We start from the raw sequence: 72,089 nt of genomic DNA on the forward strand, positions 1-72,089 counted from the left end.
TTTCAAAAGCCATTTGTGATAAATGGGTGCATAAGAGATGTAGAGGTATTAGAGGCAGACTGCATGATAGCGTTGATTTCATGTGTGCGGTGTGTCGGGGAGAGTATATGGAGATTGCCAGGTGTGAAAGGACTGAACCTGCTGCCGAGTCCCCTGAGTGTGTGAAAGAGTTTTGTTTTCTGGGAGACACATTATGTGCCGGAGGTGGGGCTGGAGCTAGCTCTGTTGCTTAAGTGAGGAGTGGTTAGCAGAAATTATGGGAGCCGTTGCCTCTCCTGACACTGAGAGGATTCTCCCTCCATGCTATGGGATCTTTGTATGTGACATGCGTTAGGTCTGCAATGCAGTATGGTAGTGTGACCTGAGCAGTAAAGGGAGTGGATATTCACAGGCTCAAATGTACAGAAATGGCAATGATTAGGTGGATGCCAGTGCGTCTCTGAGTGCGAGGCCTGGGGGGGCTAGGTTTACGATGGAAGAGTTAAGAGGTAGGATGGGACTGGAGTGTTTTGGTGTTGTGATGAGGAGGGGCAGATTGAGATATTCTGGGCATGTGGAGAGAATGGGGGAGGATAACTGGGTGCAGAAAGTGGGAAGTGTTAATGTTGGGGGTAGGGTAGAAAGAGGTAGACCGAAAAAGACCTGGGATGAGGTCACTGAGTTTGACCTCAGGGATATGGGACTAAATAGGAAGCTGCAAGAGATTGAGCAGCATGGAGAGCCACCATTAGGTGACCAAGGCCAATGCATGCAAGCATGTTGGAGCCTTCAAAACAAAACAAACAATGAAATGCTTTGCTCCTAATTCAACTCTTCCTCATCCACTACCTTTTATTATTATTTTTATTTTATTTCTTTCCCTTATGCAATATATCTGCTTGAGTGCTTCTCTCACCCCTTATCCTCCAAGCTCCTTTTCACCTGACCTTCGATACTTTTATTATAATTATGGTCAGACAAATCTCTGCACTGTCTTCTCATGTCATTTAGATTCCCAAACATCCTTCTCTCTACACACAATAATTAATCAGGCTCCTTTCACATTATTCTCTCCAGCTTCCATACCATTATAATTATGGACTTTTTGCTTGAAATATTAATAATTTATGCCCAACTCTTTCTGACACATATTTTCTAGTCACCATCCATCATGTTTCTCCCCCAGCACTCCAAAATGACCCAGTATATTATTCACTGAACCCAAGCCAATTCCTCCATTATGATACTGTTAATCCTTGCCAAGTGTTCTCATCCTCTATCAACTGTAGCTGGCCCCCAAACTTGTGTCTCTTGTATGCCTTGGTCATTACACGATACATATGCAATAATCAGGACCATTTTCATCATCTCAACTTATACCTGACATACTGTACATCCATCTTAAGCTGATAAGTTTACAATTCTTCATTCCTCTCTGGATCTCTTTCTTATTAAAAAAGAAAAGAAAAAAATTACAACTTATTCCACCGGTGTGTCTTAATACTCTTGGATACTTTTTGTAACAAGCTGGCAGCTTCACATATGAAACTGCTGAATGACACCAATACATTGCACCTTCTACCTTATTACAACTCAGATACCTGAAAGTTTTCTTAGGCAATGGTTAATCTTTGGAAATATGGCACAGTGTGCCACTGTAGTCAGTGACTCTCTTGACAAGTACATAATTTGGCATACTGACCAAAGATACAACTATACTACACCTAACACCATAATAGCATGAACCATTTTAATAGAGTAATATTTCTTCTAAAACCTGACTTTCTTCAGAGATGGTCCTTGTCTTTGAAGCTTGGAGTGTTTTTTGTGTTTCCTGTAGCCAAATATCAAGTGCTGTCTGAGTCTGTTTACATTCTTCAGGAGGCGGTAGATCTTGGGGCAGTTATTCTGGGCCACTTGATCTGCCACCGAGCCATCCCCTGGCCTGAGTGGGGTCATGGCACTGAAGCGGTTCCACAGATGCAGTGCCACAGTACCTGGTGGATGCTGCCACTCCTCACCACTGGGCCGAGGGGCAAAAATGCTCTCCCATGCTTTGTAATGAATTGGGTACAGTGCTTCTGGGGCTGCAGTGGGAAGGATGGCAGCACAGGAAGTTCTCATTACATATCTTATTGTTTTTATGTTTATGTCACCTATAAAGTACATATATGATGCATTACAGAAAAATTACTTATCCAAGTTTTAGTGCTAACTATTACACTTATTACCCATTTTCTGCTAATTCATGTTACACACCCTATGAAAAAAGAAATCTATAATATCTGGTAACATGTCCCTTGCTAATAATGAGGAATGCCTATAGAGACTGCGATTAGGGGAAAGATGAAGAAGAGGAAGAAGGCTTAAGATAAATGCATACTGACTGCATGAGGATTAATAAAAGGACAATAAATTTTTGCTAAGCTCCTAGCACTCCATACAGTGCCATCCACAACAGCTAACATCCAGGTCACCATTTGTATTACTAAATGAACATGGACAAGGGAGAAACAAACTTGGTCCAAGAGAAGAGAACTTCAATAAGCAGGTAGTCTTTATACTTACTGTAAATTACTAGCAAAATTGAATGGAAAAAAAAAAAAAAAATCAAAATACACTGTATACTGTAACAAGAATCTGCTGTACTTATTTTTTTCATTTCTCCTCTAAATGATTTTCTTCAAAATTCTCTCTCTCTCTCTCTCTCTCTCTCTCTCTCTCTCTCTCTCTCAATGATTACACTAATTACCCATTTTATTAATTTATACTGTAGTTTTAGCTGGGCACTTGTTTTGTTTGTGTCAGTCTCTCTTTCGGTGCAAAGTTAATGTGTGATGTATAGTATTAAATTATTCTACATCAGCCATTCAAGCTCAGAGCCAGTCCCCATTCCAAGATTTGAAAGTGGTGGTAGCGCATTTTCCTAGGGGGGATAAGTCATGATCAAATCCTGGAACGGAGACTGTCTCTGAGCTCAGATGGCTGATGTAGAATAATTTAATACATCATCATAAAATTCACACCAAAAGAAAGACTGACACAAACAAAACAGGTGCTTGGCTAAAACTTCAGTATATATCAAACATTTCAGAAGGCAAGAATTAACTTAGCTTTGGAGCAACTTCTTTGAAAATGACGAAAAGAAATATACAACTGCCAGGTTTTCAAAATTCCAGCTTCATATTCAGGGAAATAAAACGATGACAGCAATGTATTCTCCTCTGTTATATTTTTGTTACGAAGCACTTTCAATACTTCAATAGTGTATGATGGTTTTTTGACACATAGGTTCGCACATTAACTGAGAAAAATCACAGTAATTTAACACATACTTGCAGCAGACAAGCTGTTAACAGTGGTGGCCTCTAGCAGTAGGCAGGTTCACAAGTCCCCCATTGCTAGGCTATATTAGGTGGCATATTTATCATAAGAATAAAGTGATTGTTCTTACACTCCATAACCCTTTAATATGGCCACTTCTGGAGTACCCTGTGCTGTTTTGGTCACCAACACTTTAGAAAAACAGGTCGACATGAAGGAGCTCAAGCTTGAATTGTAAAACTCATTCCATCCATCAAGAGACTGAGTTATCAACACTACCTGAGGAATATGGAACTGTCTTCATTAGAAATTTGTAGACTACAAGGTTAGCTCATTAAAGTGCTTTGAATACTGAAAGGGTTTGAAAATCCTGGCCATAAAAAGTTGTTTAGTCTCAAAACAAACTCAACAAACAACCACAGTTGGTAGCTGGAACTGAAAAGATTTAACACCAGCATATGTGAAAAATTTTTCACAAACAAGATTTGCTCCACCTGGAACACTTTCCCCAAGGATGTTGTTAATAGCACTAAAGTAAAGCAGTCTAAAAGAATCCTTGTTAGGATCATACTCACACAAGAATGAATGCGTATTGGATATGCATTCTCAAGGAAATACAAAGTACAATATCTCCTCGGTATGGAAAGCAAGATCTCTGGAACACTAAATTTCTCTCTCTTACTCTGTTGTGGTCAGTTTTCCTAAATCATCAGCATGAATTCCTCACCCACTACAATGGACATACAGTACAGCATCTGTCTTGCTTCATGCTCTTATCTCTTTACTGTTCAAATTTCTGATGCAAGAATTATTGTTACTCCCAGTTGTTCATGCATGAATGTCCTTTACAGTCCTCCATTACAAAGGATACCATACATGAGATAGGCAGGATAGGATTAGTCTTACTGGAGAGTCTCCTGAGTGTGTTGAGGAGTACTGTTACATGTATCTGAAGGACATTATATGTGCTAGAGGTGAGCTGGAGCTAGCTTGTAGCAAGGGTAAGAAGTTATTGAAAAAAAAAGTTCAGGGAATTGCTACTTCTTGTGACATACAGCGGACTCTCCCTCTGTGCTATGGGTCCTTATATGAAGCATTTGTTATGAATGTTATCTTGTACGGTAGTGAGACATGAGAAATAAAGGAGGAGGACTCAAATGTAGAGAGATGATAATGATCAGATGGACGTATAGTGACTCCTCGAACGACAGACCTCGGGTGGGGGGGGGGGGGAGGATGAATGCGAATGAGTTGATAGGAAATTAATGTATTAGTGATATGATGAGAAGGGATAGACTGTGATGGCATGGGCATGCAGAGAGGATGGAAAATGAAAGCTGAGAGCAGAGGGTGAAAAGTATGAACCTCGAAGGTCAAGTTGCTGGAGGCAGATCGACAAAGACTTGAGAGAGTTCATACAGTGTGACCTCAAGCAATAGAGAGGCTGCTAGGGATCAGACAATGTGGAAAGCCACCATGAAGTGACCAAACTAACACATGTAAGCATGTTGCAGCCTTTATAAAGGAAGTGATAGAGCCAGGAAAATGCACCTGGTCAACTCCACAAATGTCTTCCTTTGTATGTCTTTTCCACTTCCTCTGGTTTTTTAAACGATAAGTTAATGCATGTCAAAATGAACAGACTCTGAATTTTTAAATTAATTTTCTTTGGAGAGAACATGTTCTGCTGGCATTTAGCGTTGTGTTCCATACAAATAAAACACATTATGAAGGAGTCACAAGGCAATTAGAGACATGTAGTATCATCACTGCCATAACCATCATCATGATCTTCATTTTATTTCAATCTGAACACTATGGGTAATAAAACAACCTCTACTGAACCTTTAAAAAGGAGATTTCTCTCCCAAGCCGAATAAAACTCTCTGGCAGCAACATAAAATAAAATCATCATCATCATCATCATCATCATCATCAATATCATCCAGACCTCCTTTCCCACTCTAGGGCACGGTGAGGAGTAGCAACATCCAGACAGCCCAAGTCTGCCCAATTCAATAGGCAATGCTTCCATTCATTCATCATTCAAGCCCCTGGAATCCTGGTTCTATCTGATACACTAAATACATTCACCACTTTCTGCAGCTTCACATAAACGTATACGATAGACTTAATCCGGGTGCTGTCATGTTAAAAAGGGGTGCCAAATCCCTGATCATGCACTTCTTCTCACAACGTTCATCCAGCCAGCTTGATCTCTTGTCAGTCCCCTAGCTTCACCGATTTCCATACCTCTCTTCTTCACACACTCATCCACCATATCCCTCCACCTTCACCTTAGCCTACCTTGCCTTCTCCCTCCTTCAAATTCATTCAGATCTACTTTTTTCACCACTCTATTGTTATCCATTCTCACCACATGACCATACAATCTCAGTACATTCTCTTCTATTCTGGTGTCCAAAGAGTTCCTCATCCTGCATCTTTCACGAATAACATTATTTTGTATCCTATCCACTCTCTGTACTCCACATACATTCCTCAGCGGGCCCATCTCCGCTGCTCTCAATCCTGACTTTTCATTTTCATGCCGCACCATAGTCTCACATCCATATGTTAAAGCTGGCACTAACACTCCTTCGTGTAAGCTGCAACACTCAAGCCTCTGTTTCTTATCAAGGCCTTCATTGCACCAGGTACCTTCCTTCCTTCCTTGTGTCACTCGACTTTCCACATCTTTTCCACATATTCCTCTCTTTTCTATCACTGTACCCAGGTATCTGGACTCTCTCACCAATTCCAGTCTCTCTCTCCATTCATTGTAACATCACACTGGGAGTCACCTTCTCTCTCAATAACCATCACTTCACTCTTTTCTACATTTACTTTCAAGGCATGACGTTCATGGAAATCAGCAAAATTCTGCATTTGTCTACCAAGTTCTTGTCCAGTATTTGCAAGTAGTACAGTACTGAATCATCAACATACAACAAATTAGAGATATTCCATCCATCACCATTCACTGCCAACGCCATTCCTCTCTATTATTCATGTTTATACTTCTGTCATCGCCCCATCCATATATATATATATTGAACAACCATGGGGAGTGGGGACATCACACAACCTTGTCACATGCCCACACTGATAGTGAACCAATCACTTAGCTGCCCATTTTCCCTTACACATGCCTCACTACCATCATAAAAACTCTTGATGCCACCTAGCAGCTTACCATCTACACTGTAAATAAGCAAAACCTTCCACAGTCCTTCTCTGTCTACTTTGTCGTATGCTTTTTCCAGATCCATGAATGCCACAAACATCTTATATTCCTTCTCACAAGCCTTCTCCACTGTCTGTCTTACTGCAAATAACTGATCCACACATCATCTGCCACTCCTAAAGCCACTCAGTTCATCACCCACTAGGATTTCTGATATCTCTCTTACTTTCTCTATAATAACTCTTCCATGTACCTTCCCTACCACACTCAGTAAACTTAAGCCACAATAATTCTTGCACTCACTTCGCTCACCTTTATTTCTGTACTGGGGTACAATTACAGCCTTTTTCCACTCTGCTGGCACAGTTTTACTCATCCATGCCTTCTTACATATTTCCAACAAGCACTTCATTCCACTCTCTCCACTACACTTCATCATTTCTGCATACACCTCATCAACCCCAGCTGCCTTCCCATTTTTCAGCCACTTCACAGAGTTCTTCACCTGTGCGAGTGTCACATTTCTTGGCACTGCATCCTTCTCTGCACACCCCCAAAACCAATCATGCTTACAGCAGCTCTGCTCTCTCTATTCCCATTCATCAGGTTTTCAAAATATTCTTTCCATCTGGTCCTTACTTCATCCCCATGGTTTAATAATCTACCACTTCCTTCACACCTTCACATTTCTTTCCGCTGTCACGTCTACATTTTCGCACATCTTTCCAGAATAACTTCCCATTTTCAGAGTAATTTACATTTTCGCAAATCTTTCCAGAATAACTTCCTATTTTCAGAGTAATTTGCATTCATTTTTCTTCCTAGATCATCATCTACCTTTTCCTTTTTCCTCTTCACTAGTCTCTTTACATGCTTCTTGCCCTTAGTATATTCAGTTCTTACTTCAACTGATCCCCTATCCTGTAACCACTCTAGCCATTTCTTCCTCTTTTCCTCCACTGCTCTCTTAACCTATTCATCCCACCATGCTGTACTTCTCCTTTGTTGTTACTCTTGCCACACCACACACCGTTTTCACATTCCTAACTACACAAGCCCTATATGAAGTCCACAGGCTCTCCAGATCCATTTCATTCCAATTCACTGTTTCCAACTCCTCTCCTACTTTGGTCCTGTATTCATCTGTCATTTCTTTGATCCTCAGCTTCTCGACTAGTCTTTCTCTCTCACTGCTCCTCTCTCACCTGGTCCATCTCACTCCTCTCAGCTTGATCTTGCATACCACAATCATATGATCTGACAGACCTCTACATCATCCTCTCACGGCCCTCGTATCAGCAACCATTCCCAGCATCGACCTCTCTAAAAGCACGTAATGAATGATGCTCCTTTCAACACGATCCCCATTCTCTCCATATCATGTATAATTATGTGCATCTTTGCATTTGAAACACAAGTTACAAATGCACAACCTCCTTTCCTGACACATATCCTTCAGTCTCTTCCCATTATCATTTTCTCCTGGTACTCCATTACAACCCATTATATCATCTTCACAACCAGTGCCTACACTTCCATTTATATCACCCATTACGATCACTTTATAGCTCCTGGGCATTTCTTCCACTGCTTCATCCAGCTAATCCCAAAACAGGTCTTTCACTCCTGTCATCACATGGTGCATAGCCTATGCCACAATCATGGTCACTTTCACCTTCTCAAACTTGAACCTGAATTACAGTACATATAACTCGAGCTGACACATTTGTAATATCTCATTCCACTCTGCCACACCTCATTCATCGACAAATCAACTCCTTCCCTGTGTCTTCCTTGCCCATTCATGCCCGACCTTACACACTTTACACCCTCCCACTCCTCCACTTTCATCTTTGTTTCACACGCCATCACAGCATATCTCGCACTCGCACTCTTGAACACATTCACCACTTCCATCCTCCTGCTCTCCTCATTCACACCTCACATTCCATGTGGTCATATGAATCTGCCCATTCGGTTGGGGCCCTGGGTTGGGTCCTCCGAGGCTCTCCGAAACATTTGCCATGATTAAGTAAGTTCGACGGGAATCTGAAGGACACTTAACCCGGCCAAAAACCCCGGTTATATGTTACAGGAAGGGTTTTTTAAATGGCGAACATAATCCACTCACCAGATATAGTGCTGCCCGCTTCTTACTTCATGTTTGTCATTCTTTTTCTGTGTCAGTCTTCCTCTCTTCCTTTTTCTCCCATATTTCCTGTCATTTTTTATTCTTCTTCTTTCCATTTCATTTGCCTTTACACTGTGTGACAAAGCTAATGGTTTCCTGTAAGCCAGGAAATCATTTACATACTGGGCGGTAACCATATAACCAACCCATTTGTGTTCCCTATGTGTCAAGAAGTGGGTTGGCGAAGAGGTAGTGCCCCTCCCTGTAAAACAACTCAATCAAAAGCAAATGGCCATCCCCTATGAGTTTATGGCATCAGGCTATAGACAGATAGACAGACAGATTTCTTAAAAATAAGGAATTAAGGGGCAATTACAGACAAGGCATTCGTTAACTCACCTAGCAGTGTGAGGTCGCCACACTGCCTGACCATCGTGAGGTTAGTGGTATGGCAGGCATGAGTGAGAGCCTTGTGGAGAGCCATAGGTCCACTGCTACCCCACAACTTCCCATCAAATCCGCCCATCAATTCTCGCCCAGCACTCCGACACAACCAGTGGTCACGAGGCAAGCTGGTGAGGGGCACATACTTTATACTCCAGTAACAAATGAGGCATCCCACCTGAAAGACCCAACACACCATCCTGACCCAAACCCAGGATTTGCTGGATAACACTACATGTAGCTTTTAGCATGTCTGGCCTTTTAAATGAGAGTTGCTTCAAATGATATACCAGATTACCTTTTGCCAGTCACTTAGGGCAGTATTCTCGTGGACACAGACAGCTTCCCGGCAAATCCACCAAACTTGTTTATTTCCACACATGGCTTGTGTCGAACACACCTTTTACACTCTGATATCTAATGATCTTTTATACAGCCCAGAAATCTTTAAATGAATGGATCTCGAATTTAGCTTTCTCTTCAATTTTCTCTGGAAGGGATAAGTGGTGAAGGCTTTTGGTCTTGAGTTCTTTATTTCAAAAAATATACGAAAAAGGTCCACTCCCAGACAACTAGGGATGTATTTATTTTACTCTAGCTGAAACAAGAAAAAAAATAATAATATCTTTCCAATGGAAAACCTATAGAGGCCAATGAGTTAATATACAGAAGCATCTTGGGAAATACTGAAATCAAACAAATTAGCCAACCTGCTGAGTACCATACTGTAGAGTGTAACATCAAGAGCCTGTGATACTCAGAAGCCAGATATTTCTGAATTCAAGATAAAATAAAATAACCAGTTGTTATATTTTTCATAAGCAATTATCATTTATAAAGAGTTTCTCTCTAACAACACTTTACAATAATCTGTGCTTTCTTAAATAATTTTAACCCTATTGCTGCTATGACCAGACATGATTATTTTTATTATTCTATGACCTGATAACTCTTCAACAGTACAAGCAGTTGCAAGGTTAATTAAAACTATGTTAATGTATTAGATGATAATAATGTTGGCATATCTTTCCAGTTAATGCCAGACAATCTTGCTTACAAAATGTCATCGGATTCAAGATGTCAAGTCCTCAATAAATTATAGAATAACTGCTTATGAAAGTTCCAGTGATATCTATATAACCACCTGGCCAGTTCCCCAGATATACAATAATATATATTATTATATGGAAAAAGTTGTGATATTTTTTACCACATCTGACATGTTAAGAGAAGTGCCTGTATTGCAAGTTATGGAGTTACAGCATGGCACTGACCTGAAGGCCCCATTGGAGACCTGGTTCCAGCGCTCACGACCCACCCATGCAGGGTCAGGGGGAAGGGGGGCCAGGGAGATCAGATCCAGGTCTAGGTATGTTCCCCCCGCCCAGCATACCACCACCAGCCGCACTACATCACTCAGAACCACAGATGCCCAATCTGACATGAAAAGGCAACACAAGACAGGTATAGTATGCTTACCTATTACACAACTAACTTGTTGACATTAGGAACAGTATTATGGACATCCATGTTATGGAAGACATAGGGCCTACAGGAAATGTAGTTAATGGTAAACACCCTCCCTAGTGTTGTCCCTAATGAACCCTAAGTCTGCTTTAACCACCTCAAACTGGCTGTAACTGTACCAAACAAAAATAAAAACAAATAAAAATACACTGTGCTGTATCACAGGGCATAGGCTATAGCACCAGTCGAGCAGGGCAGTACTCTCAAGGTGGATGGAAAAAATGGGAGAAATGGAATTCCCCCAAACTAGACCCTGTATTGGATCATATAGCCCCACTAGGTTACAGGAGTCTGCTACCACTCCCGGTACGGCAGTCCCGGGTGAGGCTCGAACTCACAATCCCCTGATTATGAGCTTGATGCTCTACCACTAAGACACCGTGCCCCCTAAGGTGGATAGAAAACTGACAACAGGGAGATCTGGAGATCCCGTTTCATCAGCCCTCAGGACTAGTTCCAGACCATCCCCATTTGCTGTACTTTTCAGTGTTTCAGTAACACAAAAAAGTAGGCTAGCTCACTCTTCAATACAAGTTTCTCTCTCTCTAACTGTCAATATCAAACTATATGCACATTACACACAACACTTCCTTTTCACAATTAAATAAGAAAATGGCATCATTGTATCAAGCGTTCAAGTCCTGGGGGGGGGAGGACCATAAATGCCCCCACCATACGCCCCTCTCCTGGTGACGACTCAATGAGTTGCCTGGAACCACTGTCTGACTCGCTTCTTCTTCATTTCTGCAACATTCGCGGCCATTCCTCTAACTTCCTCTCTGTTGAGCACCATCTTTCCTCCTCTAAACCTCACCTTCTCTTCTTAACTGAGACTCAGATGTCTGGGGCAACTAACAGCAAACCTTTCTCTGTATCCTCCTACTTTCTCTATACTGTACTCATTTCAAAGCCAAAGGTGGCTGTTGTGTATATGTACGCAACGACTTATCTTGCTCTCGTGTTCCTGAACTTGATTCTTCTGAATTCTCTACTCTCTGGCTTCAGCTTTTCTGTCATTCTCTAACTGTAACTGTGCTAATTACTTATCCCTTAATTCTACTGACCATGAAAAATTCTTTTACTATCTTATCTCTGCGATGGAACACATCCTATCCATTTCTCCTTTCTCTGAAATCTCCATTCTAAGAGAATCAATGTTCACCACCACCTTTGGCTCTCCTCTCCTTTCACTGATCCACCTGGTGAACAAGCCTACATCTTCTCTACCCTTAATGACCCAGTGCAGCTTGTACAGCACCCTACCTGTATCCATGACCATCTTGGAGAGAGTTCCAACATGACTGACCTCTTCCTTACAACTAATCCTTCTGCTTATGCTGTTAATCCTTCCTCTCCATTGGGCTCCTCCGATCACAACCTTATTACCTAAACCTGTCCTATCGTTCCAGTAAGGCCTGTGGACCCTCCAAAGAAAAGTCAGTTGTGGCATTTGGAGCTGCTGATTGGGAGGCTCTCAGGCCAGTAGTTCTTTGATTTTTCCTGGAATGATTACTGCTTCCACGGCTAGGAGCAGTCTGAGTGTGCCTTGCGCATTACGGAGGTTATTCTCTCGGGCATGGAAGCCTACATTCCTTTCTCATATCCTCTGACTGATGTAAAAAAGCTTTGTTTTAATCATGCTTGTTCTAATGCTGTCCACAACAAGGAGAGGGCCTATAAAAAGTACCACAGCCAACCCACCCCTGAATCACATCTTTTTTATGTTTCTGCCTGGAATCATGCTTAAGTCTGTTCTTTCCTCTGCTAAAAATAATTCCATCCACACTACTGTGGTAGGTGGGGCGCTCACCATCCACTCACTCGATGTAGTGCTGTTCTCGAGTGTCTGCCCTTTCCTCTCCTCCATCCTTCTTTCCTTCCATCCTCTTCTGTCTTTCTTTTCTTTGTTCTTTCCTCGTCTTTCTGCCTACGGGTGACTTTACACTCCCTCTTGTCTTTCTTTCTTTCCTTCATTCTTTCCTCTCCCTTCTGCCTGTGGTGACTCTACACTACGTGACAAGCCAAATGGTTTCCTGTTCACCAGGAAACCATTTACTATGCTGGGTGGTAACCATACGACCAAATTTTGGCGCCTGGTGGTTTAGTGGGTAATTACAGTGCTCCAATCAGATTGCGCCAGTGATGGTTTGTATCCAAGGGGTGGTTGGGGTTTATTGCTCATGTAATGCCACTCAGGGATGAGTGAGGCTGGTCACTCTCAGCTTAACCCGCTGTGTGCCAGTGCCTTTTTAAAACGGTGTGACGAAAATCTGCAGTCAGCGCCTGTGCCATTTTAAAATGGCTTAAAATTAAAATATTCACTGTGACCACATTTTTCAAGATTTGCGGGTAAAAATTGGCAAGCATGAATTGTAACCGTTCCTCTACCATTCCTCAGGTGGTCAAGGCCATACACCCACTCGCTCCCTCCCTCACGCTTGCTCTGCCTCACTCTGCCTGTGTGCCTCACCCAGTGCTGTACATAGTGAAGGCATGTTTTTTTGTAAATACTTTCACATAAGTGTAAGGACTATACATAATGAAATCAAGTTGTAAATATTTTCTTGTAAGTGTATGGACTGTACATAGTGACAAGGACTGTACATAGTGACGTTAAGTTGTAAATACCTTCTTGTAAGTGCCAGGATTGTACATAGTGAAGTCAGGTTGTACCTATCTTCAAGTAAGTACAGTATAAGGCAATGCTTTCACAATGAGTGAGACACACAAATTGTGACAGATGTTGAAGTAATAAGTAATCAGAAAAGTGTACTGAACATTGCTATACCTTCCCAGTATAAATACATAAGCCTACCTTACACAGAAAATGGCTTTCTCTCACCTATGCAGTGAGCATGAGAGAGTGGGAATACCGGTATACGAGTGTGCAGGACTTAATAAAATCCATTTCCGAGCTTCAGTGAGTATTTTAATGGTGAAATTTGTTGTTTTCACATCAAAATCTATCATCTTAGAACAAAAAATAAAGTTGAAAACTGGCCAGCACGGAGGTGACCCATACGGCTAAAAATAGCTGGCACGCGGCGGGTTAAATGTCAGAACCGACTTGCCTAGCCCCAGTAAAAGTCTACTTTTTCTGCCCATTTCTCCTAATATTCCATCCCCCACCCCCTCCTAAGTTTACCATCCGCATACATAACCACACATTCCAACACATTCCCAGGTACACCCGCGAACCAAAGTTTCGGTACCCCCCTCGATGGAAGGAAGTGGAAGTCAGGGTTAGAGAGAGGGCAGGTGAACGGACAACCGTGAGTGGTACTTTGGAACTGAGCTACGAGGCGAATAGTGAGAAACCTAATGACACTGGATTCGAAACATTTCCATGCTATTCACATGCAAAACATTATGCGTTCGTAACATACATATTGTAACATATAACATAGACTACTGTGTTATCATGGTGTCCTATGCTACTGACCCATCTGTTTCGGATCCTCATCACACAAATAAAGCACCGAGCCATTTGTATATAAGTTGCAACTTGTCATTATAACTGCAGTCATAATTTTTGTGAATGTTATCCCTGGATTGTCTATAGCTATAATAATGATTGTGAATTTAATGTTGATTTTCACAGAAGTTTTGCGGATGGTTATAACTGTGGCAATTATTTTATGTGGACGACTAAACCACATTGTGATGGACAGCGGAGAGCATTCGCCAATAATTTACTATAACCAGATGAAATTAGATGCAAACAACACAAAATATTATGAGACAACGAAGACACAGCTGTGGTATCTTGCTCCGCCTTGTTATTAAGGCCTTAACTGTGGCCTCACCTCATACGTGCATTATTTTCCTTCAGTTTCTGCCTCTTTTATTACTCTTACTTCCCGGTATCCTCTTACTGCGAGTCGTCATATTCCTTGGAGGGTTTCTTGTCGTCCGGTCCTATAACCCCTACTGTATTACATTATTCCTCGCATCATCACTCCCAAACAAACAACGTTAGCCCAAGACTGCTGAATCTGTTAATACCATTATTGCCACTGCCACTACTATTCCCCCCTTCCCCATTGTGTCTACTGCAATTCCCCTCATAGTACTACTACTGCTACTCCAATTACTACTCCACTATAAATCTGTATAATAATACATATGATTGTCCTTATGTCTGTGTATCTGTTAATCATATTGTCCCTGTCCCACCGTCGACAACTCGTCACTTACCCCGCACAGCTTCCCCAGTTGCACCCCACCCCCCTCTCTCCCACGCGCCATGAGCTCTATTCCTTCCCCACTCCGAACCATTTTACCCCTCACCTCCCTCTTGGGCCACCAGGCCTGTTGTTCACCTTTTACCGGTGAATATACGTGGCATGCATTAATAAGAATAATTATAAAATTGACAGCAACAACATACATCTGCCGTATTCCGAACATTACATAATTATAAAAGTAGCAGACCCAAACGTGCCTATATTATGGAGCTCTGATATATTAACCACAGAACTGACCACAGACCGTTCCTGTCATTGCCACTGGACCTTACCTGTAGCACTTCACCATAGTAATACAACCCACTGAAGTCCTTTGTGGGATCACTACACATGTTTGGGAAAAATAACAGCGCACAACATGCCCACAACCCATTAAAATACACCTGTGACGTTTCACTGACATCCATTAAATTGCCTAGAAGTTAGCGGACAAACAAACACACGGCTGGACATAGACTGAGGCCGAATGTCTTGCATCGGTATATGACAACCTGAAAAGACTATTACGATCCTGCTTTGTAGGTGTCATCATACTTATAATAATAATAATAATAATAATAATAATAATAATCGTAGTAGTAGTAGTAGTAGTAATCACATGTTAATATCCATGATACAGAGGAGGACAAACACCATAATCTCCCTGATAAAACAAGTGAAAACAGCTGTGACATATAAAACCAAACAGTGCCATAATATGCTGTAATGGTAGGGTTATAGTAATACTAAACTAATGTTTGACCGCAACCCAACCTTCTGTCATGGCAAACAGATTCTGCATTGCGTCGACACATGCTATTCCAGTGTGTGTCCTTCTCAGTATCGTGCCAAATAACATGTGATTAATTATTATTATTATTATTATTATTATTACTGTGATGACATCTGCAATGCAGGATCACAAGAGTTTTGTCAGGTCGTTACATACCGATGCGAGACATTCTGCTTCTGTCTGTCTGTGTCCAGTCGTTTGTTTGTTTGTCCACAAACTTCTCCTAGGCTATTTGATGGATGTCAGTGAAACATCATATGCTTATTTTAGTGGTTTGTTGGCATGTTGTGCACTGTTATTTTTCCCAAAGACGTGTAGCGATCTCACAGAGGAATACAGTGGGTTGTATTACCATGGTGAAGTGCTATAGGGAAGGTGCAGTGGTAATGATAAGAACGGTCTGTGGTATAGGCACGTTTGGGTCTGCAGTTATTAAGTGTAAAGTTAGGAACACTACAGTACACATCTACGATGTTGTTCTTATTAAATTATTATCGCCAACCTTTAGAAGGCGGAGCGATCATGTTTTTAAGTGCATCTGTGTGTGTGTGTGTGTGTGTGTGTGTGTGTGTGTTCCTATTATATCTCATGAACGGCTTGAGCTATCAACATGAAGCCTTCAGCGTATCAAGATATGGGCAAAATCTTGGAGGAGTTCGAAAATGGCAACTCGGGGTCAGAGTCAAGGTCACCAAACTAACTGCTAAAGGTCAACTAGTTTTTATTGCCTGCCTTTAGCACCATTAAATCTCATGAATGGCTTGAGCTATCAATATAAAATCTTCATGGTATCAAAATATGGCCTAAAGTTTGGACTTGGCAAACAGAATATTTTAGAGGGCGATTACCGTTTAGTTCTCAAATGCCTTCTTTTTTATTATTAATGCATGCCACGTATATTCATCGGTAAAGGGTGAACAACAGGCCTTCTCGCCCAAGGATGAGGTGAAGGGTAATGTGGTGTCGGAGTGGGGGAGGAGTAGAATCCATGGTGGTGGGAACTGGAGTAGCGGTGCCGGGTCAGTGACGAGTTGTCGACGGTGGGACAGGGACAATAATTATGATTAACAGATACACAGACATAAGGACAATCATATGTATTATTATACAGATTTATAGTGGAGTAGTAATAGGAGCAGCAGTAGTTTTACTGTGAGGTAAATTAGTCACAATAGGAAAAGGGGGATTACAGTAGCAGTGGCAGTGGCAATAATGGTATTAACAGATTCAGCAGTCTTGTGCTAACGTTGTTTGTCTGGGAGTGATGATGCGAGGAATAATGTAATACAGTAGGGGTTATAGGACCGGACGACAAGAAACCCTCCAAGGAATATGACGACTCGCAGTAAGAGGATACCGGGAAGTAAGAGTAATAAAAGAGGCAGAAACTGAAGGAAAATAATGCACGTATGAGGTGAGGCCACAGTTAAGGCCTTGATAACAAGGCGGAGCAAGATACCACAGCTGTGTCTTCGTTGTCTCATAATATTTTGTGTTGTTTGCATCTAATTTCATCTGGTTATAGTAAATTATTGGCGAATGCTCTCCGCTGTCCATCACAATGTGGTTTAGTCGTCCACATAAAATAATTGCCACAGTTATAACCATCCGCACAACTACTGTGAAAATCAACATTAAATTCACAATCATTCTTTATTATAGCTATAGACAATCCAGGGATAACATTCACAAAAATTATGACTGCAGTTATAATGACAAGTTGCAACTTATATACAACTGGCTCGGTGCTTTATTTGTGTGATGAGGATCCGAAACAGATGGGTCAGTAGCACAGGACACCATGATAACACAGCAGTCTATGTTATATGTTACAATATGTATGTTACGAACGCATAATGTTTTGCATGTGAATAGCATGGAAATGTTTCGAATCCAGTGTCATTAGGTTTCTCACTATTCGCCTCGTAGCTCAGTTCCAAAGTACCACTCACGGTTGTCTGTTCACCTGCCCTCTCTCTAACCCTGACTTCCACTTCCTTCCATCGAGGGGGGTACCGAAACTTTGGTTCGCGGGTGTACATCATCATCATCATCAACTCCATAATCATTACCATTTACCATTAATCACTAATTAGTGACCATCAATCACCAATGATCTGTAGTAGTAGTAGTAGTAGTTGTTCCCTAGGCAGTCTGGCTGAACAGCCCCGAGTCCCTTAGGAAGGCCATGGCTGAAACCGAGCTTTCCCACAGAGCTCTCAAAAAGTGTATGTTGTGTTGTTGGTGTAGGTGATTGTGTGCAATGCAGTCTTCCACAATGTGCTTAATAGTATGGGGTGCTGTGTTGCATCCTGGACAGGCATCAGCAACGGAGTCATCCAGCCTCTTCTGGTAGCTTAAGAGGGCTGGATGGTGCCTACATCTCAGCCTGGCCAAGTGGACTCTGTCCTCACGAGGAAGATAGGATTCAGAAGGGTGGATGTCAGGAGGCCGTGCATGCAGCTGTGTGTTGTCTTTAAGTGACTGAATGGAGCGGCGAGTGATCCGAGTGTGGATATGCTTCTGGAAGCTGGTCTGAGGAGGGCAGGGGGGGGAAAGATGACAGTATTTGTGTATGGTATCGTGAGCTGGGTGTTGTTTTGATGTTCCTTGGTGTGGGTGGATGTGCTGCCATGTACTGTAGTGGATGTTGTGATCTGTTATTTGGTATGGTCTCACCAGTCAGCAAGGCTGCCTTTAATAACACACAAACAGTACTTGTGTTCCACAGCACTGGCTGTAAAGATAAAGATTAATGTCTATGGGATTAAGATGACCACCTGTGTGTGAAAATGTGGATGTGCTTTCCCCCCCCCTCCCAAGCCAATGGTGTGGATCAACTGCAATCAGTGCAACTGATTTTTTCCCCATCATTTTCTGCTATTTCACCATATGCAACTTGTGCTTAGGTCAAGATCTGATTGCAAACGAAAAACTGGGGGCTGTCATTTACACCTGCTGAGCTGCAGACCTCACATGAGGCACAATGAAGGCCTGTGTGATTCAAGCTGCAAGCCTCATATGAGGTACAATTTACCATCCATCCATTCATCATCCAATTCTATGTTACCCCACAAGGAGCAGAGGAGACCGGGGTTAGGCAAGTTGGTCCTGACATTTAAGATGACAGTGACCAGCCTCAGTCACCCGGGTGGCATTACGTGAGCAATAAACCCCAACCATCTCTTGGATATAAATCTACACAGGCTCAATCTGACTGACGCACGTTTATTACACACTAAACCACACTGGCTATAGAACATCGACTCAGAGGAGGTAACCTATTTTTCAAATATCCAGTCTGGTAGGGATTAATGGTGTGAATGCATACTACACATATGAAAATGCAGATCCTACTGTATGTGGTATATTGGTAATACCATGCTCCAGGCACATTTTTCTTTTTCTTTTTTTAATAACAAATATCTTTGGGTACAACATGTAACACTTCAGTGGCATGGCAGAAAGAGGTCTACGGTTAGAGAAGGGCATCTTCTAGTCTTCTATGGTTTGATGTCTTGAAGTGGCCAGAAGCTTTTCTGTCATTCGAACACTGCCAAGAATGTTGGGTAGTTTCTTTTTCCTTACATAATCTGGACCATAGCAGCCTAGCCTCAGGCCATCCTATGCTCTGGGCCCTCTGGGGCTCTAAAATGAGGAATAATATTTGTTGTTTTTTTAACAGCAAATGATAATCCTGTTGAACTTCCTACCTATGTTCCTCGTCCATTGTCCACCTTTGAGCCAGATAACCAGAGGGTGTGTGGGGGGCAGGGAGGTGGCAGGGTTGAGGGCTGTTAGGCGGATGTTAGGGAGAGCCATAAGGGTGTCCAAGACCTGGTCGGTGCCGGAGATGTGTGTGGTAGTCAGTACCAGGTGGATGGTGTGGTCAGGGTGGTGTGTGGCTGCACTCTCAACTGCACAAGCCTGGGGAGGGGACAGTGATAGTTACAGGTACTATCAGGATCAAACGATTGCCAACACTTCCCTGCCAGCTGCAGTGATGGAAGATATTACGGTACATGTTGTTGCTGTGAATCTGAATTTATCCGAACAAGAACTTGGAGGACTGTGAGCTGAATATTACTCTTCTTCTGCAGTCCACCACCATCCTTCTGGAGAATAGGAAAAGACATTTGTGTAACCAAGGCAATTGGTGTCACTGTATGAACGCATCCCTTTCCGCTTTGAGGTGTTACATGAAATATTTTTATGTTATGGCAATAAAAAGCAGAGAACAAAATAGTATCAAAAGGAAGCAAATTCCCTGACCTTTGGGGCAGAATGAGAAAAATGGAAAGGACACAATGTTGACAGGCAATTGTCAGTGAATTTTAGCTTTTCTATCTATCTACCTATCTATCTATAGCCTGATGCCCTAATCCCGCAAAGGGTGGCCGCAGACAAAACGCCTCCAAGTCACTCTGTCACCCACCATTTGACTACCCTCCCTCCAACTCACCCCCCCCTCCCTCATATACCTCTCAACTCCATCCCTCCACCTCATCCTCGGTCTACCCCTCCCTCTCCCTCCCTCCACCTCACCTACATACACCCTCTTAGTCAGTCTTTCATTCTCCATTCTCTCCACATGTCCAAACCACCTCAGTGTATTTCTCCTAATCTTCTCAACCACATCCACATCTACCCCACAACGTTCCTTCACTTCTTCATTCGTCAACCTGTCCCTCCATGTCACTCCACGTGCTCCTCTCAAGTAACTCATTTCCACTGCTCTCACTCTTGACTTGTTCCCCTCTTGCAAGGTCCACGCCTCGCTTCCATATGTCAGGATAGGAATCACAATACCATCATGCAGTGACTTCTTAACTTCCATACTCACCTCCCTGTTTCTCATCACTGCTTTCAGTGTACCAACAACCTTCCTTCCCTGCTGTACCCTTTCACGTACTTTATCCCCCAAAGTTCCATCCTTACTCATCACACTACCCAAGTACTTGAATGCACTCACATTCTCCATATCCTCACCATCCAACCTCACTGCACACTCTGTGACTCCATTCCTCTCAAACACCATAACTTTACTTTTGTTTACATTAACTTTCAGCTTCCTCCTCCTACACACTGTCCCAAATTCATTCACCAAACCTTGCAACTCCCATTCATCTTCACTCAACAATACTGTATCATCAGCACAGCAACACCGGAAGCTTCCAAATCTCACCCTCATTCATTAGGGCCAGCCCCACATCCACTGCCCTACCCTGCACCTCCTTTACAACCCCATCCATATATATATTAAACAGCCATGGAGACATCACACACCCCTGTTTCAGTCCCACATTGAGATCAAAGAACTCACTCAGCTCACCATCCACTCGCACCGTAGCCCTAGCTCCCTCATACATACTCTTCACAGCACTCAACAATTTCCCCTCCACTCCATATATTCTTAATACCTTCCACATACCTTGCCTATCTATTCTGTCATAAGCTTTCTCCAAGTCCATGAAGGCAGCATACACTTTCCTTCCCTTCTCTAGATACTTCTCCACTAAACATCTTAGAACAAATATCTGATCTACACACCCTTTTCCCTTCCTAAATCCCCCTTGTTCTTCTCCAACTAGCTCCTCTGTCATATGCCTAACCCTATCAGTGAGTATTCTACCATATACTTTACCAGTCACACTAAGAAAGCAAATACCCCTACGGTTACAACATACTTCTCTCTCCCCTTTTCCTTTGTACAGTACAGAGGAACAATTATACCTGATTTCCAGTCCTCTGGAACCCTTCCCTCTTCCCAAGCCAATCTACACAACTTCCACATCCACTCCACAACAATCTCACCCCCATACCTAAGCATTTCACCACACACTCCATCAATTCCTGGGGCCTTTCCCAACTTAATCTTCTTCATCGCTTCCACTACTTCCGCCCTACTGATCTCTTCCTCCCTCCTCTCATCTCTTCTTCTCCCAGCCATTCCCCAACCACTTATACTCACACTGCTCTCACTCTCTACATTCAACAAATCCTCAAAGTGCTCCTTCCATCTCCTCAATTTCTCTCCCTTCTCCACCAACAATCTATTATTCCTATCTCACTCCCCTATTATTTCCCCTTTCACACTGCCTTACTTTCTTTACCTCCTTCCAAAACAATTTCTTGCTCTCTTTTAGCTTTTAACAGTACATTTTTTACAATAAGTGCTGTGTGTCTTAATTATAAGTTACCATTTGTGACACTAATTTTGCCACTAAGTCAACTGTGAATAACAGAAAATCTGACTAACAAAGTTCCATTGCTACCTATGAGCTGATTTGTCAGCCTCCCTCAACTTACAGAAATAGTCAAATGGAAAATGTTGTGCTATTTTCAAACACATTTGCACCTTAAAAGAAAACTGTCTGCACTACACCAGTACCTGGGAAGAACATAAGAAACACTAAATAAGATGCATATTTTAGCACTGCTATTGATGGGAAAAAAAAAAAAATGAATTCTTGGGGGGGGGGAAATCCATTTTCTCCTCTGCTTTGTATTTTTATAATCCTTCCTAGAACCTATTCTTGAACTATTTCTCATAAAAGATACTAATATGATTTTTATTTCCAAATACAGTAATTGAAATCAATACAGTACCTCTATTCCAATACAGTACAGTAGCATGACAAACACAGTATCGTCTTGTGCTGTGCAGAAATGTAATGAAAGATATTCCTACAAGTTCACATTTGGTTCAATACTGGTTTCATTACTGTATTAAGTACAGTATGTCACTGGTTTCATTAACAAGTACAATATGTCATCATCATTATCATATCATCATCAACCCAGCTGCTTTATTCTACCTATGGATGGGGTGAGGCAGGATCCACAATACAAGTAAACATGTGAAAAAACTAATCACCAGCATACCCAGGGAGATGGGCCATATTCACTCACAAATCAAGCCCCCAGAATCATGAGTCCACTTCACAGGCATGACCATCCAAATTCTTTTATTTTTTCTTGGGGGAGGGGGAGAGAGAGGGAGGACATTATTCTTTATACCTATGATTCACACTACCTATCAGACAGAATTAATCCACAGACTATCAAGGATAAAACAGGGGCAACAAATCTTTCATATTTTCTCATTACATAATTCATCCAACCAACTCAATCCCCAGTAACTTTCTTAGCTTTATCAACCTCTATACCTAATTCCTTACACAACTGTTACCACATCTATTTATCTTCTTTGCCTACCATGCCTCCTCCCATCTTCAAACTCTTTACTCACTCAATACTATCTCTACCCACCTTCTTCTTAGCCTACAATACCTCCTCCCACCTTCAGACTGAATCACATACCGTATAACTTTTTCACCACCCAATTTACATTCATCTAATCATATCATCTATGCACACTCTCTTTAAGGGCCAAATTTAAGCCTCAGTTTTTAATACAATCCTCAGTTCAAAACCTGGATTACAACATAAACCCTAGGTCACACACATTCAGAACGATGTTTTGAGCCAATGAGGCGCTTAATCCCAGGTTTAGTTCATCTGCACTTCAAACTGCCTTGAGGGAATAAAGTGATGGGATATCGAGGCTGACAAGTGTCAACACGGGTATGGGATTATTTTTGCCACAGACTTCTACACAATGCAGTAGAGAAAAATTCACTTAGTTCATCATCCACACGCACTGCAGCCTTAGCACCATCATACATACTCTTCACAGCATTCAACAACTTCCCATCTACTCCATATATTCTTAATACTTTCCACAATCCTTGTCTATCCACCCTGTCACATGCTTTCTCGTTCAAATTCACTGCAAAATTTGTAACTTAGCCCTCACAATGGTTCATGTGCTGGGATCTATAAATACAATGCAGTATGAGAAATCTTCCATAATTAGCTTATTCTTTCAACTTTGTGCGGGTGGTTGTATACAGACTGAAAGCTTGCTACGATATAAACAGGGGCTTTCACTTCATGGTTGTTTTCAGAAACATTCTTGAGCTTAATACCATATGTGTACAAGGCTGCTCATTTGAAATTTTACATTCCCTCATACAACTAACAGATATTTCATAATCAATCAGGAGTTAATAATATTGCAAAAACAGGAACAAGCAAAATCATTCATTCATTCATTGCCAGACGCCATGTATCCCACATGGGGTGGCCAAGGGCTTAGAGTTAATTGTTTTACAGGGAGGGGCACTAATCCTCCACCAACCCCACTTGACACGTAGGGATGCCAACAGCATCTGGGTGTTCCCAGGCGGTCACCCATCCAAGTACTAACCAGACCCAACGAAGCAAAATGATTCATATTATATGACTTCTACAGAGACATCATAAAGCTGGTAAAGATCGTTTATACTGTTGAAAAGCAGGAGTGCTCACAAGGTGGTAGTGGAAAATTCTAGATACTGTAGTTGGCGCATTTTCAGTTGCTTGTCACAGATGCCAGGTAGCCTGCTGTTGTGAGCAGAAGTATTTTGTAAAGTTATGCATTAATTTTTTTTCCCCACTGTATAATGTTTTAGTTGGATCATTGTTAAATGATGTAATATTCATATTTACTTTCAGTTTGTATGCTTAAGCGTTTAGAGTGCTATGTAATGTAAGAAAACTCTGGAATGTTTTGGATGTCTCCGACTTGGAACTGTTGCCACTAGGAGCACCCAGAACATCTACGGCTATAAAAGGATGGGGGAGAGAATAGAGGAGCCAGTTTACTGGTGGCCTTGCGTAGGTAGTGTAGCTCTGGCACTTGTGAAATTAGTTAAGCTGACTAATTACTTGGAAAATAAAGACTATGAACATGAGAAGCCAGTGGTATTATGAGACCTGAGTTGATCTTGTGTACACTGAAAGGCTGACGCTTTGAGGAACGATTCACTGAGTGACATCCTTCCTATACTGACCTGCTGCTGCTGGAACCTGTAGCAGTGTGCGATGAGAATGTACAGTAACACTATACATATAGCCATATGACCCCTGTGCCTTATGTCAACTGAGAGAGAGAGAGAGAGAGAGAGAGAGAGAGAGAGAGAGAGAGATAATGCAGGACCTACCAAAATTTACTGAAGAAAGAAGAGATTCAAACTTAATGTAGGTAGAGACTAAGCTATCTGTTCACTTTAATATGACAGAGATTTTCATCCTTTTGCAGCTACTCTCCATTTTTCAATGGCAGAGAAAGCCAATACTAAGGCTCTACATAATTAATGTGGCACTTCTGTGTGATTAGCATCATATTTTATTGTTCATCTCTTGCAAATGCTGAATATTCAAGACAGATGTGGAAATTTCAGACAAGTTAAAGTGAACACAGAATACTGCTCCTATTGATCTGACAAGTTTTGATAAACAATGAACAATTTTTTGGACTGAAAAAGTCAAACGAGAACTGCAACTTATGAAAATTATAATATTACTGTACTATGCAGACAGGCATCTCATTTCAGTTGAGTATTTTATTTTATTGTAATTTTATATAAGAAGCAAATTTAATAACCAGGTTCAAGGGCACACAAATTCCTTAAAAATAAATAAACAGACATGTACATCAGGTTATACACTCTCGTATGTACATAACATTCCATCTGCAGAGTATCTTACCATCTTAGCATTAAGGGAAATGGCACAAGAGGTCTCCAGGAAGAAGATGTTTTTTTGTGATTCATCTGGACTGAAGCGGGGTAAGAGCATGGGGAAGGGGGGCAGCTGGGATGGAATGGGACATGCAGCTTTCTTCCATCTCTTGTCCTCCTCCACCTCCACCTCATCCACACGTATCACAGAGAAGTGGTCTTCATAGTCTGCTACTATCCTACCTGACATCACTGGGTGTGCAGCCCATCCTGTGGGAAGACAAAGAGAGGGAGGTGGCAATCGAGCACTTTTGTTCATTCACTTTTCAGTTGCGAGATAAGCTCCCCCAGTTATATCCCATTAACTGATCAAAGACAATGCATCTCTATATATCTATCTAACTACTGCCAGACGCCTTAATCTCGCAAGAGGTGGCCTCAAACAAATCGTCTCCATGTCCCCCGCCACTTCACCACCCTGTTCCCAGCTCACACCCCCCTCTCTCCTATACCTCTCCACTCCATTCCTCCATCTCATCCTTGGCCTCCCCCTCCCTCTCCCCCCCACCACCTCACTCACATACACTCTCCTTGTCAGTATCTCACTCTCCATCCTCTTCATATGGCCAAACCATCTCAATGTGTTTCTCTTAATGCTTTCCATCACATCCACATCCACACTACAACACCCCTTCACTTCCTCATTTGTCAGTCTGTCTCTCCATGTGACCCCACATGCTCCTCTAAAATAACTCATTTCCACTTGTTTCACTCTTGACTTGTGTCCCTCCAACAAGGTCCAAGCTTCACTTCCATACGTTAGAGTTGGTACCACAATACTCTGTACTGTCATGCGGTGACTTTTTTTACTTCCATGCTCACTAACCAGTTTCTTATTACTGCTTTCAAAGAACCAGCAATCTTTCTTCCCTGTTGTACCCTTTCAAGCACTTCAACCTCTAAACTTCCATCCTCACTCATCACACTACCCAAGTAGCTACTCTACTAAAATGCACTAACATTTTCCATTTCCTCCTCATCCAACCTCACTGTATGGTACATCCAGTGATTTTCCTTTCTCTCGACGACCATAACTTTACTCTTCCTTACATTCACCTTTGGATTCTGTTTCTTACGCACTCTTCAAAACTCATTCACCAGTCCTTGCAGCTCCCCTTTGCCTTCATTTAATACAGTATCATCTGCAAACAACAGTACAGGGAGTTTCTAAATGCTGCCCTCTCTCATTAAGGCCACTCCAACAACCACTGCCCTACCTTGTATCTCTTTATAACCCCATTCATATACAGACTGAACAGCCATGGAGACATGTCACATCCCTGTTTCAATCCAACATTCAAACAGAAAAATTCACTCAGTTCACTGTCCACTCACACTGCAGCCTTAGCACCCTCATACATACTCTTCACAGCATTCACCAACTTCCCATTTACTCCACATATTCTTAATAATTTCCACAATCCTTGTCTATCCTCCCTGTCATATGCTTTCTCCAAATTCATGAAGGCTGCATACAACTTCTTTCCCTTCTCTAGAAACTTCCCCACTAAAGACCTAAGAATGAATATCTGATCTACACAACCTCTTCCCCTCCTAAAACCTCCCTATTCTTCTCCAACTAATTCCTCTGTTATTTCTCTAACTCTGTCAATAAGTATCCTAGCATATACTTTTCCTATTACACTAAGAAGACAAATGCCCATACGATTACCACACACCTCTTTTTCTCTTTTTCCTTTGTACAGGGGAATAATTATACCTGACTTCCATTCCTCAGGGACTCTATCTTCCTCCCAGGTCAATCTGCAAACCTTCCACAGCCATTTTACTACTATCTCTCCCCAATGTTTCAGCATTTCACCACACACACCATCAATTCCTCGGGCTTTCCCCATATTGACTTTCTTCATTGGTTCCACAACTTCCATCCTACTGATTTCTTCCTCTCTTCTCACATCCCTCCCTCTCCCAGCCATTCCCCAGCCACTTACAAGTATACTTGCATTACTTTCATTCTCTATGTTCAACAGTTCCTTAAAGTGTTCTCTCCATCTGCTCACTTTTTCTCCCATCTCCAGTAGCAATCTGCCATTCTATCTTTCACTCAATGACTAACTTCTTTATCACCCTGTCTAACTCTCTTTATCTCTTTCCAGAACATTTTGTACATTTCCTCCACTTTACACTCAAATTCCTTCCAAATTCCTCATCCACTCTCTTCTTACTCTCTCTAAATTCTCTTTCTCTCTCTAATTCTCTTTCGCTATACATATAACTCTCTCTTCCATCTATCAACTTCCTCCACACCCCTGTATCTCAACCACTCACTATGTGCTTTCTTCTTTTGTGCCACAGCCTGTGTCACCGCTTCATTCCACCATGATGTTCCCTGAACCTCTTTTCATCTTCTCTTCACCTCACACACCACCTCACATGCTGCACTGATTTCTTCTGTGAACATCTTGCACGCACCTTTCATGTACCCTATCTGCTCCCGATCATATTTGCTCAGTTGCTTCTCCACTTCTCTCTTACATTCTGCCTTTTTCCCATCCTCTTGCAACCTTTCTAACCTCCTTGTATGAACTAATTCCTCTTGCCCTTCCCTTCTTCTATTCCTCCATTTCATCTAAACCTTGACTTTCACACTAATCATTCTATCATCCACACACACACATAATCAATCACTGCCTTCCATTCAATCAGTTCACTATCCACCCTTCTCATAACTTGCCACGTATACCTGTGGATCATTTTGTGCCTAAAGAGGGTATTGCCTATCACAAACCCCCTCCCGGCACGAATGTTCACTAGAGCACTGTCATTCTCATCCACTTCTGCATGTGCACCCCACTCACCAACTACTCCATCCACCTTCACATTCCCTACTTTTCCATTCATGTCTCCACTCAAAAACACTCTCTCATTCCTTTCAAACTTTTCCATGTATGCTTCCATACTTGTCCAGAACTTTTCTTTCGCTCCACTTGCACGATATAGTGTTGGCACATACACACACACAGTTGTCCACAATCACAGTCCAACACCCACACAATCCTCGAGCCAATTAATCCATACTCTCTTATATTCTCCTTTCACCGCTTGCACACAACAACACACACTCTTTTGCCCTCTCATTCTGATTCCAAAAACTTCCCTCTTATCCATTGCTTTCATTAGGTACCATCATCAATTATGTTCATTTTCGTTTTTGAAGGCTCCAGCATGCTTGCATGCGACAACCTTGATCACCTAATGGTGGCCCTCCATGCTGCTCGATCTCTGGCAGCTTCCCTACTTAGTCCCTTAACCCTGATGTCACATACAATGACCTCGTCCCAGGTCATTTTCAGTCTACCTTTCACTACTCTACCTCCAACGTTAAACTTCTCACTTTCTGCACCCAATTATCATCCTCCATCCCCTCCACATGCTCAAGCCATCTCAATCTACCTCTCCTCATCACAACACCAATACACTCCAGTCCCATCCTACTTCTTTACTTTTCCATCGTAAAGCTAGCCCTGCCAGGCCTTGCACTCATGGACGCACTGCACATCCACCTAATCATTGCCATTTCTGTACGTTTGGGCATGTGAATATCTTCTTACATTACTACCCAGGTCTCACTACCACTGAGCATTACACTCCTAACACATACCGCATACAAAGATCCCTCAGCATAGAGGGAGAACCACTGTAATAATATATAAGCTGAAAATGGATAAGAAAATGCTTGTCCAGAGTCAGAGTGAAAAGTGTTATGCATGTTTTTATTTATGCCTCCTGTCACCACCCTGCTACCTGGCAACAGGAGGCCTAAGCAATATTAACGATAATAATGTACAGTGACTGTAGCGTACGCACAGTGTCATGACGGGAGTGAGACAGAGAAAAACAGGTTTTGGGATCAGCTGGCTGAAGCAGTGGAAGAAATGCCCAGGAGCTATAACATGATCGTAATGGGTGATACGAACGGAAGAGTGGGCACTGGTCCTGAGGATGATATAATGTGTTGTAATGGAGTATTAATGATAATAATGTACAGTGACTGTAGTGTATGCACCGTGTGATGACACGAGTGAGAAAGGGAATAACAGGTTTTGGGATGAGCCGACTGAAGCTGAGGGAGAAATGCCCAGGAGCTATAAAGTGATTGTAATGGGTGATATGAATGGAAGAGTAGGCACTGGTCCTGAGGATGATAAAATGTGTTGTAATGGAGTGCCAGGAAAAAATGATAATGGGAAGCAACTACAGGATATGTTTCAGGAAAGGAGGTTGTACATTTGTAACTCGTATTTCAAACACAAAGATGCACATAAATATACATCATACAGTATAGAGGGAATGGGGATCGTGTTGAATGGGGCCTGATTGATTACATGCTTGTAGAGAGGTCGATGCTGAGAATGGTTGCTGATATGAGGGCCATGAAAGGACAATGTGGAGGTCTATCAGATCATATGACTGTGGTATGCAAGATCATGGTGAGAGGAGTGAGGTAGACCAGGAGACAGAGGAGCAGTCAGGGAGACAGACTGAAAATCGAGAAGCTGAGGACCAAAGAAATGGCAGATGAATACAGGACCAAAGTAGGGGAGGAGCTGGAATCAGTAAATTGGAAAGAAATGGATCTGGACAGCCTGTGGAATGCATATAGGGATTGCTTAGTTAGAAATGCTAAAGTAGTGTGTGGTGTCGCAGGAGTAACAACAAAGAAGAAAGACACGGCATGGTGGGATGAAGAGGTTAAGGGAGCAGTGGAGGAAAAGAGAAAGAAGTGGTTAGAGTGGTTACTTAACAGGGGTTCAATTGAAATAGGAACTGAATATACTGACAGCAAGATGCACGTAACGAGACTAGTGAAGAGGAAAAAGGAGGTAAATGATGATCTAGGATGAGAAATGAATGCAAATTACTCTGAATATAGGAAGTTATTCTTGAGAGAAGTGTGGAAATGTCGAAGTGACAGCGGAAAGAAATGTGAAAGTGTGAAAGATGTAAGTGGTAGATTATTAAACCATGGGGATGAAGTAAGGATCAGATGGAAAGAATATTTTGAAAGCATGATGAATGGGAATAGAGACAGCAGAGCCACTGTAAATATGATTGGTTTTGGAGGGGTGCAGAGAAGAAATGCACTGCCAGGGAACATTACACTCACACAGATGAAGAACACTGTGAAGCAGCTGAAAGACAGGAAAGCACCTGGGGTTGATGAGGTGTATGTTGAGATCATTAAGTGTAGTGGAAAGAGCAGAATGATGTGCTTGTTGGAGATATGTAAGACGGCACGGATGAGTGAAACTGTGCCAGCTGAGTGGAAAAAGGCTGTGATTGTACCCCTGTACAAAAAGAAAGGTGACCGAAGTGCAAAAATTATTGTGGCACAATTTTACTGAGTGTTGTGGGGAAGGTATATGGAAGAATTTTTATAGAGAAAGAAAGATACCAGAAGCCCTAGTGAGTGATGAACACAGTGGTTTTAGGAGCGGCAAAGGACATGTGGATCAAATATTTGCGGTGAGACAGATAGTGGAGAAGGCTTGTGAGAAGGAATATAAGGTGTTTATGACATTCATGGATCTGGAAAAAGCATATGACAAAGTAGACTGAGAAGGACTGTGGAAGGTTTTGCACATGTACAGTGAAGATGGTAAGCTGTTAGGTGTCATTAAGAGTTTTTATGATGGTAGTGAAGCATGTGTAAGGGCAAATGGACATCTAAGTGAATGGTTCACAATGAATGTGGGCATGCGACAAGCTTGTGCGATGTCCTCACAGTTGTTCAATATACAGTATACTGCATATGGATGGGGTGACGACAGAAGTAAAAACACAAATAATGGAGAGAGGGATGGTGCTGGTAATGAATGGTGATGGATGGAATATCTCAAATTTGTTGCATGTTGATGATTCAGTACTACTTGCAAATACCGGAAAAGAACTTGGTAGTCTAGTGCAGAGTTTTGCTGACGTCTGTAAGTGTCATGCTTTGAGAGTAAATGTAGAAAAAAGTAAAGTGATGGCAATCGTGTGAGAAGGTGACTCCCCGTGTGATGTTACAGTGAATGGAGAGAGACTGGAATTGGTGAGAGAGATCAAATACCTGGGTACAGTGACAGAAAAGAGAGGAGCATGTGCAAAAGAAGTGGAATGTAGAGTGACCAAAGGAAGGAAAGTAGCTGGTGCTATGAAGGCCTTGATAAGAAACAGAGGCCTGAGTGTTGCAGCTGCATGAGGCTTACATGAAGGCGTGTTAGTGCCAATTTTAACATATAGATGTGAGACTATGGTGTGGCATGAAAATGAATAGTCAAGAATGAGAGCAGAAGAGATGGGACTGCAGAGGAATGTATGTGGAGTACGGAGAGTGGATAGGATACGAAATAATGTGATTCGTGAAAGAAGTGGAGTGAGGAAGTCTGTGGACACAGAATGAAAGAGAGAGTTCTGAGATGGTATGGTCATGTGGTGAGAATAGATAACGATACCATGGTGAAAAAGGTATATCTATGCAAATTTGAAGGAGGGAGGAGGCGAGGTAGGCCAAGGTGAAGGTGGAGGGATATGGTGGATGAGTGTATGAGGAAGAGAAGTATGGAAGTTGGTGAGGCTAAGGGACTGACAAGAGACTGAACTGGCTGGATGAACGTTGTGAGAAGAAGTGCATGATCAGGGATTTGGCACCCCTTTTTAATGTGACAGCATTCGGATTGACTCTACTGGATACGTTCATGTGAACCTACAAGAGGTGAAGAAAGTTTTGGGCGTATCAGATAGCACCAGGATTCTGGGGGCTTGAATGATGAGTGAATGGAAGTGTGGCCCATTGGACTGGGAAAACTTGGGCTGTCTGGATGCTGCTACTCCTCACCCTGCCCTTGGGTAAGGAGGTCCGGATGATGATGATGATGTACAGTATGTAATATTTTTCACTCTGACTCTAAACAGGTAGCTACTTCTAATTCTTTTTCAGCTTAAATATCATTACAGCAGACATAAATGATGATGGTACAAAAAAGAAAAAGGGGGAGGGGAAAGGAAGGGTTTCAGCATTTCCACCCAAAACTTGATGAAGAAAGGATAAAATATAAAACATACATCATTAGACTAAATATCCTTGCTAAGGTCTGACTACTTTTCTTCAGCTTATGAGACATTTCTCACAGTGAAGGGTAGAAGACTGACTTATCCCCTGATAAGAATATTTTTATTTATTTATCTATTAACTTATGTATGTACTCTATTTATTAAGGTATATTAATATTTCTGAGTGTCTAACTGTGGGTATAGGTTTGTCAACCCATTCCTTAGACCCAGCAGTTTTCCTACATGCAACAAACCATCACATGTACTGTAATCGGTTTCATACTAATACTCAATATTCATAATGACTGAACACATACTAGGGCTCTCAATCATGACTGGCGTGATGGTATGAGGGGGAGGGTTTTTATTACATGTTGGTGGGTTTTCTGAAAACTTGTAAGGCCTGAATTAATGAAATTCAAATAATCAATCTGTTCCCTGCTTCAGCCTGGGATTGAACTAACATCCTTTCAAATAGCAGGCTACTTCTCCAACAACCTGACCACTACCTTAACTTCTAGTCACTTTTGCAAATGGTTTTAGGCCTGCAGGGAGCCAGACAAGGTTCTCAAGTTAATCTTTCTGAGGCATGAGATTTTTCATGTAAAGGAACATGCAAATGCTGTATAGAATTATATATAGTACACCCACCACAAATTGACATAGGACCTACACACAGAATTGCTATGGGAGAGTTGTCTGTCTTTGCTTTGTGTTTCCACCTCTACCAAGTGTATTTTTTTGGGCAAGAAGTAACTGGCAACTCCTCTGGTGTTGGCAGGAGGTGGTGAAACACTCAGCACATCAGTGCCCAGAAGCGAGAGTAGAAGTATATGTTCCCATCACTCCGAGCTTGCACCTCCCTCCTTTTTCGTATGCATTGCTGTTTGCCCTGTTATTTTCCTAGAGTCGAGTTGTCATGCCTGGAAAATACTGCTCAAGGGATGTGAGGGTCTGTATCATTGCATGGAGGCAGGATAATGTCCCTATCAACACGATTTGTGAACATACTGGACGTGCAAAGTCGAGCATCATGAAGAATCTTGCTGCTGCACGTGGCCTGCCACCTGATGTCATACCAGAGCACAAGCATGGTATTGGAAAGAAGAGGACGATTTCCAGACGTACAGATACGCTTTTGAAGGGGGAAGTAATCAAGAATCCTCGACTGACAGCAGCAGAATTGAAAAGAATGCATCCCCAGCTGTTACAAGATGCCTCAATTCGAACTATCCAACACCTTTTGCAGAAGATGCCAGGTTTGCCAAGCCGCACCGCAGCCAAGAAACCGCTTCTCACTGACCGCATGAAGAAGCTACGCATTCAGTTTGCCAAGAAGTATGCACATTGGACATCGGATGAGTGGAGAAAAGTTATGTTTTCTGATGAAACCACATTTCAAGTGTTCCAGGTGCGTTCTACCAAGGTTTGCCTCCCATAGTCGATATGACCCTGCTTACACGGTGCCGACTGTTAAGCACCCACAATCAGTAATGGCATGGGGGTGTTTCTCAGGTGGAATGGGAAGGGGAGGCCTCTATTTTCTTCCTAAGAGCTTGATGAATGGTGGCCAGTACATTCAAGTTCTGAAAGATCATTTGTTAAACTTTTTTGCTACACCTGGGTGTGACTTTTTCATGCACGATTCAGCTCTATGTCACAAGTCAAGAAAGATGACAAAATGGCTTCAGGATCATCGGACTGAGGTCCTCGACTGGCCTGGCAACAGTCCAGATCTAAATCCGACAGAAAACTGCTGGGCAAAGATGAAGATAATCAGGCAGAGAAGAAGACACCCAATCTGAACAAAACTGACAAATGTTTGATACAAAGAAATGTTCTTAGATTACTTTATAGATCTAAGTGATTCCATGCCAAAACGCATCCAACTGGTCCTGAAAAACAATGGAAACATGATTTCATATTAATAAATTGCATTTCATGAACAAACATTGTGATATACTGTGATTTCTGTGTTTTTTAATACCACGTGAGGGGAGGTCCTAAGCCAATTTGCGGTAGCTGTACTTTAAATCAGGGGCAGAGGCCAATAACCTACTTTTAACCTCTTCAAGCTGATGATGTAGTTTCCTTTATTATTATTATTGCTGCTGTTTGACAGTTTTACTGGGTTTATACTGAAGAAGCTAATACAGACTTTATCAGTATCTGACCCCTCTTGTTTAAAAAGTCTATCATTACCTGAATAAAGTAATCTGTAAGTAGCAAGAATAGATGAAGAAAAGAAAAAAACTGTACAGTACATCATCATGTTCAAGGGGTTATATAGTTCTAAACCACGGTGGCTTCATCTGTGGTTTATGCACCTTGGATAGAATACTGATGCAATACCTCATTTGTTTTCACATGATGTAACTGAGCCACTCCCACAACCTGTATACTAAGTTGTGGCTGCATGAAATTCATTCGGCTTTAGTCATGAGGTAGGACTGAATTTTCTAAGTTGTGATATCATGAAATTTTTTGATACTTTGTTATGAGGTATGAATGAGCCTCCTTGCTTAGTTTTTGAATTGGCTTTCTACAGTGACCACACTTGGCCATCAAATGAGCCAAACTGGGTCTCTCTCAGATCACTGTCTGGTTAGAACAACATACAATACTGCAGGTGTGTCTACTTTTTACAACCCATGCATTCTGTGGCATTTACCTGTGAGGTAGTTGAGTGTGAAGAAAACAATGACTGCCACACACCCTGCCAAGCCCACCACGTACTGCATGGACATGTTTGGACGTGGCATCACCCACACCCCACCCACACCAGGCCACATCACACACCTGCAAGTACATCACTATCACAATCTGTATATGTTCAACTCAAATGAAATGAAGCCATACTTCCTTTTTAGAAGGAATCTTCACATTAGCACTGACCAAGGAACTGCTGATGTTTTCTATGGATTGGAAACTAAACCAACAATGCTGGAGCTGAACCACCAACTGGTGGAAATTGTTGGGATACATTAAATCTAAGATGTTTAACAATAAAAGAATCTCAGTTAGAACTTTGACTTTTACGACTGAAATCGTAACCTAAGAGTGATGCATGTGTGGCTATAACCAAGCTTGTAAGTACATTTCAATCATGATAGTACCTCCAAGGGTTGGTCTATAACCAAGCTCACAGCTACCTTTCACTCATGGTAGTACTTCCCAGGGTCAGTCTATACCCAAGTTTATAGCTACATTGTGATTCCACTCATGGTAGTACCTCCCATGGTCAATCTAAAACTAAGCTTGCATCTACATTTCACTCATGGTAATACCTCCCAAGGTTGATGGTAACAACCGTCTACTACCTAGTACATGTACCGTATTCCTTGTTATATGTATGGTAAATTAGCACTGATTCACAACTTTTATCAACCAAATTCTATCTACCTATCTATAGCCAAATGCCTTCAACCGTGAAAGGGTGACCACAAATAAATCACCACTCAGTTCTCTGCCATCAAGATAACTTTCTTCCATCTCACACACTCTTATACATACAGTGTACCTCCACACTCCATCCCTCTATCTCATTCTTGGCCTCTCTCTCCCACTCCACCTCATTTACAAACACTCTCCTGATCAATCTCTCACTTTACATTATCTCTACATGCCTAAACCAGCTCTGCTTACTTGATCAAACACTTTTCAGTACATCCATACGAACACCAAAACGCTCCCAAACTTCCCCATTCATCTGTCTGTCTCATCACACGCTTCCACTCTCCTCAGTCTTGACTTGTGTCCTGCCAGCAGAGTCCAAACTTCACTTCCATATGTTAGAGTGGGGATCACAACACAATTTGTCTGCTTCTATGCTCACCTCCCTGTTCCTTGTTACTGCCTGCAATATACTTGTAACCCTCTTTTCCTTCTGTACCCTTTCTTGCACTTTATCCTTTAACTTCCCATCCTTGCTTATCACACACCTACAAATATACAAAGATATTCATGACCTCCATTCCCTGACCAATCAGCCTCACAGAGCATTCATCGACTTATATCACTAAAAAAAACATTAGTTTGTGCTAGCTTATATTCACTTTCAAATATTATTTCATATGCACATTTCCAAAGTCATTCATACAGCTGGTATTGTAAGTTTGGGAAAACTGACAAATCAGCTCTACTGGCTGCAATGGTACTTAAAAGGCAATTTTTCTGTAAATTACTGTGGTAACATGTGTAACTTGGCAACTTATTACAAGAAATAACTATAATACCGGTGGCTCAACCAGTAGAGAGGTGGCATGCGGTCCTAACGGATCCAGGTTCAAATCCCAGCTGGGGCAGGGAACAGTTTAAGGATTTGAATTTCATTAAATCAGGCTTTATTGATCTACCAGAAGACCCGCCAACATGTCGTAAAAATACCCCCGCTAATACCAATACACCAGTCCTGTATGAGACAGCCCTAGCATGTATTCAATATGGACGGTGGGTGTTAGCGCCGAAGTGGTGACATGTAGAGGTGTATGGTATGTAGGAGGACTGCCGGGCCTTGATAGCAGGCTGTGAAGCCTATGCCCAGAGTCGGACAAAAAAAAAAAAAAAAAAAAAAAAAAAAAAAAAAAAAATTAGGAGCCCCCACAAACTGGGAAAAGACGCCACCTCTCGCCAGATTATTTAATGTCAAGTGCAAAAGTGGGGTCAACTTGAATTACCCTGTGTTATACAATTTTTGTGTTGCTCAGCTGAAAATAGGATATTTATTGATTTATCTGCATATAATACTGGAGAAAAAAATGGCTTCATTTTCAAAATATAACAGAAACTTAAGGTTGCGTCCATCTCAGTTTAGGGACAGCCTATTATGTTGCCTGAGTAATGAACACTGTCGTGTTTTTAGGTGGTGAATGTACATCTGTAAGGAAAAATGGTAAATGAATATAATGACATTGTATCTTACATAACAAATGAAGGAAATATGGTACTTAAACAATCGAAGATCGTATGAACTCACTGAGCTCAAATGAAGGCACGCAGTTTGTGTTCCCGCCGCCAGGGGCCCAGGGTGGCGATGATGATGAGTTTACACCACACCTGACGCCTGCGCCTTTTGAAATCAGTCGATAAATCCAGAAAATACTGTGCCATGGTCGACTGCGCAGCGAAAGTATATGTGGAAAAATAGACTGTAGCAGAACTAAGACATTTTCTCAATGCAAGAGGAATGCCGTGCCTTTTAAAACTCGGGTCGCTGATCTCGGGCACGTAAGATTTCGGCTGTACAATTTGTACTATTATTAAGTGTATAACTGATAGAATCATGTCAGGATTTGCCAAATGAAAGATTACGGTCTTTGGAAACTGTATAATAAATTTTTCGAACAACTGAGATTCACAAAACTTGGTAAAAATGTGCTGAATGCAAAAACACACAATAAGCTTGCATGGTTTCTAATAAATGCTGTGGAGAACTTTTCAGCATATATCCCATTTAGAGCATCAGTAAAATATCTAAGATGATTATAATACTGATATAATGCTTTATGCATGAGTAATAATCCCGACAGGAATTTTTTTTATGGAAGGTACGTCAGCTCTGAACGGGAAGTGACCCCCACACTATTTAGTGATCCGGCGAACACTGGCAACTTTCAGGAGTTTGTGGGGGCTCCTATTGGCTAGGCTCTCTAGGTGGGCAGAGCCTTTGGCCCAGACTTATTGTCGCTTAGTTAGCCATGTTGAGTTATTAGCAGTATTCTCAAAAATGTGGTTTTCACATACAAACAGGCACACAACACATATTACCATTGTATACTGAGTCAGAGGAGTAGAATGAAGCACCAGTCGAGCAGGGCAGTACTCCCAAGGTGGATGGAAAGCTGATGACAGGGAGAGCTGGAGCTCCCATTTCATCAGCCCTCAAGACTAGTTCCTGACCATCCCCCTTTGCTGAACTTTTTCAGTGTCTCAGTAACACAGAGAGTAGGCCAGCATGCTCTCCAATACAAGTTTCTCTAACTATCAACACCAAACTACATGCACAGTACACACTACACTTTCTTTTCAAAAAAAAAAAAAAAAAAAATCATGGCAGAGCAACATTTGGCCTCGGAGTCCCCAGGGAGGGGGACCATAAATGCCCCCACCGTCCGTCCCTCTCCTGGTGACGACTCGAGCTGCCTGGAACCACTGTCTGACTCTCTACTTCTTCATTTCTGCAACATTTGTGGTCTTTCCTCTAACTTTCGCTCTGTTGAGCACCACCTCTCTTTCTCTAAACCTCACCTTCGTTTTCAAACTGAGACTCAGGTGTCTGAGGCAACTGACAGCAGACCCTTTTCTGTATCCTCCTACTTTCTCTGTACTCATTTCAAAGCCAAAGGTGGCTGTTGTGTATATACTGTATACGCAACGACTTATCTTGCTCTTGTGTTCCTGAACTCGATTCTTCTGAATTCTCTACACCTTGCCTTCGGCTTTCCTGTCATTCTCTGACTAAATATATCTGCGCTGTTTACTTATCTCCTAACTCTACTGACAATCAAAAATTCTTTGACTACAGTATCTTACTTCTACGATGGAACACATTCTACCCATTTCTCCTTTCTCTGATATCTCCATTCTCGGAGATTTCAATGTTCACCACCACTTTTGGCTCTCCTCTCCTTTTACTAATCCACCTGGCGAACAAGCCTACACCTTTTCTATCTTTAATGACCTAGAGCAGCTTGTACAGCACCCTATCCGTATCCCTGACCACCTTAGAGGAAGCTCCAACATACATGACCTCTTCCTTACAACTATGGTAATCCTTCTGCTTACGCTGTTAATTTTTTCTCTTCATTGGGCTCCTCCGATCACAACCTTACAACCTTAACCTGTCCTATCGCTCTGGTACAGCCTGCGGACCCTCAAAAGAAACGACGTCTGTGGCACTTTGGAGCTGCAGACTAGGAGGCCCTCATGCAGTACTTCTTTGATTTTCCCTGGAATGATTATTGCTTGCATGGCTGGGTGTCATCTGAGTGTGCCTTGCACAATACAGAGGTTATTCTCTCGGGCATGGAAGCAAACATTCCTTTCTCATATCCTTTGACTAATGCAAGAAGGCCTTGGTTTAATCACGCTTGTTCTAATGCTGTCCACAACAAGGAGAGGGCCTATATAAGGTACCGGAGCCAACCCACCCCTGAATCACATCTTTTATACGTTCATGCCCAGAAACGTGCTAAGTCTGTTCTTAGATGCTGCTAAAAATAATTTCATCCATACTAAATGCTCTCAACTCTCCAACTTGAATTCTTCCCGCTCCTTCTGGCACCTTGCCAAAAACCTTTCTAACAACTTTACCTCATCATCCTTCCCTCCTCTTTTCTACTCTGATGGCTCTGTAGCTATTTCTTCTACTGATAAAGCAGATCTTTTCGCTCAGACTTTCTCCTCCAGTTCCACCTTAGACGATTCCGGTGCTGTTCCTCCATCACTTCCCCCCTCTGACTTCCTCATGGCTAACATTAAAATTTCTTCAGCTGATGTATTTTCTGCCATCACAGGCCTCAATACTAATAAGGTATATGTGCCTGATGGAGTCCCTCCTGCTGTTCTCAAGAACTGTGCTTCTGTGCTTACACCTTGCCTAGGCAAACTCTTTCGCCTTTGTCTATCAACTTGTACCTTTCCTTCTTGCTGGAAGTTTGCTCTCATTCAGCCAGTCCCAAAGAAGGGTGACCATTCCCAACCCTCTAACTATCGTCCAATTGCTTTAACATCCTGTATCTCAAAAGTTTTCGAGTCAATTCTTAACAGAAAAATTTTAAAGCATCTTTCCTATCACAACCTTCTTTCTGATCGTCAGTGTGGGTTCCGTCAGGGACGCTCCATTGGCAATCTTCTCACCTACCTTTCAGACTCCCTCATCATCCTTTTGGGACTTTGGCAAAAGCTTTGCCATTGCACTTGACATCTCAAAGGCTTTCGATCGAGTCTGGCATAAATCTTTAATTTCCAAACTGCCCTCTTACGGTTTCTATCCTTCTATCTGTGCCTTCATCTCTAGCTTCCTTTCTGGTCGCTCTATAGCCGCTGTTGTAGACGGCCATCGTTCTTCTCCTAGATCTACTAACAGTGGTGTTCCTCAGGGCTCTGTCCTATCACCAACTCTCATCCTTTTATTCATCAATGATCTTCTAAGCTGTACATCTAACCCTATCCACTCATACGCTGATGACTCCATCCTTCACCTTTCCATTTGGTTCCTGCAACGTCCATCTCAGCAGTTACTTCAGCAAACAAGGGATGAGGATATGGCACACCTAATGTCTGACATGGCTCGTATCTCTGACTGGGGTAAAAATAATCTGGTTGTTTTAATGCATCAAAGACTCAGTTTTTACACCTATCAACCCAACAAAATCTTCCACAGGTATACCCACTAATGTTTAATAATATTCAGCTTAATCCTGCATCATCCTTGAACTTGCTTGGGGTTTCATTTACTCGGGACTTATCTTGGAAAGATCATATTACATCTCTTTTAAAATCTGCTTCCAAGAGATTAGGTGAGCTAAGCCGACTCCATTCCTTCTTTACCCTTGCACAATCAGGGGTCTTGCTAACTGCCGATGGTTGCGAGCCATTTGGCTCCTAAGGTTTCAGATTAACGAACCAAATAAATTTTTAGTAGCCAAACTGACTACGAGGCAAAATATTTTACGAGCAATAAATATATTTATTTACACTGTGATAATTAGAATCATATAATGAGGTTTTAAACATTCACAATGGTGACAAGGAAAGACTTAATAATCGATCACAATGTGTTTTGTTCATTTAAGTGAGATTTATTTTGTAGTTTACTCCTCGCCAAAGTGGATGTATTTTCTCCTCGCCAAAAGGCGACTTGCATGTAAAATTCGTTCGCCGAAGGGAAAAAATACAGTACTCGCATTTGCAAGCTGTGGCTCACCAAACATGAACCCTGACAATTGTTGGCTCTTTACAGGGGTTTTATCCGTCCGTGTGGAGTACAACTCTCATGTGTGGGGAGGTTCCCAACATACAGCTCTTCTCAATAGGGTGGAAAGGCTTTTCATCTCATTAACGCTCCTCCTCTTACTGACTCCCTGCAACCTCTGTCTCTTCACCACGCTGCTGCATCTTTATCTCCTTTCTATCGCTACTTCAATGGTCACTGCTCCTCTGTACTGTCTGCATGCATTCCTCCACCTCTACGATGGGTGCATAGTACCTATCAGCAAATTCTCATCGCTTTTCTGTCTAACTTTCTAATGCAAGAGTTAACCGTTACTCCCAGTCCTTCATTTATGCAACAGGTCAGCTCTGGAACTGTCTCCCTCTGTCTGTATTTCCTGCTTCCTATGATCTCCAGTCTTTCAAATGCAGTGTGTCCAGGCATCTCGAAATGATCGGATCTTGAATTTGGCTCTCTCTTGTATTTTGTTTTTCTCTTGGAAGGAACAATAATTACGGGCTCGCGGCCTTTTGTTCCTTCTTCCTCGCATTAAAAAAAAAAATACATGTTTTTTTGGTGAATCTGGAGGCGTGTGCACTACTTAGTGGAAAACGACTGTGTGGGAGCAGCTGGAGGCTCCCCTCCCTCTCTCTCTCTCACGCGCGCTTTGATGCCACGACAATTCTCGAAACATCTAATGTGTTTTCGCTACGCATTCTCTTAGAATTTTGCTCACAGTGCTCGGCACTGATTCTTCATACACTCCATTATGTTCGCATTTATCCTTGAAAAACCTATCTATTGAGTTTACTTTATACTGGCAAAGTCAGACTTCCATCGTTTCAACCTTTAGTCAATAAATGAAAAAATAAATAAATAAATAAAAATAGCCATGAAGCCTGGAAGTTGGACGTGCTTAGCCAGCAGCTGGTTGGTAGTTTTATGGCGCAGCAGGCACCGTTAGCCGGTGAAATATCGACCTTACTGGTGTTGCTGTCAGCTGCCACAGTGACATCACATCTGTCAACACCAGGCGGTGGTCGTGTGTTGAAGGAGTGACAAACTTTAACCCACTAAAAAAAAGTCCTCAAAGTGAATGGTGTTTAACGAATTTTTGCATGCGATGTTTTTTGGTGCATCTGAAGACGCGTGCAAAATTTGGTGGAAAATGACTGTGTGGGAGCGGCTGGAGACCCACCCCCCTTTTCTCTTGCGAGCATGCTCTCTGATGCTATGACAAAAATATGTAACAGAATACTGTCCCTCTTGTAATGTACTGGTTTGTGATGATAAAAATATTTTAAACTCATTATAATATGGGTCAGTGGGATACTAATCTATCTACAGTATCTATGGTCTGATGCTTTAATCCTGTAAGGGGTGGACACAAACAAATTGCCTCCAGGTCGCTTTGTCCATTGCCATTTTGCTGCCTTCCCCTAGCTCACACCCCCCTCTCTCATATACCTCTCCACTCCATCCCTCTATCTCATCCTTGATCTCCCCCTCCCTCTCCCTCTCTCCACCTCACTCACATACACTCTCCTTGATAGTCTCTTGCTTTCCATCCTCTCCACATGGCCAAACCACCTCAATGTATTTCCCCTAATGCTTTCTATCACATCCACATTCACATCACAATGCTCCTTCACTTCTTCATTTGCCAGTCTGCCTCTCCATGTAACTCCAAATGGTCCTCTCAAATAACTCATTTCCATTGCTTTCACTTTGACATGTGTTCTCCTAACATGGTCCAAGCTTCACTTCCATACGTCAGAGTTGGTAGTACAATACTACAGTATTGTGCAGTGACTTTTATACTTCCATGCTCACTTCCCTATTTCTTATCATTGTTTTCAAAGAACCAGCAACCTTTCTTCCTTGTTGCTGCTGGCCCTCATTGGAGGCAACATGGAGGAAGAACAGGAGTTCCAGGAAGCAGCTGTGGCCTCATTGGCAGCTGACGAGGAAGTCCCAGAGGCCTGAGGCTGGGAGCCTGCCATGTGGGTGTGGCCCTGGCCAGAATGGAGAGGGGGCTGAGAACGAGAGGACTTCTTGCACATGGGTTTGGAGGAAGAGGTCGGGTGAAGGAGCACTTCTGCTGAAGAGGATGGGTGGATGGTTACATCAATCTCCTGAGAGAGTCAGCATCACATTTGTCCTCCAAACAACATTTCATGTAACATCTGAAAAATGGATGACCTCCAGCACACAATGGCTCAGGCTAGCAGGCCCTGAAGAATTAAGGCCAGAGGGGCGAGCAACGTGAGAGCCAGGGATCAGGGCCTGGAGCAGGATCCTGACATCCTGGTGGGAAGAGGCAGCACCCCTGGCAGCCACATGACTGGCCATGGCCTCCCAGTAGACAGAACAGGACCGAGAAGTAACCACGTGGTCCCTGCCGCAGTGGAAGCAGTAGGGGTCCTGCTCACAGTCAGCATCATTGGCATCACATCGGGAAATGTAAGTGGCTGCATCTCGAGCACCAGGCCTTGTTCCTACAGCAGATTACCCCATGGCTGTAGAGTTGGCAGTGATAACAATGAAGGAGTGGGAAAGTGTAGACATTGACCGGCGAACTGGAGTGGCCCAGGACGATCCTCTCTGGCAGAGCACCACGAAACTCCAGTCATCCTACCTGGGAAGGGACCTCCGGACTGCCATGGTGTCGGCGAGAGGAGAGGTAAGAGGCCTCTACAAGATCCCCTATTTCAAAACCCAGATAACGAGCTTCCAGCACAATATCATCCACCCCGTACTCTAGGGAGACAGGCCCTATCTTTCCATTAAAAAAAAAAAAAAAACATTTTTCAATGAGGAAACGCTCCAACATCGACTCTCAATACCAGCAATGGATAACATGGATTCAGGGGGAGGGTCAAGTTTGGACAAACTAGCCAGCCCTTGGCTCACAGAAATGGAGGGTAGCTCCACTTCCCAGGACCTTGACATGGTCCTCAACACTGTGCTTTGCTCAAGGGCTAGAGCTGATGGCAGAGTAGAGCACCCCAGGGTTGTTAAAGATAGGGCATCTGTCCTTGGTTTGTGCCAGGAAGGTTACTGGGCCAGCCAAAGAGGGGGGAAGAGAAGTCCAAGGGCACTTATCTAGGTGAATATCACCAAAGCGATCCATCTGTCCGCCAGATGGACTCCTGGACTTCTTGCTGGTGACGGGACAGGGGTTCGGTGGGTCTGCAAGGTCCATGGCTGTATCTCTGGCACCGGGGTCGACGACAATGACAGCCAGCTCCTCCATCCCCAAAAGGACGGAAAAACGGCTGCCGCATTCCAGCTGCTTTCCTCACAAAACCACCAGAAGAGCACAGTGCACACACAATTAGTAAAGGGACAGGGAAGGAAGGGAAAAGGATAGGAAGAGGCAAGGGATGGAATGTGGAGTAGTAAGGTCGTCCAACAAGTACATCTGACCAGTGCGGGCTCTTTACGAGGAGTCCTTTACCCCAATGGTCACTTTTGTGAACTTCATAAATCCATCGGAAAATTCTGAGTTCGATTTGTTTTGATTAGACCACTGCCTCTCTGCATTTATCTCAAAGCCCTTGTGCCTCATACCATCTCTCCACTTCTTATCATTCCTCCACTTCCCTTTCATTCTCTGAAATCAACACCAAATCATCAGCATACAACATCTCCCACTGAAGTCCATTTCTGAAGTCACATGAGAGGGCTTCAAGTGCCATGATAAACAAGAAGAAGATCAAGACTGACCCCTGATGCACACCGAAATTCATGGAAAATTCATCACTCAAATCTCAATTCACCCTTACCAGGGTGCCAGCACCAACATACGTTGCCATAAGGACCCTAACCAGCCACTCCCTGATCTCAAGCCTTCTCATTGCCCACTTCGCCACATCCCAAGGGACTGTCAAAGGCCTTCTCCAAATCAACAAAAACAAAGCACAGTTCCCCTTTCTTTCCTATATATTTTTCCTGAAGCTATCAAACAAGGAATATGGCACCGGTGGTCCCTCTGCCTGGCATAAACTCAAACTACATCTCATCAATATTTACTCTTTCTCTAATCATACCTTCTAGAACCCTCTCCATTATCTTCATTATCTGGTCCAAAAGATTTATGCCTCTATAATTTCCTCTTTTCAGGGCATCACTCTTCTCCTTGTACACATTTACAATTACACTCTTCAGCCAATCACCTAGGACAACACACACTCATATATTATCGTATTTATCAAGTCAGTGATTAACCCCATTCCTATATCCCCTGAGGCTTTCAACATTTCAGCAGTCAACCCTCACACATGTGCTGCCTTCCCCACCTGCTTCCTGCCTATTGCCCTGCTCACAGTAGCAGCATCAATTAATGGTCAAGGGTCAGACACTGGATCTGCTGGCTCCAAACCTTGCCTGTACCAGTCAAACTCCTCATTCAACAACCAGTTGTAATCCTTTCTCCAGGCATCTTTCATATCCCCACTGTTCACTACCCTCCCTTCATCATTCTTCACACACTGCTCACCTATGACATCCTGATTCTCCCTCTTCATCTGATTTGCCACCTTAAGTATCATGTAGTTCTTTTCCACACTATTTAGGTTATCAAGTAAAAGTCTCTGAGTCTCAGACTTTGCTCTGTAAACCTTTTCTAGCTTGGCAATCAAGTATTCCTTTTTGTTACCACCCTTTTTCCATTCCCAGAAAAGCTTTCTTTTCTCCTTAACTGCAGCTTCTACACCCTCATACCACCACCGAAGTTACTTTATGTCTTGGGGGGCCCCTTGTCCATCCACACACTGAATCAGTAACTCTCAAGAGGTTGTAGGATTTAGGATTAATCCCCGAGCTAGACCTCATCAGATCATATAGCCCTGCTAGGGTTACAGGAGAGCGCTACCCCTCCCAGCATGGCAGCCACCGGGCGGGGCGCGAACTCGCAACCTCACGATTACGAGCCCGACACCCTACCACCGAGTTACCGGCTCCCCTCAAGAGGTTGTTCTTGAGAGCTTTGTACTGTTCATTAACACTTCTGTCAATGTCTCTCTGTTCAGCCACTACTCTACTCATCTTGCTACAGAAGATATCCTTACTGCTTGGTTTTTCAACTTCCATATTTTCCTCCTAGGGCATAGGTTCTCTTTTTCATCACCAGCTCCTTAGGCACCATGTCACATATCAATAACTTGTATTGCTGCACATACTCCTTGCTCCCTAAAACTTTAACATACTTCAATAACTTACTATCAGCCCTACTGACCAGGAAATAGTACATCTGGTTGCTAATTTCCCCACACTCATATGTAGTCAACCTACTCTCTTGCTTTCCTAGAATGTGTTACACACAATCTTGTTTATTGCCTCCTCAAACTCAAGTACCTTTCCTCTTTTGTATTACTTTTACAATATGCACATCCCCCACGTACTCTTTCATACCCTTGAGGTGCTTCACCTACATGACCATTTAAGTCCCCTCCCAAAACTACACTCTCCTCATCCCCCATACTACTTACTATACATATTAAGTCATCCCAGAATCTACCTTTCTCTACCTCATCCAACCATGGAGACATGACACATCTCTGTTTCAATCCAACATTCAGACAGAAAAAGTCACTCATTTCAATGTCTGCATGCACTGCAGCCTTGGCACCCTCACAGATACCCTTCATGGCATTCAACAACTTCCCATTTACTCTATACAGGTATATTCTTAACATTTTCCACTTTCGTTGTCTATCTAGTCTGTCATATGCTTTCTCCAAATCCATGAAAGCTACATACTTCTTTCCCTTCTCTAGAGACTTTTTCCCTAAAGACCTGAGAATCAATATCTGATCTACACAACCTTTTCCCTTCCTAAAACCTCCTTGATCTTCTCCTACTAATTCCTCTCGTTTCCAAAACTCTGTCAATACTGATAAGTATCCTACCAAATACTTTTATTACTGTACACAAAGAAGACAAATGTCCCTATGATTACCACACACTTCTTTTTCCCTTTTTCCTTTGTACTGGGGAATAACTATAACTGACTTCCAATCCTTCGGGACTCTACCTTCCTCCTGCACATCTTCCTTATCCATTCTACATCTATCTCTCCCCCATGCTTCAGCATTTCACCACACACCCTGCCAATTCCTGAGGCTTTCCCCATTATGACTTTCTTCATTGCGTCCACGGTTTCGATCCTACCAATATCTTCCTCCCTTCTCACCTATCTCCTTCTCCCAACCATTCCCCAGCAACTTATACTCGCATTACTTTCATTCCCTATGATTAACAACTCCATAAAATGTTCCCTCCATCTGCTCACTTCTTCTCCCTTCTCCACTACTAATCTACAGTTTTTATCTTTCACTCCCCTACTAACTTACCACCCTGTCTAACTCTCTTTACGTCCTTCCAGAACATTTGCTTACATTTTCTCCAATTTACGCTCAAATAAACTAATGATAATTACAGTACTGCAAAAAGAAAAGTTCTTTGATGCTAGTGGTGGTTAGTTACAAAACTATTTTTGCTTCATTAGTCTGGCCACTTTCCCCAGTCCTATCCTTGATATTCTTTGGTACTAACCTTCTGGTACAGTGAACCCTTACTACTGTATATCAAAGTAATTGGGGAAGAGGCTGATAATACATTCAATAGTTCAAAATACAGTTGCCAACATTAAGTAGGATTGGCTATACTGAACCCTGGTTTGATATACAATACACTAAATCTTGTTCAGTGGATACGTAAGGAATGTGCATGTTGACAGTTTACTTCACTTTTGTGTGGGTTCATACTGCGTACCTTGATACTACGCAGGTAAAAATTAAATACATTCAATAAGTTATAAGCTACCGAAAAAACAACTTTACCTACCTTTCGTTCGATCTAGTGACCATGTCTGTCTATTTACAGTCATCCCTTAACATCCGCGGTTTTAACATACACGGTTTTGAATATCCGCGGATGGCTACAGAAAAAAAATATATATATATATACCTCGTTGAACTCTGCTGACACTATAACATTATCCCAGGCACAGTTCATGGCTGTTTTAGTACAGTAATGGCATGATCCAGTGAATGAAATATACTGTAACATTATTCCTTTTGGAGGGAGCTGGGATGAGCACAGTAGTCAGAAGAGGCCATGCAGGAGTGCACTATTCATTATTTTTAACTTTTAGTGTTCTTGTATTAAATAAAGTAGTTGTTTAGTGTTCTTGTATTAAATAAAGTGGTTCTAAACATGCACATAGGGTTTTCCTTTAGTTATATAAGGAAATGGGGGTCCAGAGGTGTTTTTAAAGGGGGAGCAGCAGATATCCACAGATTTTTAACATTCGCGGGTGTCTCTGTTACCTAACCCCCGCAGATGTTAAGGGATGACTGTATAGCCAGGTGCCTTAGTCTTGTAAGGGATTTAATCCCCGAGCTCGGCAACTATGGCCATATAGCCCCGCTAGGTTACAGGAGTGCGCTAACACTCCCGGCACGGCAGTTCCGGGCAAGGCTCGAACTCACAATCCCTGTAAGGGATGGCCACAAATACATCACCTCCATGTCAGCCTGTCCCCTGCCCTTTCACTCTCCTGCCCCCAACTTACACTCCCGTCTCTTATATACCTCTCCACTTCATCCCTCCATCTTGTCCTTGGTCTCCCTCTCCCCCCCACCTCACTCACATATACTCTCTTAGTCAGTCTCTCACTCTCCATCCTCTCCACATGGCCAAAACACCTCAATATAATTCTCCCAATGCTTTCAATCACATTCACATCCACACCACAATGCTCCTTCACTTCCTCATTTCTCTGTCTCCCCATGTAACTCCACATGCTCCCCTCCAATAACTTATTTCTACTGCTCTTATTCTGGACTTGTGTCCTTCCAACATGGCCATGTCTCCTCACTATATCAACCCTAGGTCTGATACATAATGAAGTTTGATAGGGTCAAGGTGGTCAATACAGCTGGCGTTTGGTTTAACAAGGATCCACTGTACATGCACAAACACAACCTAAACAATACTTGAGCATCTGCCCATTTGCACTTGCAAGAAGTGCTCCTTATAAAATGCTTTTCTGAGGATAGGAGGAGAGAAGACTGTGCAGATTTCATCCTGTGCCCTTGTCTTATCTATTCCACAGTCCTCACTGGCTGATGCATACAGAGGCACAGCACCTCATATTTTATAAACTCACTTCATAACTGCTCTGGCCAACTGCTGACCCCTAAGAACCACAATTTGGGAACTGAAATAATGCACACTGTACAAAATACGAGTGTGGCTCAAGGCAGGCTCTCACCGTAATCAACAGACATATCTGCTTCTAAAGTACCATAAAATGATGATGAAATACCAGTATGTACCCGAACATTAATATCCTAATTCTGAAAAGCAACCTATTTCTTGTTTTATTCAGGGGGTATTGGGATAATGTGATGAAATACCAGTATGTGCTGAGGATGTGAGGCAGGGTGCAGCAAACAAGCAAAGATATATCAAAAGAGAGGGACTTATATAGTAAACAACATGTTCAGTGAAATAAGCCAGAACCTCATTCACACACCAAGCAAATCAAAGGAATATGGTGCTAGCTCTATCTCACTGGCCTTACCATTACATATTTTTAAAAAATCATTGTTAATTGATGCACACTGCACAGCTAATCCGCAGACTGTATAAAAATTCTTAAAAAGTGCCAACCTTTGTACTGAGTTCCTCTCTGTGATTCCAAATCTCCTGTCAGCTCCATAGCCTCATGTACCTGGATACAGGTTCAATACTTTCTTGAAAAATATTCATTTCCATCTACTTCTTTTTGGCATATCACAACTCCTCCCACCTTCAAACTCATTTAAATACAGCCTGGTCTCATATGACAGTTCGCTATGTGATAAACTGCTAGAATTTTAACTGAAAAGTTACACCCATTTTTTCATAACGTTAAAAAATTGGCTGTAATTTTGTTAGAATGAAATTTTGACGGCTGCCTCTTTGAGTCTCACACCCATTAGCTCACGTCTCATACCAATGACTGTCTCTCTCACTTTCACCAAATTACCTAACCTTCTTGCCTGCATAAAAGCCTCTCAATGCTATGGCTAACACCAAGTGACAGAGAAAGCATGTTACAAATAGTGCTGCATGCAACAGTAAGTGGACAAATTTTTTTTGTGTGAAATAAGTGAAACTCTGAACTTGGAAATCACGTCTGATGCTACCCCCAGTGGAAAGCGTGATGATACTGATGCTGCTGAGGGCAAGGCGTAACCTTTCCCTTGACGTGAAATTAGACATTATTAGGTGCCATAAGGAGGGGTAGGGACCAAGTAAAATTGCTGATGCCCTAAAGCTGCCCCAGTCCATAGTCTTGATGTTCAAAAAGAAATCTGAGGCTATACAGTAATTGCAACGTTGCAGACAAGCATTCTCACGCTGTAAAATATGGAACTAGAGCAAGGGAACCTATCATGAAGGAAATGGAGCAGCTAATGACTGTGGGTTAAAGACCAGAACCGAGCAAAGCTGCCTCTTCACCACTCCTTCATTTGCACCAAGGCTCTCAATCTGTGAAAGGACCATATGGAAAAAAAAAAAGGCATGGATGCCAAGGACGAGTTCAAAGACGGCACAGGTTGGTTTGAGCATTTCAAGGCCTGTGCAGGCCTTAGACATGTGACCATGCATGGCAGGGCTGCAAGAGCAGATGACATGGTGACTGAGGCCTTCCCTGCACAGTTCAAGGCCATTACAGAGGGGGGGATACTTTACAAAGTAGGTGTTGAATTTTGAACTGGGCTGTTTTGGAGGTGGATCTCAAGGAAGACGTATACTAGGTGGGAAGAACAAGGACAATGTGTACCTGGGTTCAAGGCCACAGAGAACCATCTCACCCTCCTCCTTGGTGACAATGCTGAGGGAGACCTGAAGCTCAAGTCACTTCTTGTATAGGCTATTACTGGGAGAACCCCTGAGCACTGGCAGGGATTGAAAAGGAAAACCTTGGGATTAATGGAGAAGTAATCCCAGGGCCTGGCTAACCGTACTCTGCAGAGGTCGTACATGGCAGGATACCTGTCCCCCACCTGTGCAACTATGTCAAGAGAAATAACCTTGCTAATCGTTTCCAACTGTTAGTGGAGAACACCCTTAGCCACCATGAGTTCACGGAGGACTGGGTTGATAACATCAAAGTGGTGCCTCTACCCCCAAACGTGACATCACTGCTGAAACCTATGGACCTGGGCATCATCACGACCTTCAAGGTTTATTAGCTTCACCGCATCATGGAGGGCAGATAGTGAGAGGGGGCAAGTGACGTGGTGCAGTGCTTTTGGAAGATTTTTAACATCAACCATGCCATTGACAATACCGTACCATATCAAAGCAGCACAGATGGTGCAACTGGGCACACTGAATGACATGTGGCGCAAGGCGTGGTCGGAGTGTGTGTACTCCTTCAGGGGGTTCCTGATGGTTGAAAATATCTGCCAAGACATCATCGACCTCTCACACGAGGCTGGCTTTGAGGAATGGATGAGGAGGATGTGCAAGATGTCCTGGACAGCCACACCGAGCAGCTGTTCACTAAAGAACTTCCTGAGCTCAGGGAACGAGAGGTGGAAGCACAGGAATTTGATGAGGATGGGTACATTCGTGATCTGGACATAAACACTTTGAAGGAGTTCCCCACAGTAATGGAAAAGAGCATTGTATTCATCAATGACAAGGACCCGAACTGGCGTGGAGTGACACATCAGTGCATGGCACTAAACAACACTGAGGGTGTGCAGGGAGCTGCTGTCAGCTAAGAAACAGGCAGCACACCAGACCACCATCACCTCCTCCCCTGCGACGAGCACCGAGGAAGAACCAATGCCATCAACGAGTGGTGTGCAAATGCAATGACCTGCATCACTTGCCTGTCATGTCTGTCTTGTCTACATTGCTACCTGACACACCCATATGCCATGACACCACACCACCATGCTCTCCCTCATCCTCACCACGCCACTCTCTCTCAGCCTCACTGCATCACCCTCCCTTGGCATCACCACATCACTCTCCCCATCTCTCCTCACCTCCTCCTGAGGACCTGGTGTGATCATCCAGCCTTTCTAGCTATTCCCAAGCCTTGTTGGGGGAGGGGGGGAGGAGACCCTTGATAACAACTTGAACAGTCCTAGGACAAACTTCAGATGGCTGGCAGAGGCTTTTGGAGGTATCTTAGGTTTCGCTGTTGAGGTCACCCTCCCGAACCCATGTTATATTGACCTCACTATGTGATAAATCGTTAAGTAATAGGGCTTCACTTGATGCAACCCTATTGCATAATGAAACCAGATTGTACCGTACCAGTAATAGCATCTCTTGAAAAATGACCACCAACTTCATACCATATCTGTCATTACTGGCGAAACAGCAGGAGAGCTCCCATGGGGGAGGCTGTAGCTCAGTCGGTAGAAAGGTGGCCTGCAGTCCTACTGGACCCAGGCTCAAATCCCCACTGGGGGCAGGGAACAGTTCAAGGATTTGAATTTAATAAAAACAGACTTTACTGATGTATCAGTAGACCTATCAACATGTCATAAAAATTGCCCCACTAATACCAATACACCAGTCCTGTATGAGACAGCCCCTAGCATGTATTCAATATGGACGGTGAGTGTTAGTGCCAAAGTGGTGACATGTAGAGGTGTATGGTATAAAGAAGGACGGGCCTTGGGAGCAGGCTGTGAAGCCTATGCCCAGAGTTGGACACACACACACACACACACACACACACACACACACACACACACACACACACACACCGCTCGCTGGTGCAGTGGTAACGTTCTCGCTTGCCATCTGGTAGACGGGAGTTCGCGCCTCGCTCAGGTTGCGAAAAGTTTCACTGACGAAGTGGATGGTTACTGTCCTCCTGGAGCAAGGGGACGGGTGTGTGCAAGTGTGAAGGTCACAGCCTTGCCCTTAGATCGGACTATATGAGCTCTCAGCTCCCTTCCGGGAGGGTAAATGCTGACGATCACGACCATCAAGTGATCCTGACCCACCCAGTTACACACACACAAAATTCACTTAATTTACAACAGTAACCATTTTATTATCACTGATATTTAAAAAGTTGCAGATATTTACAGCTGCAGAAATGCATAACTCTGAAGATAACCATACATCAGTTTTACAAGTAAACAATGAGGCATTTGGCTGCCAGCCATGTTAGCCTGAGCTACAAGTTGATTTGGCTTGAAGGTCAATGTAACACCAAGCATTTCCTTCTCACTAACGTAACTTACTGTAACTTAACCTAATCTAACTAGAATGATGTGGAGGCGAACGAGTTTAGGTCCAAATTTACTTATTACACTCTATAAGACACCAGTGTCCTGGTCTTAGGCATTTTGTTTGTCTTTTTAGTCAGGCTAGTTGTTTTCTGGGGAGGGACACTAACCCTCCACCTACCCACCTGGTGACGTGTTGAGAACATAGGCTATATCGGTCGGTCATAAGGTTACCACCCAGCATACTAAATGGTTTCCTGGTTTACAGGAAATTATTTGGCTTGTCATTTAATGCTGCATTCCCCTGGAATAGAGTATTATTAAACTGATTAAGTGGATGGAGGACATCCCCATGTGGCCATGGACAGATAGCCTATATAGAGGACACCACTGTGGGTGTCAACAAACTTACTGCTCTTAGTAACATAAATGTTATTCCTGAAGAATCTGGGTGTCATAAATTAATAATACAATTATGAAACTATTTTGTGACAAAATTTTCATTTGTTAATGGGAGATCGCCTACAATGTCCCATTTTTTTTCTCTTTCTAACCTAGTGTTTCACAGGCAACTTAACTACTGTATTTATACAGAAACAGACATCATACGGTAAGCCACTTCTGAATTAAGCTCATCATTAAACTTACCTCATCATACGAGTGATTTTTTTTTTATTTTTTTCTGATTTACCATAGTCCTGTTATTTCCATATGATTTTACTGTATTCAGCTTTTAGGAGATCCCTTGCAGAAAAGGAGTAAATACTGTACCTACCTACTACAGACTGCAGTGTCTCCAAAACTAAATAAAATTGCCTAAAGATTGCAAACATTTTAAATTCAAATGACCAAGGAAGATGAAAACTACCGTACAGTATACTTATGCAATACACGAGACCAGTTCAGTACAAAAAAAAAAAAAAAAAAATGGAGGGTAAGTGCATTAATTTCATCAACGCACAAATTTATATCCTATAATCACTCACCTGCTTTGAACCATGAAGAGACAAACATTGGTGTGGGGATCATAGGACCTGGCCAGGGAATACACCAGCTATTCATGACGTAACTTCACTAAATGTTTCTGGTTGTGCAGTATAAATGACAATTATGGGCACTTGCGTCATCATTACAAAATATCTCAAAGCAAATATCAATAATCCTAACCACCTCTCCCAACTTCAACTCAGCCACCTTCTCAACAGCGTTGCCAATTTGCCAAAATTTGCTAACCAGAGAAGTAAATCATACTTTGGAAATTGGTTTAACTATCCGTTAATATAATAAAGAGGTTAAGAAACTTCAATTCTTTTTATTTATTTCAAGAAGAATTTTTATAAAATAAAATTCGGTGAACCCATTCTCCCGTCGCTCAGCGCGCCGCGCGGGAACAGGTGAGCGTCGTCTGCGTCGGAGTTGTCCATTGAAGGAATCGAACTTTAAAACGCGCTAAATTATAAATTTTTTCAAGTTTTAGAACTAATCTCGACTTTTAAAACAACAGATGTTGTGCAATATGTTGGATTGGTCCACACTATTTTTTTCTGAAAAGCACTAGATCTAGCGCTCTTCTTTGTCTAAACCTCAAAGCTAACTTACTGTTATGCTGGGTGTTTTTAGTCCGACCTCTCGTCCTAAAGACACCAGCGACTGAGCGGGCCCAGCGGGGTTCTCTTTCTAGACCGGAAGTACAACACTCGCAAAGGAACAGGACATAAAAACTCAGCAGTATACCTTAACACATCTATTGTCTTAATTCAAACTCCTTACAATACATACACAAAGATATACTGAATATGGAAGGGGTAATGTGTCCATAAGCAACGTATTGACGTTGAGGTCAGTGTGCAACTTACTTCAATATACATATATGTAACAGGTCACAAGGGCACACTATAGATGTTAGAGTTAATGCACAATTATTGCCATTTAATACACACGTCAGGACACTCTACATACGGATGGAGTGAAGCGCCAAGCTAATCAATATTAGCATACATATCACATAGGCGCGATGTCTGTACCTGAGTCACGGAGCGAGGGAATGGCCGCGGCGACACTGTTCACACGTTCTGTCTTTGTGGACTGTTCTTAGTAGGTCCCTGGTTTCGAAGGGCTTGGGTATGAACACAGAACCTTGGATAAGTTTGAGTAGGAACCTTGGTATATTACTTCTGTCTCACTATTCACGTTCACTGACCGTCACTTTCTGGTGTATTGTTTCTATCTTACTGTTCATATTCACCAACTGTCACTTTCTCTGAGTCTTTGACACGACGCTGGGCATGGAAGGTGTCGTCACTGGACTGCTGATGCCTGGGGTTAACAGAGGTGGCGCCCGGGAGTGGGAGGGGGCCCCTCGGGAGAGCTCTCCTGTAGGAGGCACGGCACAGCTTTCCGGGACGTCACCGCCAGGGCGCGTGTCCGGTCTGAGGTGCAGGGAGACCCTTCCGTCTGGGGACCTCGACTTGGTAAGTGGCTCTCGGGACTGGGGCCAAAAAGCATCAGGAGTCGGGCCTGCCGCTTCTTACTTCGGGCGGAGGGCCGACGGGGAGCGTGGTCTGAGCGGTCCCGCCTTGGGGTCCGCAGGCTGGCCCTGGGAGGCCTGGTGCTGCGGTCGCCTACAGGGTGGGGCGCCGTCAGGGGCTGGCTGCGGCACCTCTCCTGTGGGGCGTCCGTCAGGGGTCGGTGTCGTCCAGGGACAGGCCGTAGGGCAGGAACCTGGCCTTCGGGGACAGGACCTCACCACCACTCCTGGAACGGCAGCACCTCCAGAGAACCACACCTGGAGGGAGAGAGAGAAGGGCGTCCCATGCAGCCGAGAGGTAGTGAGCCGGCCGCGCAAAGGGCCTTCCCCTCCGGGAGAACCCTCAAGACTGTGGATGAAGGATGTACAGTGGCCGTCCCTTCCCCAACGTGTACAGTGGCTGTCATTGCAGTTCCACAGTCTCTAAGGGTAGCAGCAGAAGGATGTACAGTGGCCGTTCCTTCTCCGGTACGTACAGTGGCCGTTACTGCGGTGCTGCTCCCGAAGGAGGAAGAGGCAGATGAGAGACGTACAGTGGCCGTTCCCTCCCCAGCACATACAGTGGCCGTTGCTGCAGGTCTTCCTGCCCAACGAGAAGTAGCTGAGGGACGTACAGTGGCCGTTACTGCGGGGCTACTCCTGTAGGAGGAGGAGGAGGAGGAGGTGGATGAGGGACGTACAGTGGCCGTTCCCTCCCCGATGCGTACAGTGGCCGTCGTCACGGCTCCACTCCTCCCCGGCACATACAGTGGCCATTGCTGCGGGTTTGCCTGCCCAACGAGAAGTAGCTGAGGGACGTACAGTGGCCATTCCCTCCCCAGTACGTACAGTAGCCGTTACCGCGGGGCTACTCTCGTAGGAGGAGGAGGAGGTGGATGAGGGACATACAGTGGCCATTCCCTCCCCGACCCATATAGTGGCCGTCGTCGCGGCTCCACTCCTCCTGCCTTTGCCTGTCAGTGTATACTAATAGCTAGCACATCGAGGCGGTCTCCAGATGTGGCTGCAGCAGAAGGACGTACAGTGGCCATTCCTTCCCTGGCACGTACGGTGACCGTTACCGCGGGGCTGCAGGGGGAAGCAACTGAGGGACGTACAGTGGCCGTTCCCTCCCTGGTACGTACAGTGGCCCGTTACCGCGGCGTTGCCTGGGACTGTATCTAGAGAAGGCCCACCCGATCCTAGTGAGGGCTGCTCCAGCCGAGAAGTAGTGTCGCATTCCTGTGACGTCGCAGTTGGGTCGGTTGAGGAGAAGAGGGACACAAGGTAGGGGCGCCCCGGCACTCGTCTTGCTCTGGACCAGTCCCGCACTCACCTGGCCTGCCGTGGTGTCCTCCCGGGATTGGGGTGGGGCTGCGGCTCCATAGCGGGGTGGGGGGGTCCGGCGGCGCAGGCGCGCATATTACTTACAAAATATGACTGACTGAAATATTTGCAAAATACGATTTTGTTATGCTGGATGTTTTTGGGCCGACTTCTCGTCCTAAAGACACCAGCGACTGAGCGGGGTTCTCTTTCGAGACCGGTGTCATATGCACAGAGTGACTTATGCTGGAAGTTACAGTTTCGCTTAGTGCGCATGCGGCGAGTGCCCTTTTAGCTTCTATTTTGAAAGTATCCGAACGTTATCTCAAATTTTGTGCTATTTATCAACAACATTGTATGAAATACATGTGCCAGGAAGATAGTTGGATGTCTTATCGACCTGTAGGTAACTATATAGGTCGATATACTGTATAGATATATATAAATAAAGCTATATATGTGTTAAAGGCAGATTATAAAATTTGTCATTTCGTGAATTGAGGTTAAAGTTAGGTTTATTTAGGTTAGGTTGATCTAGGATAAGGTTAGGTTAAGGTTTGATGAGGTTTGATTGGGCTTAATAGAGAAGGGAACAGTAGCTTCCAGCATAAAGTCACTCCGTGCATATGACACCGGAACTAGAACATTTTAACAGAGGAACAAGGCATAAGAACTCAGCAGGCCACCTTAACACATATATTACCTTAATTCAAAATCCCTTACAATATACATACAATGGTATATACAAGATGTGGCACAGGTACAGTGACAGGCTAGTTAACAACAGTATATCACAATACACATACACTGTGATGACACTCAAGTCAGTATACATGGGAATAATACCAAGGGGTTGGTGACATAGTTCATAAAGTCCATTTCCCCTTAGTCCTTATATATTATTCTGGATCTCCGGACTTAGGTATCGACACAGTATGTTAGAGTAGTTAGTTCGTTGGTACTTTCACTGTTACTTTCACTGTGTCTCTGTCCTGAGAATACACGGGCACTGTCACTTTCAGGTCTTTGTCACAACACTGAGATTTCACTGTGTCGTCTCTTGGGCTGCCGATGTCTGGGCTTGGTCGAGGTGGCACCCGGGGGTCGGAGGGAGGCCTCCAGGTGTGTCCTTCCGTTGGAGAAGGCATGGGACTGCTATTGGGGGCGTCACGGCCTGTGCGTGTCTCTGGTCAGGGGTGCAGGGAGGCCCTTTCCTGTTGGGGCCTTGACCTGGTGAGTGGCCCTCGGGGCTGGGGCCAAACAGCATCAGGAGCCGGGCCTGCCACTTCTTACTCTGGGTGGAGGGCCGGCGGTTAGTGGGGCTAGGGCAGTCCCGCCCTGGGGCCCGGGGGCTGCGGTCGCCTCTGGGCTGGGGTGCCGTCAGGGGTTGGCTGCGGCATCTCATCCGTGGGGCGTCCATCAGGGCCGAGGATTGTCCAGGGGTGGGCTGCAGGGCGTGTATCTCGCCTTCAGAGACCGGGCTTTGCCACCACTCCTCAAACGGCAGCACCTCCAGGGAACCACGCTTGGAGGTAGAAACAGAAGGGCATGCAGCCTCCGAATGGAGAGTGGGCCGCGCCCGAGACCTTCTCCGACAGGAAAACCCTCGGGGCTGTGGACGAAGGGCGTACAGTGGCCGTCCTTTCCCTGGCACGTACAGTGGCTGTTGCCGCAGTTCCACAGGCCCTTGAGATAGCAGCAGAAGGATGTACAGTGGCCATTCCTTCCCTGGTACATACTGTGGCCATTCCCACGGTGCTGCTCCCAAAGGAGGAAGAGGCAGATGAGGGACATACAGTGGTCATTCCCTCCCCAGCACGTACAGTGGCTGTCGCCGCAGGTCTGCCTGCTCGAAGGGAAGTAGCTGAGGGACGTACAGTGGCCATTCCCTACCTGGTACGTACAGTGGCCATTACCATGGTGCTACTCCCGTAGGAGGAGGAGGTGAATGAGGGATGTACAGTGGCCGTTCCCTCCCTGGGACATACAGTGGCCATCGCCGTGGTTCCGCCTCTCCTACTCCTGCTTGTTGATATGCATACAGTGGCTGTTATGCCGAGGCAAACTCCAGATGTGGCTGCAGCAGAAGGGCATACAGTGGCCGTCCCTTCCCTGGTACGTACAGTGGCTGTTACCGCAGGACTGCAGGGGGAAACAGCAGAAGGGCATACAGTGGCCATCCCTTCCCTGGTACGTACAGTGGCCATTATCGCGGTGGTGCCTGGGACTGTATCTGGAGCAGTCCCCCCCCGATCCTGGTGAATGCCGGTCCAGCCGAGATGTAGGTAGCCGTCACTGCGATGTCGTGGTTGGGTGAGTTGAGGAGAAGTGGGACATAGGGCCGTGGCGTACCTGAGCTCATTTCACTCCGAGTCTGCACCCTGTTTACCTGGCCCACTGGTGTCTTCCTGGGGTGGGGGTGGGGATGCGACTCTGTAGTGGGGTGGGAGTGTAATGGGGTGTATAAAAACCCGTGTTGCCTAGAGGCAATAAGGGGATCCTCTCTGTGGCTCAGTGGTAACGTGCGCGCATATCAAGCGCGAGGGTCCGGGATAGAATCTCGGCTAGGACTGTGATTAATTTATTGTTTCATTTTGGTTGTTACATTGGTTGCAGCGGTGTGGGATGTGAGGCGGGGCTTGGTTGGCAATTTGATGTTGGTCCTTGGTTAGCTGACAGCGCCCCTGCCCTCATCCCGGGGATGGGCTGTTTTGGTGAGGTCCACAGCCTCCCCATGGTGGCCTCCGATGCTTACGCTATCTTGTGTGTTCGAAACTCACCAAATTAATCACCAAGGGGAGAAAAGAGGGGTGTAATGGGGTGTATAAAAGCCCGCGTTGCCTAGTGGCAATGGGGGGATCCTCTCTTTGGCTCAGTGGTAACGTGAGTGCATATCAAGCGCGAGGGCCTGGGATCGAATCTTGGCCAGGACAGTGTGATTAATTTGTTAAGTTTCATTTCGGTTATTACATTGGTTGGCAGCGGTGTGGGATGTGAGATGGGGCTTGGTTGGGAATATGATGTTGGTCCTTGGTTAGCTGACAGCGCCTCTGCCCTCATCCAGGGGATGGGCTGTTTAGGTGTGGTCCCCAGCCTCCCCATGGCGGCCTCCGATGCTTACTCTACCTTGTGTGTTCGAAACTCACCAAATTAATCACCAAGGGGAGAAAAGAGGTGTGTAATGGGGTGTATAAAAGCCTGCATTGCCTGGAGGCAATGGGGGAATCCTCTCTTTGGCTCAGTGGTAACGTGTGCACGTATCAAGCGCGAGGGCCCGAGATCAAATCTCGGCCAGGACTGTGATTAATTTGTTAAGTTTCATTTCAGTTGTTACAGGGGGTTTGATGGTGGGAGCGTGCATTTCAGATTTCTTTCAAGCTACAATAATCACCTACAGCAGTTGTTCTCAACTTGGAGGGCGCGGCTCTGGTGGGGGCGTGAGCAAATTTCAAAGGGGGGCGAGGAATAACATTTAAGAATGGTGAGTGGCTTGAACTACTATGTGTGCACTTACCTAATTGTATTTTTACAGGAATGAGTTAAGCTCGTACTGTCCCGTGTATTAGACCATTTTTATCATACGTGTCCTTAAATTTATGAATAGTTTTGGCACACACTATTTCATTATCGCCTCTGTTTTTATGTAGTTTTCTGCAGTCTCCTCTTGCTGATAATTCCCCATGGGTTATATATTCATTTATGTCTATTTTCTCTTTCCATGAGATGCATTTATATAGCATTGTTATGCTAGGTGTTTTTAGGTCGACTTCTCGTCCTCTTTCGAGACCGCACGGTAACTTCCAGCATAAAGTCACTCCGTGCATATGACACCGGCGGCTGTGGTCTCCCTCCCGTCGGGCCGACGTCAGGGGAAGTCTGCGGCGTCGCCTCTGGCGGGAGTCCATCAGCTGGTCGTCTTCCCCAGGTGTTGGCTGAAATGCACACACTCTCGGGGTTGCCACGGGGCTTCGCCGAAGCTCCTCCAGCCAGGGAAGTTCCTCTTGGGGGCTGCCTTTGTGGGGAGAAATGGAAGGGCGTGCCACTTGGCTATAGGAGGGTTGAGCCGAGCAAGGGTCGTCCTCCGCAGGGGAAGTCACAGGGGATGAGAGACGTTTGGTGGGGTGTCTCTCCCTGACATGGCTGATGGCCATGCCGAGGTCCCTTGGGCAACAGGAGGAGGGCAGCTGAGAGCCGTCCCTTTCCTGTCGGTGCAACCGATGGCCATCACTGGGGCCCGGCTTCCTGACAGGACCATAGGCGAGTTGCAGCTGATGGCTGTCACCTGTCCACAGTTGCAGCTGAAGGCCGTCATCGGTGTACTGTGAGGGGAGTGGATGGCAGTTGAGGTGCGGCTGATGGCCATCACCTGCCTGCTGGTGTGGCTGAAGGCCATCACTGGATTCCAGCGCTTGGAGGCAGCTGCAGAAGGAGAGAGGGTGGTACCGTCTCTCCCCGAGTGTGGTTGTAGGCCGTCACCGGTTTCTGCAGGGGAGGGGAGTTTTGGAGCAACTGAGCGGCTGATGGCCGTCTCTGGGTTTGTGCAGCTGAAGGCTGTCGCTAGTTTTGTGTGGCTGAAGGCTGTCACTGGTTTTGTGTGGCTGATGGCCATCACTTGGGTGCTGCTTGGGACTGAAGAATCAGCCCCACCTGGTGAGGTCTGGTCCAGCTGGAGGGTAATGCATCTGGACTGCAATGTCCTCATTGGGTCTGTTCCGGGTAATAAGGGCGCAAAGTAGTCAGGGACATAGCCCTGTACTGTCTGGGCAAAGCGCGTGCCCTCAGAGCCCCTTCATGGTCTTCTCCTGTGGGGAGCGTCATCATGCCTCAGCGGTGTTCTGCTGCTATTTCTGGTATTTCAAGCATAATCATGTCTCCTCCTTCCCCTCTCTCCTGTTGAAATACCCACCCAAGGAGGAGACCCCTGGGAAGGCGCGACACCCACCCCGGGAGGAGGCAATGGGGAGGCGCAAGGGCTCTGAGCCAAACAGGCCCACATCCCCTGCTGCCATGTGCCCCTCTTCCTCTCAGTGGAACCAGCAGGGAGTTCATCACCCTGTCACATTATACTCCAGCCAGAACGACACTTGCCAGCATTGGGGTGGGACTTGTGCTTGCACAGTCCCCAATAGGCCCTTGGTAGTGTCCACCGGACTTACCAGCGAAGGAACGTCCACCGCGCTTCCCGCACCTACAGACCCCACAGGAAGCAGTGCAGCAGCAATGTTCACTGGACTTAATGTAGAGGGAACATCCACCAGATTTAGCTCATCTGCCACCCACCATCAGGAGCAGGGATGCGGTAATGTCCACCGGACTTACCCCTGAAGGAACGTCCACCAGACTTCCCTCACCTGCCATCCCAGGGAAGGGAACAGAGCTGTGGCGGCATCCACTATACCTGCTATAGAGGGGACCTCCACCGGATTCCCCTCGACTGGATCCCTCCCCTGGCAACAGGGCCACAGTAATGTCTACAGGACTTGCCGCAGGTGGAATGGCCACCAGACTTCCCCTACCTGCTGCCCCCAGGATGAGTGGAGCCACGGTAACATCCACTGGACTTGCCAGGTAAAAGGGACATCCACCAGACTTCCTTCACCCGCTACTCCGGAGTGGTGTTACAGTAACATCCACCAGACTTGCCAGGCAGAAGGAATGTCCACCGGACTTCCTTCATCCACTACCCTGGAGGCTCCCACTGAGGACAGCGCCCCTGGCTTGGCCCACCCCTCCAGAGGCCCAGCAGGATGCCCCTCACACTCCCCCTGTACCCCTAGGGGCAAAGACTGCTCCCCAACATAGTCCCTGGTGGAAAACATCTGGAGCGATCCCATCATGAGCCTAGGAGTCCACTCCCTGCAGCCAGCCCCTCGATGTCACCAAGTTGCTGTCGGACTTCTCGAGTGAAAGCAGCCGCAGGCAGCCCCTGATGGCCTCTCCACACTGGCGAGACCGCAGGCCCCAGCCTTCGAGGAATGCCCCGAGTATCCCAGCCCAGGACCAGCCCGGACCCCCCAGCAAGACTCCTACTACCTCTAAGGGCAGGCACAGAGCTGCACGTCTGCTTGTCCTGCTCGGCTCCAGTCCCGAGAGCCATCACATGCCCCAGGGCCCCACCAGAAAGGGGCCACCCACGACATCACCCCGCAGGCCAAGCCAGACAATTCACCAAGCAGCCAGAGACTTGTGCCTCTCACGAGAGTGCACACCAGACGGCCCCCCTCCCACGCCTGGCCATCACCTACACCTGCCTGACCTCTCCTCGTCTGTTCACATCCTTATGTACCAATACTGATTTGTATTGTTTTACGTGTATGGTGTTAAGTGCTGTGTATCTTTTGTGTGGCAATATACGTGTAAGACTGGTTAGCCTGTGTTTGAGCCTGTTCCTTTCTTGCATGCTCTTGACCGGTCCTGAAAAAGAACCCAAGTCCATGCCCATGTTCTGAGGACAAGAAGTTGGACTCAGAACATGCTGCACAACACTGGTGGCTAGAGTTGGTTCTAGATCCGGTCAGAGAGCAACAAGGAGCAAAGGGAAAGTTAGCAAAAATGGCGATCAAACCGCACGTGCAGTTACCAAAATATGACCCCGAATAGTGCGACATAGACACATGTGCATGATCAAACCTTTATTAGACATAGGATTTGAACATGACAGGGAGAAGATCGCAGTGACCTTACCCCACCTGGGAAAAGCAGTCTTCAGCATCACTGCCAAGATCATCCCGGAGCTGACATGGGCACAGTTCAAACAAATCGTGACCCAAGAGGTCACGCCATCAGTAGGGAAAGTCGTTGCCTTTTTCCAGCTCGATACCCTCACCTACGACGGTAATTTGGATGACACCCTTATCCAGGCCAGGCGACTAGTCACCGCCGCTTACCTGGAGGCTGATGCAGCCACCCGGGATCAACTCGTCTTCAATACTCTACTGAGGATCCTTCCCAACGTCATCAGAGAACACTTCATGATCATTGACCCAACGGGAGACCTTGACAGGGATGTTCAAATTGTCAGGCACCTTCTCACCATTCGCACCACCCCACAATGCATTGGTGCAGTGAACAGAGTCCCGACAAATGGGGCACAACCCTCAAAACCACGGACTCTCCCCACTCACACAGTTTCACCAACACCACCAAGTATGCCTAGGGCATGACTCACCAAAAGGCGTCCCCCCTCCTAAAGAAAATGCCAGCCTGATCTCCATAGATTGATGGGAGTTTTCAACATGTAATTACTGGTGCCCCATTCATGACATGGGAACAACTTATAGTGGTCCGACAGAAAACAACTACCCAAGGCTGTCACACGGTCTCTTCCACTCAGTACCACAATGACCCAAGCACATACCACAATCACCACGTGTGTCCCCACCCACCACCTCTTAATCACGCCACACTCACTTCCCCACACAGCACGCCGCACCACCACCTGCCTCCACCGACCACACAACTGACCCATACACCTGCTATCCCATACCATCACACTCATCACCCTCACTCACTTCCCCCTCCACAACACGCCCCCCACCACACCCTTCATCAACTCCACACCCTCACCACAGACCCTCCACTCACTCCCTGCAACCTCACCTCCCACCCCAACACTCACCTCCGCACCGCCACCAATGGACACAAAGGTGCCACTGTCCAACCAGGAAACCCCCCACCCTACTCTGGCCACCTCACCCCAAGACCAGTGCTCCATGCCACCTACACCTGCCATCACCCCCGCCACCCGTAGGACAGGCCACCTTCCACCCACACACCCCTCACCTTCACCCACTCCTCATTCCACACCCACCTCCTACACCACACCCCACACCAGCTCCCCATCCTCGATCACCATCACATCACCACCACCTTGCACAATAACTTCACTGCCCAAACCAAGAACCCCCCACCTCCACCCAACCATCTCACTACATGGCCCAAGCTCCTCACCACCGGCACCCGCCCTCACCACCATCACAACCAGATCTGGATGTCTCCACGATCCACCAGCAAGATACCCCCCCGACACCCTCACCACCACCACCTCCAACACCAACCAGACAATCCACCTCCAGCTCCCCCACACCAAACACCTCCCTCCAAACCAACAAACTCCACTAGGCAGAATGGGATATTCCAGTCGCCAGGGTCACCAGGGCAATTAAAGAGTGTCCCCCACAACCTCATAAAACCCAGGTCACCTCACCCTCCTCCACCATTCAGCCCAGAGCCACTGGCCAGTCACCATGCTCTGTGCCACCAGAAATGAAAATAAGACATGCTGTGGACCCTGGCCCAGGGAAACAAACATCGCCTGAGGGGATCATCACAACTGCTGCACCTCCTACAGAAGACAGCCCATACCTCCACCCTGGAAATCGTCTACCACCCACACCAGGAGCCAAACCACCCCACACATTACTGGCTCAACCTACTTCACCATCTCACGCCCTATCACCAGACATCCATATCAGACACCTACCACCTCCAGTCACGGGGACGTGACTTTTTCACCTGCGATGGTGGTGAAATACCCACCCAAAGGGGAGGCCACAGAGAGGCAAGCAGATGGGATAATGAAACACTCCCCAGGGGAAGACCACGGGGAGGTGCGCAAAGCGCGTAGAGGGCCCGGGCCAGAAGGTCCTATATCCCTCATTACCATGCGCCCCTCTTCCTCTCAAGCAGACTCATCGAGAGGTATGCAGTGCTGATACACTAGTCTCCAGCCAGACCAGCCCTCGCCAGTATTGGAGTGGGACTTGTGCTTGCGCAGTCCCCAGTAGGCCCTCAGTAATGTCCACCGGACTTACCAGCAAAGGAACGTCCACTGGCCTGCCGCCCCTAGGATGAGTGGAGCCAAGGTAACGTCCACCGGACTTTCCAGGCAGAAGGAACATCCACCGGACTTCCCTCATTCACTATCCTGGATTGGAGCCACAGTAACGTCCACCGGACTTGCCAGGCAGAAGAAACGTCCACCGGACTTCCTTCGTCCACTACCCTAAAGGCTCCCACCGAGGACAGCGCCCCTGGCTCGGGCTGCCCCTCCGGAGGCCAAGCAGGACGCCCCTCATGCCCTCCCCCATACCCCTAGAGGTGGAGACTGCTCCCCAGCAGAGTCCCTGGTGGAGAACATTTGGAACGGCCCCATTGTGAGCCTGGGAGTCTGCTCACTACAGCTGGCTCCTCGACGTCAGCAGTCACTGTCAGACTCCTTGAGTGAGAGTGGCTCCAGGCACCCCCTGATGGCCTCCCCACACCAGCGAGATCACAGCCCCCAGCCATCGAAGGACGCCCCAAGGACTCCAAGCCAGGACCAGCCCCGACCCCCAGCAAGACTCCTACTACCTCTAAGGGCAGGCACAGAGCCATGCACCTGCTTGCCCTGTTTGGCCCCAGCCTAATACTCCCCAGGGCCGTACCAGAAGGGGGGCCGCCCACGACGTTGTCCCACAGCCCACACCGGATGATCCACCATGCAGCCAGAGACTTGTGCCTCTCACAAGAGCGCACACAAGACGGCCCCCCTCCCACACCTGGCCGTCACCTACACCTGCCTGGCCTCTCCTAGTCTGTTCCCATCCTTATTTACTAATGCTGATTTGTATTGTGTTACATGTATTGCATCAAGTGATGTGTATCTTCTGTATGGTAATGTACGTGTAAGACTGGTTAGCCTGTGTTTGAGCCCTGTTCCTTTGTTGCATGCTCTTGACCCAGTCCTGAAAAAGAACCCAAGTTCCATGTTCTGAGGACAAGAAGTTGGGCTCAGAACACGCTGCATAACTATATAATATCATCATCATCATCATCATCAGCCATTTGAGTATCCACTGCAGGACCGGCCTATCTCGACCGAAGTGGGGACAATGCAGCCAATGTATCTCTGCCAAGTGGCTTAGGCTGTCTGGTAGAGATTGTATGTTGGGTGAGAAGTGCTTGTAAGTGTAATTGTAGTGTTGGAGTGGCTTTGGATGTGTGTGTAGTCTGTGAACCAAGTGTAATCGGCCCGTGCAAGCCGACTGGGTGCAAGCATACTTTACAATATATGACACTGGTTCAACCACAGCATCCCTTGTGTCTGCCAAGCAGTACGTGGCCAGAAGAATGCTCCCAAAGTTTATTACCCTGGAGGGGCGCGAGCCCTCGCTCTCCAGTGTACAAAAACGTACACTTTACCACAGAGGCTCCAACTATATTATATATATATATATATATATATATATATATATATATATATATATATATATATATATATATATATATATATATATATATATATATCATCATCATCAGCCGTTGAGGTCCACTGCAGGACCGGCCTATCCCTACTGAAGCAGGGACGATACAGCCAATGTATCTCTACCTAGTGGCTTAGGCTTTCTGGTAGAGACTGTATGTAGGGTGAGAAGTGCTTGTGAGTGTGATTGTAGTGTTGTAGTGGCTTTGGATGTGTGTGTAGTCTGTGAACCAAGTGTAATCGGCCTGCCTTAAGCCGATTGGGTGCAAGCATACTAGTATGCGACACTGGTTCAACCACAGCACCCCTTGTGTCCGCCAAAGTAGCAAGTGGCTTGGTGAACGCTTCCCAAAGGTTTTACAACTCTGGCGGGAGGCGAACACCCGCTCACCAGCGTGCGAAACGCACACTCTACCACTGTACCACAGAGTCATATATATATATATATATATATATATATATATATATATATATATATATATATATAAATATCTATATATATATATATATATATATATATATATATATATTATGTTTCCAACTTTGGGCATAGGCTTCACAGCCTGCTGTCAAGGCCTAGTAGTCCTCCTACATACCATACACCTCTACATGTCACCACTTAGTTGCTAACACCCACGGTCCATATTGAATACATGCTAGGGCTGTCTCTTACTGGACTGGTGTATTGGTATTAGCAGGGGTACTTTCACGACATGTCGGCGGGTCTTCTGGTAGAGCAGTAAAGTCTGATATTTATGAAACTCAAATCTTTAAACTGTTCCCTGCCCCAGCGGGATTTGAATCCGGGTTCGGACATTTTTGGCCTGGGACTTCGTAACCCCAAAATTGCCCCAAAAAAGTAAAAAAAAAAAAAAAAAAGCCAAAGTTTTCCCCCCCTGTAATTTGAACCTGGTGCGCAGTGCGAATCAGCTGTGTTTTGGCACGTAGTTCCACCGACATCCAGCAGGGGGATGCTGCTTCCTCCCCATTTCCTGCCCGTACTTCATCGTGAGTGCACGCTCTTCACCATGGCCGTGCACATGCTCGCTTTTGTGGTAATTTCTTACCTGCTGTAGGCTCTGCTGTTCCTCTCCTGCCTAGGCACTTCTTCATGTGTGTGATGATGGCCCCGCCGCCTGAGAAGAGGAAATGAGTGGTTCTGACTCTGGAGAAAAAGAGGGAGATATTGGACAAGGTGGATGCGGGGTGGTCGACGTCACGCATCCTCCGTGAATTCAACCTGGCCCAGTCTACATTGTTTGATATCAAGAAATCCCGAGACAAGCTTACCCAGTACATGGCTGACTTTGCATTGAAGACCAAACGCAACGTGGAGAGGAAGGTTATGTACCCTCCCAGGTTTGCAGAAATTGACCGCTCCACGCTGATTTGGTATCATCAACAACGTGCTGCTGGTGTGTGGAACGGAGCTGAAGGCTGCCGCTGAGAAGGTTGCAAGGCTTCACGACACCCCAGACTTCAAGGCATCTGAGGGTTGGCTCTTCGCTTTCAAGTTATGGCATGGCCTTACCAACCATAAGGCCCATGGCGAAGCTTTGGATGCCAACGAGGAGGTAGTAGAGGAGTTTCGGCAGAAGGTGAAGGGCTTAATCGACAGGGGGGGCCTCATTCTCGGTCAAGTCTACAATGCTGACGAAACTGGTCTACTCTATCACTCTATGCCAACGAACACTTTAGCCGAGAGGATGGAGAAGCATGTACTTGGCTGCAAGCTTTGCAAGCAACGGATATCTGCTTTGTGTTGTGCCAGTGCTAATGGCATGCACCGGCTCAAGCCTGTTATTGTTGGCCGTGCAAAGCAGCCTCGGTGTCTTCGTGGGGTGATGGATGTCCTTCCTGCCGTTTGGTACCATTCTGTGAAGGCTTGGTTCACAGCCAAGATCTTCAAAGACTGTTTCCACTGCCATTTCGTCAAGGAGGTCATCCATTGCTAGATGGAGAAACTGGGAATCCCGCACGACCAGGTAAAAGCCCTCCTCCAATGCACCTGTGCACCAGTCTGACAAAGAGTTGGTGGCTGAGAATAGCCGCATTAGGTGCATGTTTTTGCTGCCTAATATGACTACTCTCATCCAACCAATGGACCAAGGAGTGATCGTGGCAACGAAGAGGCTGTACCGTCGGAAATTCCTGGACGAGGTGATGGTTGTTCCCGAGGATGAGGATGAGCGCAGGGAGGGATAGGACACGTCTGCAGTGGGTAGTCTATCACGACGTCCCAGCAACGCCTCCTAGGCCACCTGCATCAGCTACTGTCGGACCCTGACAGTGAATAAACAGCAAGAACTCGCCACTAGACCACACGGGAATTTACAGCGTTGTACAGTGAAAAGAACAGTGCGCAGTGTTAAGAAATTAGAATTCTGAGTGCAAAGACCTAAGTGCAGAGTGCAACACTGATTTCATGAAGGTACAATGGAGCGCAAGTAAGAACAGAGTGTGTAGTGCTAAGAAATTAAAATTCTGAGTGCAAAGACTTAAATGCAAAGTGTAACACTGATTTCATTAAGGTACAATGCAGCGCAAGTAAGAACAGAGTGTGCAGTGTTAAGAAAATAGAATTCAGAGTGTAAATGACTAAGTTCGGTGCAAGGCTTGATTACTGCAGGTGCTTCAGGTACGCCTTTTTTCTGTCTGAGTCTGAGAGGACGCGGGTTATTCATCGAGATGGCCAGGGACTTGCTGTAAGTACCCAGAACGTTTCATACTGTGCTGTATTTTCCATACTTACCTCTAAAAAGTGGTAGGTGGTGGCGACCATCATCCACTCACTTGATGTAGAGCTGCCTACTTCTTCCTTAGCCTTTATCATTCTTTTCCCGTGCCTGCCCTCCTCTCTTCTTATTTCTCCCATCTTTTCTGTCACTACTTATTGCTTTTCTTTCCATTACAGGTGGCTTTACATTGAGTGACAAGCCAATTGGTTTCCTGTAAACCAAGAAACCATTTACAACGTTGGGTGGTAACCATATAACGAAACCATACGTGCTCCCTACGCGTCAAGTGGGTTGGTGGAGGGTTAGTGCCCCTCTCTGTAAAACAAATAACTCAGAGTCAAATGGCCACCCCATATGGGATTATGGCGTCTGGCAAAAGATAGATAGATAGACCTCTAAAACCTCATTCTCTGATTCCTTTGCATTTATTTCACTCTTTTATGTCCCTTATTGGTGTGAATAGGGTCTTAGGCGCTATGCATGTCCAGCAGGGAGTTATGTAGGTGTTTTTCTGAGTTAGGCTAGGTTAGGGTCCATATGTACCAGTCCAGGAGCCAGGGACTTGCAGTAAGTACCCAGAATGCTTAATATTATATATACTCACCTCTAAAACCTCATTCTCTGGTTCCTTTGCATTTATTTCACTCTTTTATGTCCCATTTTGGTGTGAATAGGGTCTTAAATAGGTGCTATGCATGTCCGGTAGGGAGGTATGTAGGTGGTTTTCTGAGTTAGGGTGGGTTAGGGTCCACAATTACCAGTCCAGGAGGCAGGGGCCCAATATCCGGACAGGCCCGATATCCGGACATGCCTCTGGCTTCATTACATCGGATAATGGGAAGATTACTGTATATATATATATATATATATATATATATATATATATATATATATATATATATATATATATATATATATATATATATATATATATATATTGCCTTAATGACCAGGAGCTTCGGTTCCAATGGTCGGTAGGCAAAAAAGAAATAATAATAATAATAAATTAATCTATGACTCTGTGTCCTTTCCATAGCACTTCTTGACTAGCATCATCTAGCATCATCTTCTAGTGTTAATTTATTGCCACAGGTCATCATTCAATTTGCAGAGAAGGCAATTTTAGGCCAGGTTAGAGTAAAATAAGTATAGGTTCGGTTCCTATCTCTTTCCCCCATCCCTTTCCCATTCTTCCTAACTTCCTCTCTCTCTCTCTCTCTCTCTCTCCCCTTCCTAACCCCTCCAATCAAAACACTGTCTTATGATGATTAGGATCATCTGGTGATATATTTGTTTTACTTTAACTTGGCCCAAAACTGCCCTATTTCCATCTTGAATGCTGACTTGTAACAACAGAGTAACACTCTAATATGATGCTAGCCACAAAGAAATGCTATGGAAAGGACATTGAGTCATAGTATTACAGTATCTTTTTGTCACTTGAGCTACGCGGAACAAGCTGCAAAAGGATGAAAATCATTGCCAAGTTTAGGTGAAGGAACTAAAGCAAAAATTACGTATAACAGATGTTACTATACTGAAGAGGCTGAATCCTCCGATCCAAGACTCTCTCTCTCTCTCTCTCTCTCTCTCTCTCCTTGCTGCCGAACAAATATGACAAGAACATTAATTTTTATTTTTTAATATTATTTACCATTCAGTGTAAACCCCTACACTCTGGGGAACGGCGTCGCTGGAGGCCGGGCAGAAAAGGATACATGAGAACAAAGGGAAGGGGACATGAGAGCAAAGGGAAGGGGACGAGAACAAAAGGATGGGGACGTGAGA

General features: G+C 44.8%; 1 protein-coding gene across 1 annotated transcript; it reads right to left on the reverse strand.

The window, feature by feature from the left end:
• Positions 1-1,749: 1,749 nt before the first annotated feature.
• On the reverse strand, positions 1,750-43,288 carry LOC145417756 (alpha1,4-N-acetylgalactosaminyltransferase 1-like). The gene is made up of 7 exons (XM_080286363.1): positions 43,098-43,288; positions 34,965-35,092; positions 25,206-25,447; positions 19,325-19,538; positions 10,340-10,502; positions 9,021-9,193; positions 1,750-2,135 (listed from the first exon to the last, which is right to left on the reverse strand). The coding sequence occupies exons 1-7, from the start codon at positions 43,286-43,288 to the stop codon at positions 1,750-1,752; spliced, it is 1,497 nt and encodes a 498-aa protein (XP_080142489.1).
• Between the last annotated feature and the right edge of the window lie 28,801 nt (positions 43,289-72,089).

This window comes from Coenobita brevimanus, chromosome 111 (assembly GCF_032717465.1).
Source record: "Coenobita brevimanus isolate Jiangsu-jjx chromosome 111, ASM3271746v2, whole genome shotgun sequence".
Lineage (NCBI taxonomy): Eukaryota > Metazoa > Arthropoda > Malacostraca > Decapoda > Coenobitidae > Coenobita > Coenobita brevimanus.

Bases quoted from the DNA above. Each gene is read 5' to 3' on its own strand.
- LOC145417756 (XM_080286363.1), bottom strand. From the start codon at position 43,288: ATGTGCAAGAAGTCCTCTCGTTCTCAGCCCCCTCTCCATTCTGGCCAG. The intron at 19,539-25,205 runs GTAAGATACTCT...TCCCCTCCCCAG, and splicing joins TTTCCCTTAATGCTAAGATG to GCTTGTGCAGTTGAGAGTGC. The intron at 10,503-19,324 runs GTAGGAAGTTCA...TTTTCATGTCAG, and splicing joins ACAATGGACGAGGAACATAG to ATTGGGCATCTGTGGTTCTG.